A 72,089-nucleotide genomic window follows, 5' to 3' on the forward strand; every position below is an offset into this window, starting at 1 on the left:
TTCATTTCCCCCACATTTCCCCCTTGCAATTACCCAGTTCCCCATATTCAACATCCACACAGATATAGAAACTACAGTTGCCATACAAAACTGTATTGGTGATACACAAACTACAATGGACATATAAAACTGTATTGTTGAGAATCACCACTACATGATATTATAAAAGAAAGGATTCTTCAAATGATACAAACGTACACAGTAAGCTGTATTGTTGAGAACCTAAAATTTTGTGACTGACATACAATATTCGATCTATGTTGATGTTCATAAATGGATGGGTAACCTAGTTTGTGTCAACTGAAAAACATGGAAAGAAATACTAAAATATCACCAGAAGTATCACGACACTCCGCTTGCGTAACCAATTTCCTCAGCAAATTATACGTAGATTCAACTACTGTTAAAATATCACCAGAGTACTGCTTTTTGAATTAAGCCCAAATACCTGCATAATAACCAATTTGATGTTTCAGTACTGAGGTCACAAACAAAAGACTAAACCCTAAATTTTGTATAATCTGCAGAGACAAGTCAAAACCATGTAAAGCAAATATCAACAAACTCTTCTATAAGTGAACTAAATGGAGATGTATGTAGAAGCAAATCCAGACAAAAATTTAAGAGAACATGTGAGATGGAAAAGAGAACTCTTTCTTCCACCACTCTACTATAAGTGAACTAAAATTGAGTTGTATGCCCTGGTTATACAAAATCTAGCATGTTGCACAAAAGCAATTACGAATGAAAACGGGAAGAACTACAAAGAAGGCTATCAGTGGAAGTAACAATCTCTTTAAGCTTAATCTCATTTTCATGATGCAATTTCTTTAGAATTTTAATTTCTCGCATGGCAGTTATAGGGAACTGCGAACAGTCAAACTTTAATGTTAGACATCCAAAGCTCAGGGTTCCAATAATAATTGGTTCCAATAACAACTTTAGCCATACTTCTCAATTCTTTCCACACAACTGATTGTGAAAGCGAATTTATGAGTTTGTTTATTTCCCTGCAAAATCACACAAATGAATCCAAAATCAATAACCAAAATCAGATCTTTAACTTCAAAAATCAATGCAATAGAAAAACAAATATTATTATACATGGGTGTGTGTAAGACGACATTGTAAAAATATCCTCACTTTATGTATAGGCTGGAAAAACAAAGCAAAACCCACAAAAAATTACTAACATATATGATGAAATTAGACATCTTTATATGTTTAAATGATAAACTAAACACTGGGTATGATTAGGGTTTTAGAGATGTTTGAGTATGCGAAAAAGAAAAGCAGCATCTAGGGTTTTACAAAAAAGTGCATCTGAGAGCGAGAATGTTTTACAAATTCGATACTTTAGGTCTTAAGTTTATCATCCGCAGAACAATCATTGTCATTAGGATACCAGCTTCCAACTGCAGTATTACAAGTGAAATCTATTAACAAACACAAAAACAATGGAGCTGACTGATAAGTAGTAAGAATTTCAATACTATCTATAGAGTAAGTTAACCTTTCCAAGCAAATTACATTAGACAGTAAATTTAGAAAACCCTGATTGCAGACAGTTTGAGATTGTGTATAAGTTTTTTTTCTTTTTTTTTTATATATAAAAAAAAAACAGAGATGAAGAGAACAAAAGCTTATGTTGATTTCTTAGTTCCATAGTCGGTGAGAACCATTCAAAATCGAAAAAAATTGAAACCCAAATTTCACAGACAACCAAGTTAACTTAAAATTGAACCTAAATCATAAAACTAGAGCAAAAAGATGATATTACCTGATTATTAGATCGATGCTTTCAAATCTCACAGATGACCTAAAATCTCAGATCGATGTTTCCAACTGCAGTATAAATTCCAACTGAAATCGGTTAGCAAACCTAAACCTAAAAACCAAGATAGATGTACAAAGAACAAAAAACAGACAGATTAAGAGAACAAAGATTATTTACCTAGTAGGATTTCAGGAGAAAAGAAGTTCTTCAGAGCAATGAATGAAAGAAAGAGTGAAAACAATTTTGTGGCTGAGAAATGAGATAGAAAAAAGGATAAGGAAAGATAAGCCCGACCACTAGAATACTTTGAAGGGCGGAAATATAAAAAGGAAGACTTGACTAAACTTTGACTTGGGAGTAAAAACAAGCCAAAGTGTTTCCTCCCACACGCGCGCTTCGCATGCATGAGCATCTAGCGGTTGCTATTCGAAACCGAAATTTCGCCGTTGCGAAATTAACAACAACAGTTTTCCGTTGCGACATATTAGCAACAGAAATTAGCAACGGAAATTTCGCAACGGCGCTTGTGTTGTTGCTACTCTGGGTTGCTAAATCCTAAAAATGGTGTAGTGCTAAGAAGAGCTATAAAATAGAAGTCTTTCTATAACTTTATCACGTATTCTACTTGGAGCTTTTGAGAGATAGACGTAATTAGGGTTTTCTTTTATATTTATTTTTCATCTTCTTTATTTTAGTTATATTTGGTGATGAACTCTAAAACTATGAGTAGCTAAAACTATTTTTTTTTTTTATTAAGGGTGATTTCAAAGCCCGAATTATGAACCTATAATTGATATGAAATAACTTGTTCTCTTGCACTTATTATCATTATTGTTTGATATCTACCATGCTAATAATGATTATGGATTGTTCCTTAATTGTTTAAGTTCGAAATTAAATAGTTATGTCACAATCTTATTGCTAGTTTAGATTTTCTTCGACGCGTAATTGTCTAGAGAAGATAAACACAATTAGCAATATATGGGTATTGATGATGGGACTTTTTTAAGTACCCGTATGTAGAAATTGACACTATTAGGTGATTCATGCTTTTGATTCATCACTAGGAACAATCTTATCTCACAAAACTTAGAGCACTTGTTTAAATCATACCTAGGAAGCGTACCTCTTGGTAACTTGAATAAGTAGAGTCCGGTAGTCGAGCGCTTCCGTATCCGGTGAGCTTAGGATATAATAACTGGATAGTTGAGCGTACTAATAATCCTGGGGTTGTTAGTAACAAGATAATGCGAAGAACGTAGTTATATGTCACTTTGGTTTATATTCTGTGTTCTAGAATGAATCCTTAATCAATCTCATCTCATATTTGAATACAACTTTGTGATTTTTCAGAATTTTACAACATAATCATCCTTGCTAAGAGTAATTTCATAACAACTTTTGCTTCATACCTCCCTTGGGACGAATCTGCTTTCATTATACTACTTGCTAGTGTAAAGAGAAGTAGAAAATATTATTTGCGAGTTTGACACATCGTCACTTCTGGAAAAAAAAAAGTAAATACCAAACCATCAAATTGGGATAAATAAATACCAAGTTCTTCCATGACTCTGCTAAAACAAGAATGAGAAGAAATAAGATAGATGCTATTCAAAATGAGAAAGAAGATTGGATCACTAAAAGTACTGAAATATCCAAATGTTTTACTAACCATTTTGAAAGAATGGCCACTGTTGAGGAGATAACTATAAATCCTGCCATTATCAAACTTATCCCATCAACCATTAGTCATTCTGAAAATGAAAAACTTCTATGTCTTCCTGATGTTTTAGAAATTAAAAATATCCACTTCAACATGGAAGGTGACAAAGCTCTCTGCTCTAATGGTTTCCCTCCTAAATTCTTTCAAGCTAATTTGAGTATTGTTGGAGAAGATCTTGTGCAGATGATCCAAAACTTCTTTAGATCGGGATACATTCTAAAAGAAATGAACTCTACCTTCATTTCCCTTATACCCAAAACTGAAACTCCTACAACCCCATCCCATTTCAGACCTACATCTTTATGCAATACCACTTATAAAATCATATCCAAACTTCTATCCCAAAGACTGAAACCTCTTCTCCCAAAACCTATGTCACCCTTTCAATCAGCTTTCATTCATAGTACACAAGTCTCTGAAAATATTGCCATTGCTCATGAAATAATTCATTACGTGAACACTAAATATGGGAAAAGGGGAAATAAAGGCTTAATGGGTATCAAGATACATATGGCCAACGCTTTTGACAGAGTCGATTAGAAATTCTTACTTGCCATAATGAAACTGATGGGCTTTAGTGAAAAGTGAAACAATCTCATATATCAGGGTATTTTTACCTCCGACCTAGCTGTTCTTGTTAACGACTCTCTTGGTAAAATTTTCAAACCAATCAGAGGTCTCAGACATGGTGACCCTCTATCCCCATATCTATTCCTTTTCTGCATGCAAGTCCTCTCTAGAAGTTTAACAAATACCGAGAAGCTTGGGTAGATTCATGGGACCCAAATCTGCACTGGAGCTCCTTCTATCAGCCATCTCTTATTTGCAGATGACTGCATGATCTTTTGCAAATCTAACATGCAAGAGTGCAGTAATCTTGTAGATATCTTCAGCAATTTCAGCAGCTCCACTAGTCAGACGATTAACTTCTCCAAAACTGGAATTTTTTCAGCAAAAATGCATACCATGTTATTGCCACCAGTATAAGCATTTTTATGCATGTTCAACAAATTGATATCAAGGACAAGTACCTTGGCTCACCTATGTTCACCAATAAAAGTAAAATTCAAGCCTTCAAACCTTGTATGGAGAAAATAAAGTTTAGGCTGGCTGGAAAAGTGGCAACATATCTCCTTATAGTAGAGCTACCATGATATCCAGTGTCTCTTCAATATCCAACATCTATCAGATGAATTGCTTCAAACTTCCAAAGAACATTTGTCAGGATACTATTCAGAGAGATTTCTACTGGAAGAAGCATCCTGAAAAATCCAAAGGCATCTACTTCATTGCTTGGAGTTCTGTTTGCAAACCTAAGGAGCTAGGAGGTCTTGCCTTTAGAAATATGGAATTCTTCAATAGTATTGTGATCACCAAAATAGCCTGGAGACTAATAACTGAACCAGACTCTTTATGGTCTTCTACTATGAAAGCTAATCACTTCAGTGACACTGGGGTGATCAGAATGAACAACAAACCAAAAATTACTGATTCTTGGCTCTGGAAAGGAATTCTTGAAGGAGTGAAAAATATTCAGAAATATTACAAATGGGTCATATGAAATGACCAATACATCAAGATATGGGAAGACAAATGGATTCATGATAAAGAGAATATCATATCTAAACCTCATCATTGTCCTAATAATCTTAACTATGTCATCCAGCTGATCAATACCAATGGAGAATGGGATATGATCCTAATTACTCAATGGTTCAATTTAGAAGACCGACTCAAGATCCAAAATACAATCATAAATTATCAGGAAGAAGACAGAATAATTTGGGGATTAACTGAAACTGGCTCATTCTCTGTCAAATCCTTATATGACAGAAAAATCCAGGATAAGTATAAAAATGACAATATCAATCCTGGTTGGAAACATATATGGGAACTTGATGCTTCCCCCTCAATCCAAATGTTTATATGGAAATGCGCTCATGGCATCATCCCTACTAATACTAGAACTGCTAGCATCCTAAGCTACATTGATCCCATCTTCACTCTATGAAAAATGCTAAAGAAGATACAACTCATTGCTCAATGTCTTTCCCCTATACCTTTGAAGTCTGGATAAATCTATTTGGTCCTCAAAACCAATGCTTTGGTGAAGCATCCAATTTTAGTGATTGCTTAACTCTCTGGTCCATCCAGCATTATCAGTTGGAAAAATGGGTAAATTTTTTTGCTACTGTTTGTTGGTTTATCTAGAAGGCCAGATGTGACCTAGTCTTCCAGAAAATTAAACCTCTGGAAAAAACTACGGTCACAAAGATCAGGCAGAACTTATGCTCTTATAGTAGAGTAATTCATAATCAAAAGCATATACTGAACAACCTATTTTACAAAAATGGGGATCAGGAAACTATAAACAGAATTACAAATGACCATCTGGTGAAGTTTGGCATTACCATCAGCTTAAGTTCCATGAGTTCCCTCATCATGGAAGGGTAAGCTGAGTCAAATCTTTATACTAACTATGCTTTTATTGCAATGTCTCATACAAGATTCTGCGTGGGAGCAAGAATAATCAAAGTTTACAGCTCAGAAGACAACAGAGATAGAAGAGGAGCTGAAATAGTTGTGTGCCGGGCAAAACAGTTGCAGAGATCTAATATAGACTTCAAGTTGAAGATGAAGCAACTCTAAAGGAGATAGAAGAGGAGTAAAAGCTGAGTTCCAAGGAAGATTCAACCTAGGGTACCATCACATGAAGGATGGAAATTTTGAAGCGGTTTCTTTTGTTCCGGGAAAGCTGATCAAAATCACTAAGGATTAGAATGTCGCGGCAAACAATTTAGCTGGTTTTACTTCTCGCATTAGCAGGATCTCAACTCAAAACTGATGTATGATGCTGGTCACAACTCTGCAAATTCTATTTGTATCACTTGAGATTCAACCTTTCGGATAGGATGCTCGTTTTCTTTTAAAAAGAAAAGAAAGGAAAAAAAAAAATCCATTTACAATCATTGTGATTGTATTAGGTGGTAGAGGAGAGGCCTACCTTTGGAGGTTAACTCAACTTGTGGGTCAATAAGTTGGTCCGGTGCCTGTGATAGATGTTCGTTCATCTCATGAATCGACGGGCATTACTTACTTCCCTTCTTTTGTAGTGCTGCGATGCCCTCTTTAGATTTGAAATGGAGAAAAAGGAAAAAGATTGGTTACCCACTTTCCTTCATGGAAATTGTATTCTTTTCTTTTCTCAAAATATCAAAAAAAGAAAGAAAAGTTATTCTGTTTGAGCTGGAATAAAATCATTTAAAGGAGACAAAATATCAATGTGCATAGCAAAAGGACCAAAATGTTGATATGAATATGGTTGTCATCTTAACATCAAGAAAGAAAAAGAAGACACCAAAAATACAAGGACAAACTTAGGTTTAAAAGATTCATCATCCTTCTGGCATAAACCCCCTTTTTAATCACAACCTATATCATGTCATCCATGTGAAATTAAAACCTCAAAATATAAATCTCCTCTCAACCTTTTTCTTCTTTTCTCATCATACTTTATTTTATAAAAAGAAGAAAAGATGTTCCACTTCCAAGTATAGCCGTTGAGCAGCAGACCAGTCGCCTGGACGCTTCTTCATTGTTGTGATTGGGGTAAATTTTGATCCCTTATGGTCAAATACCCGCTGCAGATTAAAAATTGGAAGTTTTCTTTGTTTGGTTTTGTCCTCGCAAGTTAATCAGAAAATCAACCTTACTAGTAGTATTATAATGCTTTTGAGGTCTTCAGAGTTCAGACATACCCTCCTGTCTGAATGGTTAAGTCTGACAAATTCTTAAGAACAAAAACATTTCCCTGGATCGGCGGTCATACAAAATCATGACCACCAGCTGCTAGAACACAAAAATTACCAGTATTGACTTACCCTCTAAACTAGCTTTAACTTTTTCGACATCAAATTATGAAACGTACTAATGTGTAATTTGAATTTGTCTAATCAAATTTGCTTAAACTTTAAGCAATTTTACTACTTTAATAAACTTAACTTTATTGCTTTTTCCTTATTCTTTTCCTTGACTAAATTGAGAGGGAGATGAATTTTGAACAACTTTAATTTCCAAAGAAGATTTCACTTTGAACAAGTTATACTTATCCCCATCAAAGTAACACAATCAACTTTAGAAACTTTGATTTTAAGAAATCAATTTCTAACAAATTGTTGATATGGAGCATCAAAATTAGGTATATATTCATTTCTTCAAATTTCTAAACCTCTATTATTGTTAGACAAAACCCAGACAAGGAAACTTCAACAGATCATCAATTAATCAATCAATCAATCAAAAGACCCAACCATTCAAAATCAATACATGCAAAGTCATGGTAGTGGTAAGCAACATAAATTGTACAAAAAAGGAAAAGAATGTAGTATTATTACAAGAAATTAACACAAATATATAATAATAACAAACATCAAATCTATCAGCAACTCACATAATTTCTTATCTCAAAATTAAATGAGACCCATGATCACCACCATCATAATACTCCTCTTCTTCTTTTCATATCAAAAGTATAATCAAACCAAAAAAAAGAGAAAAGAAATGAAACTAACTTCTGCATTTGCTCATTTTGTTGCACCCACGTTGGTAAGGATTAGCTTGAGCACCTGGTTTACAGTTGTAGTAAGATGCACCTCTTCGTGAACAAGGAACGTTATTCTTTTTCAATGCACCGTAACTGATATATTTTGTTGTTGCTAAAATACGTCTACTGATCTCTGAACTCATCTGGAATTCTTCTATTTCTAAAAGATCTCCGATTGACTCGTCGGGAAACGACGACGGCATCCAGTCCAAGTTGTGTTGGCCGAAGGCATCGGCGTTTGAGATTACCATAATAAAGACTGCACAAATCACCAAGAGAATCGACATACCCTTCGCCATGGTTGTTCTTCTACTGAATCAGAGAGCTTTTGTTGTTGTTGGATGTGGTCTGAATTGTGATGTTTTAATGAGACAGATAGATGAGAACGTTGTGAGTTATAAGGGTTTGAGATTAACAAATGACATTGCTTTGTGTTGGATTTACGAATATGCCATTGTTGCTTATGGACAACCACTACCTATTATTATTATTTTTTGACTTTTGGATTTTTATTTTGGTTTAATTCTTGACTTATTCTTTTACAAACTCCAAAAAAACTCACAATAATACATAGATGCTTTCCCACCCAATTGGTATTATAAGAGAAAACATAAATCGTTTTGGACCCTTTCATTGATTGATTAACAAGAGGTTGATTTATTTTTTTGAGCAAAAAAAGAACAACAAGAAAAAGTAATGCCATGATTGATTTTCATTACTTATTTTTGTTGATAACTTAGTGGATAATAGTACATATTAATTTGATTAAGTCTCCCCTAAATTACATTTTTAAAAAGTCAGTTGTTTTCGGTAATTGTTTTTCTTTTTCCTTGATGGATGGAAAGTAGGAGATAAAGCCAGGATAAAAAGAGCGGGTTGTGTCGAGGCCGGCAGGCCAATATAAAATCTGTCATATTTTTATGAGATAGAATCCATTCATCCCTAGCGTACCTTGACTTGCTCGGGATAAAAGGCTCGGCTCTATTTTCGGTTTAGGATAGTGGGAAATAAATAAAAGTTGCTAATACACGGTTAAAAACTTGTCGGCTAAAAAGGTTTTGTAGCATGGTAAAACTGTAACACTATTCTGATATCCCTGTGGTCAAATTCGAATGGTAGGTGTGATAGCAACCATGGGTCTGTATTTAATGAAGGCTGTCAATACTACCAAACGAGGAGCGTAACCAGAACACTTATTGAAGAGCAGAAGGGCAAACTTTGTAATTACAGCATTAAAGTGTGGTTAGTTACTATCGGAAATGAAAAGGACTGCTTCTACTTGGGATTGAACTTTGCACCTGTTTCCAGGTCTTCCTGTACAGAAAGACATACTCCACAAACACGTCGTCACAAGTTACGAGTTACAAACTTACAACATCTCTTTCGTCCAACTTCTAGCCGTTAAGACTTAACGGACTGTTAATAAAAATACTCCTTCCTTATTTTATTTTAATAATAAATAATTTTTTTAATTAAATAGTAACACACCAAAGATTTTTTGTTTTTCCCTGACAAGGGCATCTATTTTCATTTACCAAGATTACACCGTATTGTGCTAGTTCAATATTTTGACAAGAGAAAAAGAAGAACTACCAAGTTAACAGCCAACAACAAGCATAAAAGAGTTAAATGTGAGCATTATTTGACTGTCTTCTTCTTGAGTAAGATGAGCTTTTTTGAAAGAGGAGAAATTTGCTCGATAGTTGACCGGAAAAACATCATCATACTTCAATACACAATAACCAGAAAAAAGAAAGCCATTAATGGCAAAGAGGGACGCTATAAAAGCGTAGAAATAAGCGGTATAGCAGCGCAGTTAAGCCACCAGAAACCGGCAAAAACAAACATAAAATCCTAAAAACATCTTAAACCTTATCTATTCTACTATAACTGACTAAAACTAATAAAACTTTAGCTAGTGCTGCTCGGATCTACTTAGATCTTTAAAGATCTAAGCAGTTTCGAACTTGTCGGAAAAAGTTTCTTTGTTTCGCTGTAAATCGCACTAGAGAGGAGAGAGAGAAATTGGTCTTTTATTTTCTTAAAATAGTTCTCCTCGTTCATTCACACAAAACTTTTTATTTAATAATGAACTCAGACATCATTCATTCGTACCAAATGGAAAGATATAGATCAAGAAGAGAAAGATTGAAAATTCATCGAAGCACCAATTTTGTGTTTCTAAATGACGCTAGTAAGGTAATGATTTCAGACCCTTAGTTAGTGATTCAACGATTTTTTTCCGTATAATTCACGAATCGACACGAATTATTCGATAACAAATAATACGCGAATTAGCTAGTAAGGTAATGATATCCTTGACAACGTTTATATTATATGAAAAGCAAAAACCACCAGACTCAGGTTGTGCAAGTTATATTTGAAAGTTGGTAGAATACTGCAAATAGATTCTTTTTCAAGGATTTTGAATGTGGTAACATTTATTTTTCCAATTCAATTATTAGTTTTATTTAGATTCATTTTTTTTGTTTTAGATACAGACTTTGATTATGACCATGTTATTTTTAGGGTTTACATCGTTGAATTTATACATGTTGACGGTACTAATATATGAGGGAGATTTACTTCCATTTAACCAATTAAAGTTGGAGCTGGAAGGAAAACGAAAACAACTACTTCCCTTGCACTCAAATGATACTGAAGGAAAGCCAAAATTCAGAAAATTACACGCAAAAGGAATAAGAGTGTTTGGATTGAAGAGTTTTTTGAAGCATTATGCTAGGAGAATGGAAATTCACCAAGTGAAGAACAACAACACTTATTCTCTGCCGATTATCCTGAGCTTGAACGTACTTTTGTGTAATACGTGCTAGGCCAAATTATGTTCCCCAATGCTAGCTCAGTGGCATTAGTTGGTTTTCTAGAAGCTTTAGAAGATTTAGCTAAAACACAAAAATATGATTGGGGTCTGCAATTTTAGGTGAACTATACTTAACTCTTGGTGAATGCTCGTGTACTACTTCAGATAGCTTGAATGAATTTTGGGTCGTATTGGAGATAAGAACCGTGATCCTTTTCTATTATTTGATTCATTACCGATTTAATTGTTAAACTGGTAAATGTACAAAAACAACAATGTTTATCAATATTATTTTTAGTATTGATGGTATACTTACTTCGTTGTTTGCGAACCTGATCTTTACCATAATCGTATAGTTTTCCCAGTCGTGTACAAGTACAAAGCTGATAATTGGATTAACCAGATAAATGATGGCCAAAATATTGTTGCAATTCAGAGGATGCAATAATTGTGCAGAACAACGGTAAACATGAAAGAGATGCCGTATATTTCTCTTGACGAGTACCATCAAGAAACAACACAGAGAATGCTACAGTTAAGCCTTAAACGATTTGTGTTTTACTGTCTTATTACTGATCATGGTATTTGGTTTTACGGAGAATGAAATATTTTTCATCTACAAAGGAGAGAGGTAAAAGCAATCAACCCATTTCCAACCTCGATAATTTCATAACATGATTGGATAAAGTTGTTCAATAATGAAGAACCTTGGGAAGAAGCTGAAGATTTGATCCAAATCCCAGAGAATGAATTTGATTACTATAGTTGGTTCCAGAAGATATGCAAGCAAAATATTTTTGTGCAACCACAAAACTTGGGTAATGTGTATTTTCCAGCAATTGATAATATGCCACTTACTGATCTTCCATTCCAACCTCCATCACCGACGGGCGAAGCATATAGGTATCCTAATAAGTCAAATGGGTTCGTAAAATATGCCTTAAATATCTTGGGATGTCAACACTCTATCTCCTTAGGGAGATATTATTATTGTTCCAATCAGTTATGAAGGTATGCATCAGAGGTATCCATATTACGGGATGACGGCACCACCAGAAGAGTATCAGAACAAGTTTAACACTTTAATGCGTCTCCTCGATGGATTTTAGACATTTAGTTGAACCATATGCATATCCAAAGGGACAATTTGACGTTTGCAGACACTCTAACAGATTCAAGTTGTGACGATATGAGTGTAAGTCGTGGTGACATAGGTTCACGTCATGCCGATATAGGAACAAGTTCTCAAATGAGTTTAGGTCATGATGGCATGAGTACAAGTCTTGGTGGTAGCAGTCATAGAAGTCGTATTCGACTCCAAATTTAGTAGAAGAGACTCCGATAGCAACATGTGATAAAGGAGACGTGGACATGATGAACATCCAGATCGATACTCCTAATAGTTTCTTGTAAATTCCCCAAGGTCAGGTACACACTCCTGGTGGTGGCTTGAACATTGATGAATTTAGGCAATTTGTAATTTATTCCCCAACCAAATCACCATTTCATCCATTTCAACCAACTACTCAGCAAATTCAACCAACTTCTATACCGTTTCAAGGTTTTATAGAATCGCCTGATGTTACTCAACCACCATCTCAGATGCGGACCAGTGAGTTTACGACTATGTTGCATCAAACAAGCATATGTAAATATTTATTAGAGGTCAGGGAAATCATTAGTTTGATAGATATAATTCCTTTTATATCATTTAATGTAATTGCACTTTTGTTTAATAAATGAATATATACTTTTCATTTATGTTTAATTTAACAATTAAGAAAAATTAAGAAATTAAAACATATAAACTGTTTTATATTTGGGAAACACTCTTAAGATCTCATAACAACTTCCATATTGGAAATATTTTCGGTTGATGTGGAGCCACTCCGCCCGACACCTTAGTCCAAGGTCCATCAAGAGGTTTCATCGCTTCTCATGTTTCAACCTGCTTGCCTTATCATATAAATATACAAACTAAAATTCTTAGAAATTGAGTTAAACCAACCACTCAACACCATTGCATCACGAATGTTGAGGTTCATCGTTTCTTCTTCAAATTTCAGTAATACGTTTCCCCAAAACGGTATGGCTTGGAGTGCGCCACCAATGATGGGACGATAAATAAACAAAACACAGTTCCTGCAAATGTATTCATATTTTGCAATTCAAATTTTTTGACTTCATCGGCTTTAATATGGCAATAAATTGCGTGTGGAAGAGTAGTTTTCTTTCCTATGAGAGAAAACATCAAAAACTTGAGTAAAATATACTTTAATCACATTTTTCAGGTTTAGTTCATGAATTGTGGTTTTTCTTTATGAACAGTGGCAGAAAGAAATGTTCATAAGTTTTCTCTCTCCTAAACCCGAAATTAACTTTCAGCCACACTTTTTCAGTTTTAGTATTTCACTCATAACTTCTTCGTTATACAATGGAATTGATTGAGTCTTGTCTTGTTGAGTTCGTATTTTCAGTCACTATAACATAAAGACTTTTTCAAGGTCAATGTCCATTCTCACTAAATTCTCCAGCTCAACTCTCCTCGGATATATACACAAATGTACATTTATTGTCATAAGTATTGATCTAAAGAGTGAGCACTGTGTTTATATAGATAGAAGGTCGAATGAAAATATTTCCAAAAGAACCAAGTATTTTATACTAACCTTTAATAAGGATATTTATAGATATATTTGTATGGTCTTCGTAACATGATTATGTACTCTACTACCTAAATCTAATCTAGTCCGAAACCAACTTCATGGCATCTAAATTTGACAGTCGACTTGACATTCCAATGCCAGTGGGTTCGACCAGAAATGCTCTAACAGTATGTGCTGCAAACATTTGTTATCCACTTATTATGTACTTCATGAACAAAGTGAGATTGAGGACTTTACTTAGGGATCGTAAGCATTGGTCGACTGTTTTCTTTGATAGTTACGAAACCTTTCTATGTGATTATAATAATCACTGTTTATTTTAAGGCCCTTCTCTTCTGCTATAAGGCCATCCAAGGATTATTGATCATAAAACCTAGATTTGATAGATTTCAATATAATATTTTGTAAAAGATATTTTTAGAGTATCTCTAGTTGATCTTGTGAGGTAAATCAATTAGGTTATAGAACGTGTAAGCCCTAATTACAAAGGAGTATCTTCTAAAGAGAATTGACGTTCTGTTGTACGAGTTACAAGAGCAACTTCTAAAGAGAATTAGCTTTCTGCTAGGATTTGTACAAGTGATTGAATACAACTGAAACAAACAATTTTGTGGGTATACTTTGTCTCTATTACACCTAATATGAAGTATAATAGTAGGTAAGAGGTGTAACAACTTAAATTAGTGTATGTCCAATCTAGACTGAGTCCCGGGGGTTTTCTGCAACATTGTACTTTCCTCCTTTTGGTGTGTTTGCTTTACTTTTATTTTCATATTATAAATTCTTTTAAAATTAAAATGAAAGAAAATAAATACGTTAACCAACCTTGTAAAATTTGGTTGTTTAAAAATAAAACATAGAAGATTTTTTCTTGTGGGAATTCGGATCTTGAAAAGATCATTATAGGTTTTCCTTTAATATTGATTTTTGTGATCGTCCAAGGAATTCATATCTTATAGTTTCACAAATGAAAATTGGTGGTGCACTTAGTACCCTCACCTTTTCACAAACAACATACACATTCAAGGCACTTAACATCATAATCACATGGAAAAACTATGAAGCTTAAATATCGCTCTAAATGGATTCCTTAATTAGTATCAAGCCAGGTTTAAACAACATAATTGTACTAAGAGTAACGATCCAAACCAATTAATAAGTATGCAACCAGTGTTGGAGAAGCATAATAAAGAACTCGAAGAGAAGCATCGAGATGAGCAATTTGATCTGGACTTGATCATTCAGTTTCATTGAATGATAACGAGAACTTGGAGAATTTCTTGGTAAATGTTTTTTTTGTTGGAGAGAGGAGAAAAAGATATATCTTGCCACATACAAGAAGATTGACATAAGTTTTTGCTAGTATCTTCTTCCAGCATGATACTAGAAATTTGTAATTATTATGCAGAAAAGTAATAGCATGCACATATCCTATAGAGGCGTGCATCAAGGTCGGAAACAAATATGGCTCAAATGTCTGTGTGTATCACGGTCGGAAACAAATATGGGTCAACCATTTATGTAATATTAAGTTACCAACATTGTAACTTCGACTAGAAAATTCTCTCACCCCTCTCTCTCTAGTATTTTAGATTTTTTCTCAGGTGAGATTCCATCAAGATCCGATGAGCTCAGATTTGCTCTTTTTTTTTAAGGTTTTAATTTTTACTTTAGCTTTTATTTTTATTGGTTTCACTGTTCTTTTAATCTCTAGGTTAGTTTTGCTTTTTTTTTTCTTCTTATTTTCAAATACTCCTTTTTGCACCTTCATGTTGTTTCTTCAGGTCCTTTGTGGCTGTATGTACATGGTGTTCACTCATTTCCTTTGTGAAATTTGGTTAGATTTTAATGATAGTTACAAGAAGATCGTTCTCCATATCCCAGAATCCTTAGAACTTCAATAAAACGAAGATCTAGGGAATCAAATATGAGTTCGTAAAGTTAGCAACTCTGGTTATGAAGGGAATTTCGGGGCGAAAAACGTCGTACGTATATTATACAGATTCAGGTAATTCGAATTAAAAAATCCTATCAACAGTTCGTTGTCCGACAGTAATTCGGAACGTGTATAATTAGATTTAAATAAATTACTTCGCTTCTCAGAATCATGCATGTAATAAATGACAAAGAAATACCTTTTAAAGATAAAATGTTACAATTTATGGTTTGAATGAGTTATATGTATAATATGTGTATTATTGACACCAACACACATATGTCTCAGTGGTTAATGGTCAATTCCATCAGGTTATGGTCTTAGGTTTGAATCTCTCCACCTGATATCATTGAGTAGGTAAATATGAACTAAAAAACAATATGAATGAAACCGGTAAGTTGGGACGAGTTGGCGCGGAGAACTAATATGACGAATGATTCGCGACCAGAACAGTTCATGTATAATTCATGAGGGTCATAAAACACGCGACTTAGGTTCGAATTTTGATTAGTTCCAATGTATTATTTGTTCTAGAATAATTCGCATTGATTCGTGAATTATACGGAAAAAATTCGTCGAATCACTAACTAAGGGTTTGTTAACTTGTTGGACAAATTAACAAACCCTATTGATCTCGGACCATTATTGGACAAGCATGCCGTCTTGAACATGTACGAGAAGGAGCTCAAACAAACTATTGATCTCAGATTCTCAAACCATTGACCTCTTAGTATAGGTAAACTAACTCGCTCGGGATGGATAGATATATGCGCAGGTAATACACCAAGACCGACTAGTTGTATAATATTTGTAGAACTATTTTTCTTTATCCTAAATCCAAACGCCATCATATATTGCGGAGATGGATTTTCATGTCTTTTCTGTTTATTTTTCTTTGTCTAGCTGTATTGGTACTCATTTTCAAAGTAATTGCTCAAGAAAATTGCTCTCCTTTGCTCTTTGGAGGAGGGAAGAAGAAATATGTGTGAATGAAAACTGAAGAAAATGTGCTATTTATATACGATAGAGCACTGACCGTGTCCAGAGTCTCCATCAAACGGTTTAGACTATACCGCCAGCCATCGAGACTCGACCGCTAGCGAAAGATCTTCTCACTACCGTTCGACAGAGACTCCATCGCTCAACAATATTACCATAGTAGCGCGACCAGCTTGCTTGGCCACCTGACATGGCGTATGTGTGGGTTAGCGACCCCCATAGGATTCGACCTTAATTGATTTTTCTTTTTTAATTTTTTTTCCTGAAAAGATCAACACGGGAGTCAAACCTCTAACTTATGTTATAACTTGGGAGTTCGACTCATAGGCAACTGGGCTACTCCCTATTGGTTAGAACCGGCCTTACTTAGTATAATTATTAAACCAACCCATATAACTTTTCTCTAATAAAGTTTCTATAAATTCAACTAGTTTATTTTATTAATCGGTGCCCACATGCTGATAACCTGAACTTTTAACTAATTATTAGCTATCAACTTTCAACTCTAAGAGCATCTCCAACGCAAGGGGTCAAGGTATTAAAATTGCATGACACCTAGAATTTAAGATCTTTTCCACCAAATTTTCATCTCCAAGGCAAGAGTGGAGGTCATAGATAAAGATGACATGGCTTAATGGGGGTAAAAGAAAAAGTCTAAATAAGACTTTCTTCATGATCCTGGGTCTTAAATTCACATCATCTTTTGTCTCTAAATTTAAACGAAAATTGATAAGTCACACCTTGGAGATTGGAGATGAAATTGAGGTACAAAGTCTTATATTTATTTATTTTTGTCATCTAGTAAATGACCCATAACCAAAAGGTGTTAATAAAACCTCCACATAGGATGACCTTGACCACTAGCATTGGAAATGCTCTAAGTTTTTGCTAACATCCAATGAATGAATGTCTACATTGTATTGAGACGATTTGTAATCAATTGATTACTAATAGAAACATATCGATTACATATATGTGATTGAGTTTATATACTCAGCAGAACTCGACTCTTTCTTCTCTCAACTCAATTACTCACAGACAAGTGCGACATGCACTCTCACAATACTATGCTCACACACTTTCACTCACACACGCATACATGACACAGTCATGCTATTACCCCCCCCCCCCTCCCCCCCCAATCTCAAGGAGGTTAAGCCAACTGGAGATTGCACACACTTTCACTCAAACAGACGCATAAATAACGACAAAAGGAGATAGTGAAATTGGTGCAGAAACAAAAAGGAACAACATCAATGTGTGGAGACATTGACGGTGAATGTAGGATCCGTTGCAGCATTAAACTTTTGTAGCATGAGAAGGAGTTTCCACTGACTGTAGCTGAACTCTGTAGCACATTGTTGCAAGATTAATTGTTGCAGGTAATGCAACAGTTTTATCATGAGTTTTCGCAAGTATAGAAGAAGTATTCACAGTTGTTGTTATACTCGCAAGCGGTGTATGAGAGAAATATCGCAGTACCCCAATCACAATATGACATAGCAGCATTTCTATCACTTGGTACCCATCAGCCTAATCAAACCAACTGAATTTGAAGCTCATACACAACAACAAATAGTCATGAATAATAAGAAAGAGATGTAGTCACAATAGTTGGTGTAGTAATATTCACGAAGAATCAACATGCTGATGACACTACACACACTCACAAATACAGAAGCAATGATCACCCAAGCAAATAAAAGTTGTTGCACTTAGCTTGAAAGCAGTAACACACTCATAGTGTACAGGTGAAACAATTGAGGCAGTAGTAGTTGCAGTAGAAGACATTTGCAGAGAATAGAAGACATGGATGTTGTACGTACTAGAAACAGTAACAGAATAACAGAGATATATATGGTGAAAATGTGAACAACACCAACAGTATGAGCCTTGGGAGCAGTGAATATATCAGCTGAAGCGCACACACACAAATCCAATAGCCAAACTTGAACTACAACTGTACTATACTCTAGAACACCATATGATAGCTACTTACATCAATTTAAACACATAGAAAAATAGTAAGAGACAACAACCAATGATGTGTAAGAACCTAAACAATCAGCTGATGGAGTCTCAAAACTGTATCCATAAGGAGATTGAAGGATAAACTTGCACTTGAACTACATACACTTCTCAGCACCAACATTGATAAACCACATATAAAAAATATATCACCAAGAACACTGCATACCAGAACTTGAGTACTAGAAGTACACTGTAAGAGAAAATGATGTTGATCTCTCTGTAATTGTGTTGATCCACCTGTATACACTTAATCCCTCTGAACATTGAATTCCAACAGTTGATACCAACTGGAACAGAATTCCAGAAAATAAATTGCAACATTAGTTGTTGATGAATAAGAACCAACACTTGCAGGAAGCTTGAGAACCAACTCACAATCTAATTTATTATAAAATCTTATTATATTACATATAAAGTACCATTGTGATGCAGTAAAAGAAAGAAATAATATCTGAAAAGGATAAAAGATAAAGAATAGCAAGCCACACTCAGAATTGAGAGCAAACTCATCAGAGGGAACACCAACCTATACTTAATATAACTCCCCAATTCCAATCCCATAACATCATCTTCAGTTTCGTCATTAAACTTGCAAGCCAACTCACTCACGAAAAGAGGAATGTACCAAAGCCAGTACCAATGGGGTGAACTGGTAATAAGCTGATTAAGCACATATAGTGCAGCAGACTTTCATTCCATACACACATCAATACATATCTGTGATTTAAGATGAGATTTTCCTTACTTTCAAGTAGAACAACTTTAAGCTTCTCTCTTATCTAGACAATGTGTAGATGAGATAGGCATGCTCAGACTTAAAAGCACCAAGTATCAGCACAAGTAGGACCTGATGAAAAAACTAGTTGCCACAAACTAGTTATGATGAAAAATCTTTTGAACACAACATTGTCTGTTGTTGAGCCAGTGACGTAGAAGCTGAACGCATAAGGTTAAAACTAAAGTAATCTAAAGATAGCAATGGAGATTACCAGCAGAGACTCATATGCTAGTTGATGAGGTAAGAGAGTTCAATCCATACACCAACAGGAAATTGAAACAACCAAGAGCTCAAACCCTAACACTGAATTTTAGTTTGAAAATCATGCTTAATTCTCTTGACGACGTTGCAATACTAGCATCAGGATCAAATACAACTTTACACTTATTAACCATTGATAGACGCATTTATGTGTCTAATTTGTCCTCAATGTTTCGTATTGTTGGTACTCGTTTTCGTCCTTATTATGGTGTTTTGTGTATTTTTAGGTATTTTTGGAAAATAAATATTGTTGGAAAAATCGGCTCGAAAAATCACTCGGAACACCCCCGGAGGACACTTGCTATACGGAGCCCAGATTTGGCTAAGGGGCACCCCCAAAAAGGCAGCTGCTATTCGCACCCCACAGCTGGTTAGGGGGACACCATCTTCTTCATTTGAAACTTAAAAATTGGCGGGAAAAATGTGGCAGCTCTCTGAGAATGTTTCGATCGAAATTTGAAGATGTTCTAGGTGGACTAAAGGGCTGAAACTACATGGGTAGTTGTGATATGTCATAAAAGAGATGGCATGGGTGTTTGTTTCGATCAAATTTGGCTGGAAAATCCGTGACAAGGAATCAGGGAAGCCCGTGCATGAGAAGAATAGTTCGCGGGTTTTGGAAGATTTATGCGTGTTCTGCTCGTGTATGATGACTCTAGCAACACTCTGGACCGTGAAGAAGATAAATGAGGAGATTTTGCAGCTGTAGAAACACGTGAGAAGCTAAAACAGGGAAGAAAATATTCCTAGAATATTTTTCTTCACTGCCGAGTTTAATGAAAATTTGTGAGAGTTATGGCGTGATATTTTGCTGTTGTTGAGTATATATAGGGTGAGGGGATCATAGAGAAGGGAGAGGGAGAGATTGGGAGAAGTTTAGAGCACCACAGAGTCAAAAAAATCGAATTTGCAGAGAGACCACCTGCTGCTGCTGCTGCTGCCATTGAAGAACACTGAAGAACACGAAGAACAGACTCGCCACAACCGTCGTTTTTAAACAGTGTCAGCGACTCATACTGTTGGTCGCAGATCAGAGACAGACTTAAAAAACGCAACAGTACAGTAACAGCTCTTTGTAACGTCTTTTGCAATAGTTATAAGCATTGCAAACCCGATTTTTATTATAATTCTCCCTTATTCATCATTTGTAACCCTTTGAGCATAAATGAAATCAACTTTTGAGCGTGTTTCCAACATGATGAGCGGCTAATTCTCTCGTAACCAAGGCAATGGATGAAGCTATTCACACATGAACAATGGGTAACTATTTCATTTTCTCTAATATTTAATTATAATTCACTCAATCACTGCTTTTGCAGAGTTCTTAAAAGTTTACATAATTTTCTTCATTAGTTGTGATTCAATTAGATAGGTTATGCTTTGGTTAGATAATCTATGCTTAAGGGATACAATTAATTTTTGAGAATATGTTTGATTATTTGTGGATTAAGAAATAAAGGATTAAAAGGATAATCAGAGTTATGAAATATTTGACATCATTCATGTGTAATAGTGGAATCTAGTGTCTTCGTTACCTCTGATAGACGCATTTATGTGTCTAATTTGTCCTCAATGTTTCGTATTGTTAGTACTTGTTTTCGTCCTTATTATGGTGTTTTGTGTGTTTGTAGGTATTTTTGGAAAATAATTATTTTTGGAAAATTCGGCTCGAAAAGTTGCACGGAGCACCCCCAGGTCACCCCCAAGGCAGCTGCTATTCGCACCCCAGTTCTGGTTAGGGGGAGGACATCTTCTTCCCAAATTCAAAAACCAAAAATTGGCGGAAAAAAATACTATCAACTGGCAGATGTTTTGTTGGAATTTTTGAACGTGTTCTAGGGCGATTCAATGGCTGATTTTTGGTAGGAAGTTGTGATATGTCCTAGCAAACACGTTTTGGGCTTTTGGTTCGATCATATTTGGCCAGAATTAGCTGGATAATTCACGGAATGCAAAACAGGGAAACACGGGTTGGACACGGTATTGGAGAAGATTTGAGCATGTTATGCTCATGCATGAGGGCTCTAGCAACATTGTGGGTCGTGTGTAAACATTTCTAGAGTGACTAGGATGGAAATCTACGCGTGAGAAGCTAAATCAGGGAAGAAAATATTCCCAGAATATTTTTTCATCAAACCGAGTTAAGAGAGAATTATGTCGAGTTATAGCGAGACTTCTTGATCCTGTGGAGTATATATAGAGTGCTGGGGACTCATAGAAGAGGAGAGAGAGAATTGGGAGAGGTTTAGAGCACTACAGAGCAAGAAAATTAAAGTTGCAGAGATTCTGGTTCTGCTGCTGCTGCTGCTCGAGGAGGAAGAAGAAGAGGAAGAACAGACTACCAAAGGCAGTCGTTTACCAACAAAGACAACGACTGTCGGTTGTGGGTCATAGTTTTCCAACGACAACAACACTTCATCTCTATCGTTGATTCTGGACGCCTTCTGTGGGTCGCAGAATCCTGTTTTATATCATTTTCTTGTCTTTTCCTTCATTGTAAAACACTTTTGAGCATCAATGAAATATTTTGAGAGGTTTTTCATCATGAGTAGCTAAACCCAATCCCAGGGGTGACATAGGAAGCCATTCTCACAATAATTATGTGGTAATCTCTATTTTTTATGCAATATTTTTATGTGATTAATTGCATTGATAAAAATGAATTAAATGATTTTTATTAATCAACTGTGTTTTCCTTGATAATGCATGCTTAGTTTTGGACTCTTGATGCATTATACTTGTGATTAACATTTGATATTTTGGAAATCTGCTTTTGGCAATATTTTGAATCAAACTAATTATTTAAATTGCATAGTAAAAAAAAAATTAGATCATATAAGTATTGTTGAATGGTGGAATCTTAAACCCCTATTTGTCCATAAAATTTCACATCACTTTGCTATTTAATTTTGCTACATTCTTAAGTTTTAAAAAAAAAATCTAAAAATTTTATTCCCTTCACAAATCTGAAAAGAACCCATTTTTACCACTATCACTACAACCATTTGAAAATACATCAAATTTTTGGCGCCGCCGACGCGGATTTGTGCTTAGGTAGAATTTTTAGGTTTTTATTATTTTCATTTGTTCCTCTTTACGTTTCTTTGTTTGTGTCTTTGATTTGCAGGTTTGAAGATTGGCCACTAAGGACTTGGAACAAAGCTCAAAGCTAAAAGAAAAGAAAAAAAGAAGACAAATATTTTTTTAGGATTTAGTTTTATTATTATTTTTTTTAATTTTTAATTTTTTTTAGAATTGTATTAGGAAATTTTTGTAATATTTTTGCACTTTCTTTGGACTTTGGATATTTGGACAATTTTTTTTTGAAACCCTACGGAAGGGTACCCTTAAATACAAACTGTTTGCAGGGAAGGACGACGATTACAATATCGTCTCGGCCCCTCGGGTTCGTACACGACATAGGAGTCGTGGCCCGAGTCGACTTCAGCGGTTCTTCGCCCGTCTGGTACGGGAGGTAAGTCTTTCGAAACACCCGCGAATCTCCTGCAAGCGGGTTTACTGTATGCCTTAAGGTGATTATATGTTGAGGACTGAACCAGTTGCTTTAAATTCCTAGTAAAGGGCAAGGACTGGCCATACAAGATAAGGGTTCGGATTTCATCACCGTTCTCTTCTTGCCCGCCTTAGGAAAACGAAACCAAACGCGAACCTAAGCCTAAAATTTTGAATAGAACGAGACCTATAGGGTAACGAGCTTAATAGGACAGTCATTCGAAAAATATTGTTACTCTTTTGAGCATACTTCGAAGTTCAGGATGGTTTCTGTGAGTTGAATGCGTGACTGCGCCGCCTTGAATACCGGTGAGGCCTTGGATATCAAAGCTCCACCGAGCTTCCCTCGCCTCTATTCAACTCACTTTGACTCGTACTGATTCCAGAGAATTTGCTCAGATTGTAACGAATTCCTTTTCGAAGGATTAGAAGCTGGTCTAGAAACAATCTAAGTGGAGCCATCATGCTTTTTGTTTGCTAGAAATTTTTAGGTTTGATTTGGTGGAGTCGGCCTGCTGTGTGTTTATTTTTGTTTGTGTATGCCAAGAGCGCTCGATTCCTTTACAGAGCGTGCTTGGAAAAGAGATAATTTTGGCCGTTTGATTAGTGACGATCCTAAAAGATCTTCTTGTGGAAGCGGGGAGCTCGAAGACTCTTCTTTTGAGAGCCCCGTTTTTGGAAACTTCAGTTTTGAGAACCTGTCTCTTCGTGAGGAAAGTACCCCTAGTACTTCTGCTGTGCCACTGATGGCAACTTTGAAAGATTACATGTTCCCAACTAGGTCCAACCGAGCTTCGTGCATTAAATTGCCAGCCACTACGGCTAATTTCGAGATAAAACCTAGTATTCTTCAGATGATCCCTATATACTTAGGAAAGGATGATGAGAACCCTTATTTTCATATTAGAGACTTTGAGGAAATTTGTGGGACAATTAGAATAAAAGACCTTACTGATGAGGTCTTGAAACTTAAGATGTTTCCCTTTTCCTTGAGAGATAAAGCCAAGACCTGGCTAAACAACCTACCATCTGAATCCATTGAAACATGGCAGGAACTTATTGCTGCTTTCTATATGAAATTCTACCCTAAGCATAAAACTGCAGCTGTTAGGCAGAAAATTAGTGCTAGTATGCAACAAGAGGGAGAATCTCTTTATAGGTTTTTAGAGAGATTCAATGATCTCCTATCCCAGTGTCCTCACCATGGATTTGATAAGATGAAACTTGTAGAGATTATTTATAATGGTTTAGACTATTCGACCAAAGCCATGGTCGAGTCTATGTGCGCTGGTGAGTTCACTAGTAAAAATGTTGATGATGCTTTTACCTTCTTAGGAGCTATCGCTGAAAAATCCCAACAGTGGGAGTCTTGTGTTGAACCCCCTAAAAGACTCTTGGTCAATAGAAGTAGCACCAATATGGTAGATACGAGTTTTGCGTCAGATGCTAAGTTTGCTGCTTTATCTAGAAGGTTAGAAGCATTGGAAATGGGTCAATCTAAAAATAAGTCCCTTGTTGAACCTAATAGAGCCTCTCAAGTCTCTAGTTGTGGAATAGAGCCCGATAACTCATTCTGGGAAGGTCAGGTTAGTGAAGAGCAAGCTCATGCTGTCTATAACAATGCTAGGTTTGAAAACCGTCAGAAGTTTGACCCCTACTCAGAGACCTACAACCCTGGTTGGAGAAACCATCCTAATTTCTCTTGGTCTAAGGGCCAGAATCAAGGCCAGTCTAGTAATTCTCAGCCTCCCCCAGGTTTTGGTTATACTAAGAACTCTTCAGGTCAGACCCAGAACCCATCTGAGAATAGAATAACTAGCTTAGAGGAAACCCTTAGTATATTAAGGAAGAGCCAGGAGATGCTATCACAAAGCCAGGAAATGTTAGTAAAAAGCCAGGGTAATTTTCAAGAGGAAACCAAACAGAATTTTAAGAATAGTGCCCAGTCTTTTGCTAAATTAGAGCTTCAAGTCGGCCAAATAGCTAAGTTTATCAATGAGAGAGAAGAAGGAAGGTTCCCTAGTCATACTGATCCTAACCCTAGAGGAGAGAAATCGTACAATCATGTGAACTCTGTTACAACCCTTAGGAGTGGAAAGAAAGTTGATAATAAGGTCGACATACCTGAAAGTGAACATGCTGTAGTTCACCCTTATGAGCCAGAAAATGAGGAGACTGATAGAGTCTCCAAAGAGACCAATGAGGGTCCTGATGAGCCCGCTTTGTTCCCAGAGCCCCGTTCCCCCAGCTGCTAGTTCCGACTAAGAGGGAGTCCAACTTTAATGATATATTGGAGGTTTTTAAGCAGGTTAATATCAACCTTCCATTATTAGATGCAATTAGGCAGATTCCCTCTTATGCCAAGTTCCTTAAGGACTTGTGTACGCGAAAGCGTAAGCTCAGTGTCCAGAAGAAAGCCTTCATATAGTCATGTGAGTTCTATTATTCAGAATACCACTACTCCTAAGTATAAAGACCCAGGGTCCCCTACCATTGCTTGTACAATAGGTAAGTACCGTGTTGAGAAAGCGTTGCTTGACTTAGGAGCCAGTGTGAACTTACTGCCATACCATGTGTACCTTAAGCTAGGACTTGGTGAGATGAAACCTACACAGATGACACTTCAGTTAGCTGATAGGTCCGTTAAAATTCCTCGTGGTGTGATCGAGGATGTTCTCATAGAGGTCGACAAGTTTATATATCCGGTGGATTTTGTTATCCTAGATACCCAACCTGTCCCTGACCCAGAGAACCAAATACCAGTGATTTTAGGTCGCCCGTTTTTAGCTACATCCAATGCGATCATTAACTGTCGAAATGGTATTATGAATTTGTCTTTTGGTAATATGACTATTGAGCTGAACATTTTTAATATTAGTAAGCTACCCTCTGAACTAGATGACTCGAATATAGAAGAGGTGAACATGATAGGAACATTAGTCGAGGAGTCATTACCAAACACTTTGTTAGAAGATCCATTAGAGAAATGCCTAGCTCACTTTGGGATTGATTTTGATGATGATAAGGTGATTAATGAGGTGAATGCTTTGTTAGATTCAACCCCTTTGTTAGATACTAGTAATGGATGGAAACCTAAGTTCGAACCACTACCAGTTTCTAAGTCTACCCTAGTTCCTTCTTTAGAAGAGCCTCCTAAGTTGGACCTAAAACCATTGCCAGATACCCTGAAGTATGTGTTTTTAGGCCCGTCTGAGACTTTACCTGTGATTGTTTCTTCCGACTTGGATAGAGATCAGGAAAGTAGGCTAGTAACCGTCCTTCAAAACAACAAGGAAGCTTTAGGGTGGACCATAGCAGACATTAAGGGTATAAGTCCTACTGTTTGTATGCATCAGATCTATTTAGAGGAAGACACCAAACCTTCTAGGGAGATGCAACGTCGACTAAACCCCAATATGAAAGAAGTAGTTCGAACTGAGGTTCTTAAGCTATTAGATGCAGGCATTATCTACCCTATTTCAGACAGTAAGTGGGTCAGCCCCGTTCAGGTTGTTCCCAAGAAATCTGGTATTACTGTAGTCCAGAATGATAACAATGAGTTAATCCCGACCCGAGTGACCACGGGTTGGCGTGTTTGTATTGACTATAGGAAATTGAACAAGGTCACTAGGAAGGACCACTTTCCCCTTCCCTTCATCGACCAGATGCTAGAGAGATTAGCTGGACATAGTCACTACTGCTTTTTAGATGGCTACTCTGGATATAATCAGATCGTTATTGCCCCAGAAGACCAGGAGAAAACCACTTTTACCTGTCCCTTTGGTACCTTTGCGTATAGACGCATGCCTTTCGGGCTATGTAATGCCCCTGCGACTTTTCAGCGTTGCATGATGAGCATATTTTCTGACATGGTAGAACGGTTCTTAGAGGTCTTTATGGATGATTTTTCAGTGTTTGGTTCGTCTTTCGATGAGTGCTTGCATCATTTGTCATTAGTTTTGACTAGGTGTAAGGAAAAGAATTTAGTGCTTAATTGGGAGAAATGTCACTTTATGGTTCGTTCAGGAATTGTTCTAGGGCATATTGTATCTTCAAAGGGTATAGAGGTAGATAGAGCCAAAGTTGACCTTATTAAAACTTTACCGGTCCCAAAAACCGTAAGAGATATTAGGTCATTCTTAGGGCATGCTGGTTTTTATCGTCGTTTCATTAAGGATTTTAGCTTGATGTCTAGACCTCTTTGCAATTTGCTTGCAAAAGATGTTAAGTTTGTCTTTGATGATGCTTGTTTAGAGGCTTTTGAGAAGCTTAAGTCATTACTCACTACCCCCCCATAGTCCAGGCACCCAACTGGAACCTACCCTTTGAGATCATGTGTGATGCTTCAGATTATGCTATTGGTGTTGTGCTAGGTCAGCGAGAAAATAAGTTACTTCATGTGATTTACTATGCTAGCAAAACTCTGAATGATGCCCAGTTGAACTATACCACTACCGAGAAGGAACTATTAGCCATTGTGTTTGCCTTAGACAAGTTTAGACCCTATCTCTTAGGTTCTAAGATCATCATATATACTGATCATGCTGCTTTAAAATATCTTTTGTCTAAGAAGGATACTAAACCTAGATTGATTAGGTGGATTCTGTTGTTGCAAGGGTTTTCTCCAGAAATTAGAGACAAAAAGGGCGCCGAAAATGTTGTAGTAGATCACTTGTCTAGGCTAGTTGTTAGTTCCCCAGATGATTCCCTTCCTATAAGGGATAGCTTTCCTGATGAAAAATTGTTCTTTGTTACCCAATTACCTTGGTATGGGAATATAGTGAACTATCTTGTTACTGGTCGAATGCCCCAACATTGGGGTAAACAAGATCGTTCTAGATTTTTAGCTGAGGTTAAGCACTTGTTTTGGGAAGATCCTTATTTGTTTAAGTATTGTCCAGACCAGATTATTAGGAGATGTATACCTGAGAGTGACCAGTCCAGTATTATTTTCTTTTGTCATGATCATGCTTGTGGGGGTCACTTTAGTGCTAAGAAAACTGCTGCTAAAATATTGCAGTGTGGATTCTATTGGCCTTCGTTGCTTAAAGACTCCCACAGTTACTGCGTTACTTGTGAACGATGCCAGAAATTAGGAACCATTTCCCGTAGGAACATGATGCCCTTGAACCCTATTTTAATTGTTGAGGTCTTTGATGTGTGGGGTATTGACTTTATGGGTCCGTTTCCTAATTATTTTGGTAACCTATACATCCTTGTCGCCGTAGACTACGTCTCTAAGTGGATTGAGGCGGTTGCGTGTAAAACCAATGACCATAGGGTTGTGATTGAGTTCTTGAAAAATAATATACTTACACGTTTTGGTACACCACGAGTTATAATTAGTGATAGAGGTCTCACTTTTGTAATGGGCCTTTTAAGCTTCTGATGAAGAAATATGGTATTACACATAAGATAGCTACCCGTATCATCCACAGACTAGTGGTCAGGTAGAGGTTTCCAATAGGGAGATAAAACGTATATTAGAGAAAACAGTTAATCCTAATCGGAAAGACTGGTCGTCTAGGCTTACTGATGCGTTATGGGCTTACCGTACTGCGTTTAAGATCCCCATTGGAATGTCGCCTTATCGGCTTGTTTATGGCAAGGCATGTCACTTACCTGTTGAGATATAACATAGAGCTTATTGGGCTGTTAAGCATCTAAATTTTTCACTTGACGAGGCAGGAGCCCATAGGAAACTCCAGCTCAATGAGTTGGACGAGATTCGTATAGATGCTTACGATAGTGCGAAGGAGTATCAGAACAAAATGAAACTTGTGCATAATAGAAACATTTTACGGAAGTCATTTTCTCCAGGTCAAAAAGTTCTTCTGTATGATACCCGCTTGCATCTTTTCCCTGGGAAGTTACGTTCTCGGTGGACGGGTCCTTTTATTGTTCGCACTGTTTTTCCTCATGGAGCTGTTGAGATCGAGACACCGGATGGTAGTAGTTCTTCGAAGGTTAACGGTCAGAGATTGAAACCCTTTTTAGAGCCCTTTCCTACAGGTGATGTTGAGGAGGTCCCTGTTTACCCTTGATTAACCATCGAGGCAGTTGTATGTTGTATATTAGTTTTTGTTTTTCTTCACCCAGGTACTATCTTTCCAACTTCTCCTCGTGTTATTTTACTTTTGGTACTGCTCTTTAATTAGAAACATTGAGGACAATGTTATATTTAAGTTTTGGGGTGGGGAAGAAACTTTTTGTTAGCTTTTAGTTGCAATAAATAAACTCCAGAGCCTTGAAATTTATGCGTATTCAGGATGACACTAACTAATCTAAGTGGATGGAAGAATCTTGGTTGTAGGAGTTGAGGAACCAATCTGATTAGATGGAAACATCTATAGAGTCTATTCATAAAAGCACAGAGTTCAGGTGTTAGAAATAACATCATAGTTGCACCATATCTCGTTGAGTCCTTTTCATTTCTTTTATTTTATTTTATTTTTTCATTTAAACTATGTTTCTCTAAGTGATTAGGTGGGGCACACAATTCAAGTTGTTACCACTGGTAGGGTGAATTAGAGTGACCGAGTTACTAAAAAAAAAAAAAAAAAAAGACCGGACCAGTTAGACCAATCGGAATAAGTATTAACACTTGGATAGCAATATGCGTGTGTTCTCCCTGTTTCCGTCGCCTAAGCAAGCGTGGAATGCATGACCCGTGGGAACTATCGTGTAATCTGCTGACAAGAAGCATGCGCTTGGATCAAAAAGATCTATTCATGCCGTTAAGTTAAAAAAAATGGTTATTGTTCTGTGTAGTCAACTGCTGGTTCCCTTGTATTTGCCAGTTTGTTGATCTAGATTTAAGTTATTGACCACTGGTTCCCTTGTATATGCCAGTTGTGTTGATATTAGTCAGACCGGTATCTCAGTCCATTAGGATAGGTTCATTCTGGCAGTGACCTTCAGACAGATATGTGAAACATCGATCATTTGGTTAACATCAAAACCATCTACATTTTTCTATTTCCATCTCTTTTTTCTATCCATATGATTAGTTTGACTCCGAATATGATGTCCATAGTGCAACTATCTGAGTAGAGCTCTGTCACTTTATATGAATTTTAGTATGCTTGAGTGTAAACTCGTGTACAACAATTGGAATTTCGCATCAGGGTACTTCCTCCTGTAGTCAGTGATTGTAAGCCAACCAAGGAGATTCTTTAGTGCCTTCCAAGGTTCGACATAGATAGCTAGGGTCTGGAGTAATGGTTTTGTGGGTACACCTCTGGTAAACCCTCCCGAGATTAACTCGGTTTTATTTTTTATTTTTGCTCGAGGACTAACAAATAATAAGTTTGGGGGTATTTGATAGACGCATTTATGTGTCTAATTTGTCCTCAATGTTTCGTATTGTTAGTACTTGTTTTCGTCTTTATTATGGTGTTTTATGTGTTTGTAGGTATTTTTGGAAAATAATTATTGTTGGAAAATTCGGCTCGAAAAGTTGCACGGAGCACCCCCAGGTCACCCCCAAGGCAGCTGCTATTCGCACCCCAGTTCTGGTTAGGGGAGGACATTTTCTTCCCAAATTCAAAAACCAAAAATTGGCGGAAAAAAATACTATCAACTGGCAGATCTTTTGTTGGAATTTTTGAACGTGTTCTAGGGCGATTCAATGGCTGATTTTTGGTAGGAAGTTGTGATATGTCATACCAAACACGTTTTGGGCTTTTGGTTCGATCATATTTGGCCAGAATTAGCTGGATAATTCACGGAATGCAAAACATGGAAACACAGGTTGGGCACGGGATTGGAGAAGATTTGAGCGTGTTCTGCTCATGCATGAGGGCTCTAGCAACATTGTGGGTCGTGTGTAAAAATTTCTAGAGTGACCAGGATGGAAATCTACGCTAGAGAAGCTAAATCAGGGAAGAAAATATTCCTAGAATATTTTTTCATCAAACCGAGTTAAGAGAGAATTATCTCGAGTTATACCGAGACTTCTTGATCCTGTGGAGTATATATAGAGTGTTGGGGACTCATAGAAGAGGAGAGAGAGAATTGGGAGAGGTTTAGAGCACTACAGAGGAAGAAAATTGAAGTTGCAGAGATTCTGGTTCTGTTGCTGCTCGAGGAGGAAGAAAAAGAGGAAGAACAGACTACCAAAGGCAGTCGTTTACCAACAAAGACAACGACTGTCGCTTGTGGGTCATAGTTTTCCAACGACAACAACACTTCATCTCTATCGTTGATTCTGGACGCCTTCTGTGGGTCGCAGAATCCTGTTTTATATCATTTTCTTGTCTTTCTCTTCATTGTAAAATACTTTTGAGCATCAATGAAATATTTTGAGAGGTTTTTAATCATGAGTAGCTAAACCCAATCCCAGGGGTGACAGAGGAAGCCATTCTCACAATAATTATGTGGTAATCTCTATTCTTTTATGCAATATTTTTATGTGATTAATTGCATTGTTAAAAATGAATTAAATGATTTTTATTAAACAACTGTGTTTTCCCTTGATAATGCATGCTTAGTTTTAGACTCTTGATGCATTATACTTGTGATTAATATTTGATATTTTGGAAATCTGCTTTTGGCAATATTTTGAATCAAACCAATTATTTAAATTGCATAGTAAAAAAAAATATTAGATCATATAAGTATTGTTGAATGGTGGAATCTTAAACCCTTATTTGTCCATAAAACTTCACATTACTTTGCTATTTAATTTTGCTACATTCTTAAGTTTTTTTAAAAAAAAATCTAAAATCTTTTATTCCCTTCACAAATCTGAAAAGAACCCATTTTTACCACTATCACTACAACCATTTGAAAATACATCAACCTCTCGCCCACTTTGTTAATATTTTTGTATATAATTTTATTAAATCTTTAAATTTAATCTTCACAAGTCCGAGAGTTTGAACCTCATTACTACAACAACAATCAAAATTATTATCATTTTGGCGCCGCCGACGCGGATTTGTGCTTAAGTAGAATTTTTAGGTTTATTTTTGTTTCATTTGTTCTTTTTACGTTTCTTTGGGTGTGTTTTTGTATTACAAGTTTGAAGTTGGATACTAAAGACTTGGAATCAAAGCTTAAAGATAAAAGAGAAGGAAAAAGACAAAGCAAAAAACAAAGAGCGAAAGAAAAAATTAAAAAAAAAAAGAGAGGGAGAATTTTTTTTTTTTTTAGAGACCTTCAATTTTTTGTAATTATTATTATTTTTTTTTATTTCTTTTCTTTTGCACTTTATTTGGACTTTGGACTTGGACAATTTTTTTTTAAACCCTAAGGAAGGGTACATTAAATATAAAACTGTTTGCAGGGAAGGACGACGATTACAATATCGTCTCGGCCCCTCGGGTTCGCACATGACATAGGAGTCGTGGCCCGAGTCGACTTCAGCGGTTCTGCGCCCGTCTGGTACGGGAGGTAAGATTTCGAAACACCCGCGAATCCCCTGTCAGCGGGTTTATTGTATGCCTTAAGGTGAATATATGCTGAGGATTTGAATACGGTTGTTTTAATTTCCTAGTAAAGGGCAAGGCCTGGCCAAATTAAGATAAGGACTCGGATTTCATCACCGTTTCCTTCTTGCCCGCTTTAGGAAAACGAAATCAAACGCGAACCTAAGCTTAAATTTTTGACTAGAACGAGACCTATAGGGTAACGAGCTTAGTAGGAAAGTCGTTCGAAAAATATTGGTTACTCTTTTAGCATACTTCGAAGTTCATGATGGTTTCTGTGAGTTGAATGCGTGACTGCGCCGCCTTGTGATAGCGGTGAGGCCTTGGGTATCAAAGCTCCACTGAGCTTCCCTCGCCTCAATTCAACTTACTTTGACTCGGATTGATTCCAGAGGGGTTTGCTTAAATTGTAACGAATTCCCTTTCGAAGGATTAGAAGCTGGTCTAGAAACAATCTAAGTTGAGCCATCATGCTTGTTGTTCGCTAGATTTTATAGGTTTGATTTGGTCGAGTCAGCCTTGTTTGTGATTGTGTAGAATTCCCTTGCAATTAAGAATGTCGAACTGGTATGATAGAAGCCAATACAATGATTATCGACCTGAATTTGAATATGGACATCATCCTTTCTATGACCATGTTGGGAATAGTGGTTGGGAACGCCATCCTTTGGAAGGATATGGGTCATACCCTGGTGATCCCAATTACTATCCACACATGCATCAATCTTACGAGCAAGAAGATTGTAGTACTAGTTCTTCGTCTCTAGAGGATACAATCAAACTATTGAAAAGTAGTCCTTTTTATGATCCCTCTGTTCCTATTCCTCCTTTAGAAGAGTCCCTCAGGAAGTTAGCTGAGTCGACGCGTAAGTTAGCTGAGATGAATAGTATAATTATAGATGAAAGAACTACAATAATGAGTGAACCTTCTTTAGAAGACAACCTCAAGCGGATAGCTGAGACGAACAAAAGAATTGCTCGAAATTACTTGAATTGCCAATATAGTGTATCCAATAATACCCTTGAGAATGAAGATAGTTATTTACATAATCAAGATAACAAGGTTAGAATTGATAACACTACTTGTTTTGATGAGGTTCTATCTTTTTCATGTTATTATGATGAGGATAGTGTTGATGGAGAATCATACTTATGTAGGAATAGTGATCAGGAAATGGTTACTCCAATTGAGCTTTACAATGATAATATTATTTCTAGTTCAAATCCAAATAATTTTAATAATTATTCACCTATTTAAAAGGACGGGGATTTGACTAGAGATACCCTCGTTTTAGACGATGTAGTATTTCCTGTTTACAAAGCCGATAATGATTTAGAGGAACGAGTTTATTCTGAGAATAATGTTTTAGAGTCTAGCGATTTAGAAATAATAGTCTTAGACGAAGAAGATGAACTCGTAGAGATGAGTGAGGATGAAACTGACTTAGAAGAATCAATTGACCATTTCCAGGAATCTGATGACCTAGAAATTAGGGAAGTTGTGACTAGTCTTTCTAGAGACACAGAAAACTCTAAGTTTGGGGGTGATTATCATTCTCCATGTGCTTTAACTCTTAGAAAGTTCCCTCGTGTAAGACTTGACATTTATGCCTCAACCATATTACAAGATTATCTTCATACATATTTTCCCGAACCTAATGATGTCTATAGAGAAGCTCAGTTGTTAGAAACCCATCCTCTGGTTGATGTGGTTAACCTAGGCTATGATACCAAGATTGACTTTGTTTTCCCACCAAAAACTTTTCTTCCAATTGTGGGAACATATGATTTTCAGATGTCTCGGATATTAAGTTTTGAGACTAAACCTAATTACTTTAGGATATTAGGGTTGACACATTTTCTTAAGAATGACCATTATTATGGTCAACTTTGTGAGTCAAATATAATTGACTTATAGGATACCCAATTATTCAGGTTGTTGTTATGTGCTTCTAAGTTCTTAGTTGAGTTTTTCCAGACTCTAATACCTGAACCGGATCTTAGCTTTGAGGAAATCAAACCGATGAAAACCTTTTATTTAGACCCTTTTATAGAGCTTGAACCTGAACCACAACTAGATGTATTTGTCTTAAGCAAGGGTATGTTCGGTATCTTATTGGTCTGTTGTAGTTTCCTCTTCTTGTGGGTAACACTTTTTGATCCATATGACCCACAGTTATTCCGGCTACTACTATATGATTCTAAGTGGTGACTAATCCTTGCTTAGTCTGGCTGAAGACTTTAAACTTAGCACTTCTTGGGAGGTAACCCAATATTCATGCGACACGGTAATATCTTTCCTTATCTCTTTTGCTTCATTGGTAACAGTTTCTCCTTGTTCATGCTTTTAATTTCATCTTTTGAACATTGAGGACAATGTTAGATTTAAGTTTGGGGGTATGGGAGAAAGTTCTTAGTTGCAATAAATAAGCTCCAGAGACTAGAAATTTATGCTTATTAAGGTTGGCACTAACTAATCTAAGTGGATGGAAGCATTTTGGTTGTAGGATTTGAGGAACCAATCTGATTATATGAAAACATCTAAAGAGTCTATTCATAAAAACACAGAGCTCAAGTGTTAGAAAAACAAAACATGGTAGTTTCGCCATATCCTCGTGATGGAAACATCGAAAGAATCCTGATCACTTCTTTTTATTTTTCTTTTTACCATTGCTAGGGTGAAATAAAGTGACTGAGATTTAAAAAAAAAAAAAAAAAAATTGAGACCAGACCAACCGGAATAAATTCAATAAAGTCGACCACTGGTGCCCTTGTATATGCCAGTTGTGTTGACCTAGAGTTAGGTTTATCAACCACTGGTTCCCTTGTATATGCCAGTGTGTTGATACTAGTGCAGACCAGTATCTCAGTCCATTAGGATAGGTTCACCTTAGTCAACATCATCCACATTTTTCTCTACATCCATCTTCTTAAACTATCCATGTGATTGGTTGACTCCGGTTTATGATGTCCAGAAACTATCTGAGTAGAGCTCTGTCACTTTATATGAATTTTAGTATTCTTGAGTGCAAACTCGTGTATAACAATTGGAATTTCGCATCAGGGTACTTCCTCCTGTAGTCAATAAGTATGCCAACCAAGGAGATTCTTTAGTGCCTTCCAAGGTTCTGCATAAATAGCTAGGGTCTGGAGTAATGGTTTTGTGGGCACACCTCTGGTAAACCCTCCTGAGATTAACTCGGTTTTATTTATTTTTTATTAGTTTTGCTCGAGGACTAGCAAATAATAAGTTTGGGGGTATTTGATAGACGCATTTATGTGTCTAATTTGTCCTCAATGTTTCGTATTGTTGGTACTCGTTTTCGTCCTTATTATGGTGTTTTGTGTATTTTTAGGTATTTTTGGAAAATAAATATTGTTGGAAAAATCGGCTCGAAAAATCACTCGGAACACCCCCGGAGGACACTTGCTATACAGATCCCGGATTTGGATAAGGGGCACCCCCAAAAGGCAGATGCTATTCGCACCCCACAGCTGGTTAGGGGGACACCATCTTCTTCATTTGAAACTTAAAAATTGGCGAGAAAAATGTGGCAGCTCTCTAAGAATGTTTCGATCGAAATTTGAAGATGTTCTAGGTGGACTAAAGGGCTGAAACTTCATGGGTAGTTGTGATATGTCATAAAAGAGCTGGTATGGGTGTTTGTTTCGATCAAATTTGGCTGGAAAATCCGTGACAAGGAATCAGGGAAGCCCGTGCATGAGAAGAATAGTTCGCGGGTTTTGGAAGATTTATGCGTGTTCTGCTCGTGTATGATGACTCTAGCAACACTCTGGACCGTGAAGAAGATAAATGAGGAGATTTTGCAGCTGTAGAAACACGTGAGAAGCTAAAACAGGGAAGAAAATATTCCTAGAATATTTTTCTTCACTGCCGAGTTTAATGAAAATTTGTGAGAGTTATGGCGTGATATTTTGCTGTTGTTGAGTATATATAGGGTGAGGGGATCATAGAGAAGGGAGAGGGAGAGATTGGGAGAAGTTTAGAGCACCACAGAGTCAAAAAAATCGAATTTGCAGAGAGACCACCTGCTGCTGCTGCTGATGCCATTGAAGAACACTGAAGAACACGAAGAACAGACTCGCCACAACCGTCGTTTTTAAACAGTGTCAGCGACTCATACTGTTGGTCGCAGATCAGAGACAGACTTAAAAAACGCAACAGTACAGTAACGGCTCTTTGTAACGTCTTTTGCAATAGTTATAAGCATTGCAAACCCGATTTTTATTATAATTCTCCCTTATTCATCATTTGTAACCCTTTGAGCATAAATGAAATCAACTTTTGAGCGTGTTTCCAACATGATGAGCGGCTAATTCTCTCGTAACCAAGGCAATGGATGAAGCTATTCACACATGAACAATGGGTAACTATTTCATTTTCTCTAATATTTAATTATAATTCACTCAATCACTGCTTTTGCAGAGTTCTTAAAAGTTTACATAATTTTCTTCATTAGTTGTGATTCAATTAGATAGGTTATGCTTTGGTTAGATAATCTATGCTTAAGGGATACAATTAATTTTTGAGAATATGTTTGATTATTTGTGGATTAAGAAATAAAGGATTAAAAGGATAATTAGAGTTATGAAATATTTGACATCATTCATGTGTAATAGTGGAATCTAGTGTCTTGGTTACCTCTCGCCCACTTTGTTAATATTTTTGTATATAATTTTATTAAATCTTTAAATTTAATCTTCATAAGTCCGAGAGTTTGAACCTCATTACTACAACAACAATCAAAATTATTATAAACCATCAGCAATCACAAGTTGCATACTAGTGCTATGAAAAACAAACTCGGTAACAATAGTGATGAAATTAGAAGAACTCAAACCTGTTAATTCGTACACTCCAACTCCAGTACGAAATTCAAATTTAGAAACATCATATGAAACACAAGATTTTCAACACATAGGCGAGGACTGCCTTGAAGTAAGATATGAGACCAACAACTTCTCAATCTTCTGCTGAATCCAATCAGTGGAACGACTTTAAGTTTTCGCCCTAACTAGACCTTGGTGTAGCGAGCTAGAACACGCTCAGACTCTCTCGGCATCAGGAATCAAGAACAACAAATCTTGATGAAGAAATTAGCTGCAAAAACAAGCTAATTATGATGGAAATCTGTGTTTGAAGGTGAAATTGGAAGTTGTTGTGGTTAGAAATCTAGATTTGAGATTTAATTCTATGTAAGATGAAGAACAATCTGTTGATTTTGATGAAGAAAAATCAGAGTTTGTTGATGAACAGTAGCAGGAGATGAAAATTCAGGTTGAATTAGTGAAAAAATTGGATCGATACCCCTGAGAATTGTGATTCTCAGGTCTGATACCATGCCAACATTCAATGAATGAATGTTTACATTGTATTGAGACGATTTGTAATCAATTGATTATTAAGAGAAAGATATCGATTACAGAGATGGGATTGAGTTTATATACTCAGCAGAACTCGGCTCTATTCTCTCAACTCAATTACTCACAGACAGGTGCGACAGACACTCTCACAATACTATGCTCACACACTTTCACTCACACACACATACATGACACAGTCATGCTATTAGTTTTCTTTGATAAATTTCGACTTACCTAGCCCGTTTCTTTTAAGTTTTCGGCTGTTCAATAAACAAAATCTTGTGATTTTTCCCAAAACAGGTCTAATTGCTGCAAAAGAACGACCCACTATTTCTTGCTCAGAAAATATAAACCAAAAATACAAAGCAACAAAAAATACAAAGCATTGTACTAGTATCTTTTCTATAAACCAATACATATTCCCATTTAATTATTTTCAACAATACCTACCCAGAAAAACATGAATTAAAAAAGAAGAAGAGGAAGAATAAGATTTGGTTGATTTCATCATATTATCGAATCATCCAGGCACGTCTCAATGGTTAGTGCTAATCATTATCTTTAAGAATTCATTTAGAATAATGATCATCCGGTGCAGCCGGCTTTTAACCGACTCTGGAACGCGTTAGTCCGGGCCCAATTAAATAAATAAATCAGTCGGATACAATCAAAATTGTCTAAATTGGAAGTATCTGATTCAATGTTAATTTCATTTGCATATCATTGAAGTCTAAATTGTCTGAACTCGAAAATCCTAACAACCAATAAACTTGTCTAAAACATCTCACATGTAGTTTTCTCTTCATTTAAATCTGGTCTCAAATTATAAGATAATATGCTAAGAAAGCTAGCAATGTACGGGAAGAAAAAAAAAGACCCCAGTTTACAAAATATAACAACAATTTTACAAGGACATCGAGTCATCGATCTAGTTCCCTAATTCAATGTGTAAGTAATGAAACATAACTTCACTTTTCATCTTTAGAGCTTTTTTGAAATATTTTTATTTTTCAAGCTTGCTAAGTAATGCATCCATTTGAGGCAGTTCATTCACAATTTGTTCCCAATCAGGCATGCCCTGCAAAAACACGTTCAAAATGCGTCATCGGGGTTGTAAGAAGACTCTAAACTAGTAATAAGAGAGTCAACGGTTTAGCGAAACTCAGGGTTTTCATATTGACGACTAAAATCAATTGCAGTGGTGATAGGCATCATCATTGTAGTTCTTTATTGAATGAGGAGGCATTTATGTTATTACACATGTATAAGCCTGCCTCCATATGTGTCTAACTGAACAACTCAATAAGCTTTAACTCTTATTACGACTTAATATTGATTTCCCAGTAGCAAAGGCAGATTTCAAGCTACACTTAGAATATCTACAAACTACAATAACTTCCATAAAGAGATTCTGTGATGATTGACTTACCCTTCCTGATCTTCGAACACGACCATCTAACCGTAATATTATATACACATCTTCACCAGGTGTAACACCTTCAGACTTTTGTTGATCACGAATCCACCTACATGAACACAAAAAAGAATTTGAACGACATTAAATGAAGAGAGCATGCAAGTGCTGAATTCTATGAGCAATTATTATATATATAGTATAAACGTTGTACTGTGTTAATACTAGAAGTAATATTATTTCAGCTCGAGGTTTTGTTCATAGTCATATTATGCCTAACATATGATGTTTATGTAGCTGAATTTCCAACAAAGAAGAACAAAATCATCTCGTTTGTGAAAGCGAATGCTACTAGTATTATCTTGTTTAAGTAAAGACACAATTTAGAGTTATATAGCATTTTTGTACAGGAGAATTACTCAGTGTTTGAGTTCATTGTGTTGAGTCCAGTTTTGGGATTAGATAATCAATCGTGTGGATAATTCTCTGTGTGTAATTCTTTGCAGGTACAGTAGTTCTATAGAACAGAAGGAGGTCGTAGTCGTTTTGGTAAATGCAGATAATACACACACATTCTGCATATTGTAGAACTTTTCAAACTTATGAGTGCTTCACTAATTGCTTCATTTTATGTTTGCATCTTAACTAGTTCTCTTGTTCACTGCTTTTATCCTAGATCCTGAAGTAGTGAGGTTTGGAGCAGTTTGGAGAAACGTAGGGTTTCTCGTTGGCTAATTCATTTCTGCAATACTAACATTTAGATAGCTCAGAACCGTAGCAAAAGATACTGTTTAAGTGTTTAAGATAGGAAAAAGGGTAGGAACCTGAACAATAAGTCAATATACCCTGCGATAGAAGTTTATATTAGATTTTCTTTAGGGAGTACGTAGCAGAAGTATTTCAGTGCACCTTTTTCAAATAAAATGCATAGAGCAAGAAAAAGATAGAAACCTTTCCCATTCAGTGGGCGAGACAACCTCAGCCTTGAACCTGACTTCTGCTTTCAACCGTGACTTGGCAGATATTGACTGAGCTCGACTCTCAAAATCATCCTACAATGAGTTCACCACATGTGAACTTCTCAATAAACAACCATAACTTTTAGATGATTGAGAATGCATGCTTAATAATGGGCAACTCTACGAAAAACATCTACTCTTTCCGATACATTAAGCTGCTATCATGTTTCAGTTGTCACACCAATCCTCTGGTAGAGCCCCGGTGACAATGCACTTTTTATACTTACCCCAATAGAAGGAAGAGATGTAGAAGCCTTTGCAGAACCACCAAAGCCTTTCTTTTCGATTTGCGGCTTTTTACCTTCTCCAAATATGACAGGGACCAAAATCACTCCTCGTTTAAGGAGTTCCATTCTGAAACGTTCGGCCCTTTGAATGGCAAGAGAAACGGTCTCCTTTTTCCCAGCCAGGATAACCTAAAAGCAGTCTTACTTGGAACGTCAATACATACAGGTAACAGAAAGGAGAGCGTGGTGTAATTGAAGTAGTTTACTACTTTGAACTTCAGTAACAACATATTTAAAACTAAGGAAAAGTGCTGATGCTAACCGGCCTAGCGTTGTCTCGCAGCTGCATGAGTTCAACAATCCGACTGGTTGAAAGACGCAAAGGCAATCTTGATAGAGTTTCATCACGAGTTATTTGCGCAAGCTGCTCCTCTTCCTTCTTGCTATCCCATATAAATAATGCCACCAGTATAGCGAAACCTGTAAAGTGCTGATTCAAAAGATCAGTCAAATAAGATTGTTCATTTTCTTAGCATCACCAAGTTTAGCGAAAGTACAATTTAGAATCTTCTTACTCCCAGTATATGTATCATTGAGTAAATAGAAATGATAAAGAATCGGAAACCACATCAAACATGATGAACCAGTTTTTTTCAATTGGGATGTAGATTTTTGTGCTATGACCACATTTTCTCTTTTTAAATTCACAATAGAGAAACTAGTCTTCTAACTAAGAAGCTTTGCGGGACTACCTCCAATATTTATGGCACCATTTCCGGCAGTTTCCAAGAGATCAGGAGCACCATCACCACCTTGAATTGCACGAATAAGCCTAGGTACAGTAAAGAAGGTTGAAATTCCAGCAGCTGCAGCAAAGGCCACGTAAAAGAATTTCCTGACCCCACGAAATGGTGCTTGAACTTCACTGATGAGCTTAAGATCTCTCCTGAAACTATATCCAATGTCCTCCCCACCTAGCCTAGCCTGTAACCAAAATTAAAAAAACATGGAGATCAATATCTAAAATCGGTGAGAATTTCAAGATAAGAATGCAGAATGGTTCCAAACAAGGCATGGTATTTATTTCATGACAAAGCAGATATAGTGTTATGTTACTAAAAACTCTAAAGCCCGTTGTGATCTTAGCTGGTAATTGACCCATTCAGACTGCTTCTAAATTTCATTCAGATTTTCTCCCTTAAAGGAAGTTTTAAGCCAATGAGAGGGTCCTCCGATTTAAGATAACGAATTATACAAAGAAACACGCACCTCTTCTTGCAATTCTTTGAATTCAGGCAAAGCTCTGAAGGATGCCAAATCTGGATCATTGAGAATCGTTCCAAATTTGAGTTCATATTCCCTTAAACAAGTTCTCAAACATTCTGCTGCTTTCTTTCCTTCCCCTCTGCCTCAGAGGAAACATGAACAATAAACAAAGAATTACCCACAGTTGAATGCCGACAAACCAGATTTTTCCGAAGGAATCCAAATGTCACACTGACAATAAAGTACACCAACTTAGCCAAACCTTACCGATACGCATGGCAGCAGGCTTTGTTATATAGTGCAGCTTGACATTCTATTGGGGTTGGATCTAAAGTAAGTGCTGTCTCAAACTGAGAAAGGGCGTCCTTTACCTGCAAGATCCATTTAACTTGTCAATATGTGTAAGTTCTCTTTTATAATCATATAATCGTAATCAACTGTTAATTAAGAAGTATTAAAACATTAAGTGTATAAAGAACCCAATGAAAGGCACGTGAATGCTTTACTTGAAAAAGTTGCAACATGAACTAATAAAATTTAGTCTTGGAATGACATTTAACGGGCCAAAATTCAAGCCACCGTTGAGGATCAACTGGATTTCTAGTTACAGAAGATCAACTTCTGCATTCAAAAGAAAATAGACTCTTCTTCTTGAAGAATAACAAGTAAACACAGAGATGAGATATCCAATTGGGAGTTCATTAAACTATACAAATATAAGCTGCATCCTGATACCATGCGTCCCATTCACTAACACCTATTCAGTAAATGACCAAACCCTTGGCTTCCTTCACTGAAGAAGTATGAAGCTAGCATTAAATCACAATTTGCAAACAATATAGTTTTTTGCACACCTTCATAAACAAATGAAATCTAGTACACGGTGTGAAGTTCTTGGGGAAAGCTGAGCAGCTACAAGTGGAGACCAGAATTATGATATTATTGAGTAATTGTTTCAAGATAATATATGTTAGGCTTTAAAACACTCATAAACATTCCAACAAACTACTGTAGAAACTCCAGTAGATTCTACCCTTTACCCAAAATACAGCACCATCAAATACCCAAATCATCAATGGTGTTCATTTGAAAAATATTGCTGAATTGTAAGATAATGTCAATCTAACCATGTGAGTCGTCGGATCCTACCTGATCATGCTTGAAATTGACACTTCAAAACACAACTGAACTAAAAATTGTTCAATGCTCATAACATAAAACTGAACTAAGAAGTGAAAAAACTAGTTTAGGTTACTTACTCTTCCTTTAGAAAAGAGAGATAGACCCAAGTTAACACAAGACTCTGCAGTGTTTGTTGATGTCGTCTCAGAAGATGAACAAGAAATCAATCTAACTTTACTAATCTTTATGGGTTTCAAATAGTTCCTTTGAGGAACCCATGAATTACGTTTTGAAAATTTGAACAAATGCTGCTGCAGTGCAAGAGCAGCCATTATTGCCATTAATTAACACTCCGAATTCAAGTTATCCAATTCAAATGGATGTTCTTTTTTCCCTTCTGCAGGCTCAATGCCACGTGGCATAGCCACAGTCAATCCTCGTTGCGGAAAAAACTATGTTCACCTTCTTTTATGTATGTGACTAGTGTTGCACCCGTGCGTTGCACGGGCTCAGGTTGGCTATCCTAAGTTACTGTATCAACCATATTCCCAATCGATAGCAGTAGAAGTAGTAATACCCCAAACATCGGAATACTGACAAAAAAGAACAGAGAACAAATTTCCAAAAAAATAAAACACACATACAACAAATCAAAGTAGCGACTCTTAGAGCTTCGAGATTCATGTTGACTTATCGCAACCATATACAGTTAATATGCTCAAGTTATCTTTCCCCTCATCAACTTTCCAATTCATCTACCATCCAAATATGTCTCATTGAGGAAAAACGACAAGCGTATGGTAAACCCTTCTTCTTCAAAACTTCCATGTGCTCTATGAACCTAACTCAAGTATTGCTCCAGCCATCATCGCAGTCACAAGCATTTCTCATTCTTTTTATGAAATTTGTTATGCTAGACCTCCTCTTCAGGGTCTGAAAACAAACGATTTAGGTCTTTCAATGGCAACGGCAAGATGGCATTTAAATTGTCCAATCTCAACGATCCAGCAAAGCACTTCCTTAGTTTTGCAATGTTATCCTTGACCTCCATGAACCTGCTCACAAAAAAGAGTTATTGAGGGATCTTTGAACTGTCCCTTGATTGCACGGACTGCAGAGGTAAGAAAAATATATAGCAAAATGGATAGCCTAGAGATGCCACTATTGATTCCAGCAATTCCAGTAAGCAGCAACTTGAAGAACTAATGCATGAACTGAAATACATTTAACTCCATAATAAGTTAAGAAATAACATCTGAACCTATTTTACTTTTAACTCTACCTTACTTAATCTATCAAATTATCAGAAACTTAATTTCAATTTATTTATTTCGTTTATTATATAAATACATTCCCTATATCAGAGTGCGGAGTCATGCGAGTTATCCAATTACCTGATAACAACGACATCATCCTATGTAGGTGACTGAAATCACAATCCTAGCAGTAGTAATTTTACTAATTTTTTGTAATCAATAAATATGGGAATTATTGGTTCCCTTTCTCAATGCCTAAGGAAATTCGAGACTAAAGCGAGTTACCTCAAAGCTTCTCTCAAACCTACTTGGCAGAAGGAAGAAAACACATTCGGTGTATAGTTTCTTGCGGACCATACATGATAATAACTATGGCATCCAATTCCAAATAATAACAAAGAACTGAAAAATGAAACAAACTATCACCATCTAACCCAAGTTTTTGTGTTGGATACTCATAATTTTCCACGTTAAACTACAAATGCACCTCTTGATTTCTAATGGGTGTTTGTAGTGTAAATATTTGATTTGCAGGCATTAGTTCGTGATGAATCGCATACTTTTTCAGTTTACAATGTCACATTGAAGATCATGCAATATTCAGTTACTGCTAGATATTTTTATCATTGTTGGGGGAAGACTTAATTATCAAAGTTATGCAATCATACCTTGTAGACGGGTCCAAGTCCACCATTTCCAGGCAAGTTCGCATGATTAAAATTCTTCTAGCCTTTCTTAAAGTCCGGAAATCAAAATAACTTATCCTTCTAAGATTACCATTGATGTACTCAGGTGCAGCTACAAATCAATATTCAATAATTATTTCTTTAAAATAAAAACATTACATCTACATATAATTTACTTAGCAATTTTTTCCCATTCCGGAGAACATTAGATACCCCTACCCATTTTCCATTTACTTTGTGAAATTATCTCCTTAAACTCCATACGCTTAGCAAATTTCTAAAACAACATTAATAAGATCAAACAAATGAAAAGTAATATTAAGCCTCCCAAAAGAATGTTAAACAATCAAAATATGCATGTAGCTAGGGTTGCAAAGGAATCGAGAAGATAACTATTTAATCTTGTTATTGTGATATTTTTGTGATATTTTAGGCCTGTGTTTTCTGTAGAGACACACTATTTTCATAAATGAAATCTAAATATCACTACTGACATATCAGCAACTTTGAAATGACATCGTAAATCGATATTAGAGGATCTGAATTCATAAAATCATGAACTACTGAACTCTATGTCGAGAAAACTTACATAAGATTTGATTGAGAAAATTGGTATGCAGCATGACCATTTCCTTCCCTAGCGTGGTAACTGGTAGGTTGCTCCATGCTGTATAAAATGTAGAGGCACCCCACGTCGATTGGCGAAACCTTATCATTTTGTGCTGAATCAGACCCAGTTGAAAATAACGTAATTAACAAAGCATATCTGTAATTTGGTTCTACTGTTATATTTGTAATTCAATTGTGGATACTATACAAATCGTAACTCTAGCAGTCGACAACCTCCCGCACCAACAACCTCATTTTCACCTGGATCACAGAGACATGGGTGATGTGAAGCTCCAACCACTCTCTCGTGCATTGAACTGTTGTTGAGTGTCTGTAGAAGCGCAAGAGTACTGGAATTACAACCAAATCTATGGACAATGTATTCTTTTCTCGATCTGTTTTAGGACATGAACAACATCAAACGCGCAGAACTCATCGACAATTCCGAACACTTGCAATATATTACAGTTGTTTTATGGACTCTGTTAAGTCATGAACCAGAATATGCATTGCGAGTCACTGGAGTGAGTATGAGCATATGAATTGGTAAAACTAATAGGAATGTTTGCTACATAATGCTATAGTGTAATGTGACTGTGCGTGTCATGTAGAGTCGTGTCCATTGAGCGTGTGCTATGCACGTATGAGGTATAAAAGTGCTAGAGTTGAGAGACATATTCTGTTGAGCTATATAAACTCAGTCTGTCATGTAAACAGATTATCTTTTCTATTAATCAATTGATTATATATCGTCTGCAATGTAGTACCAAAATACATAAACTCAAGCAGCAGCACAACGCGTCTACCTTCTAAGTTTCCTAAAGATTTTCAGGGAAAAACTTAATCTTTTCTGAATCTATTGGGTAAAACTTGATCAAAAAATCTGTAAGGAGTGTCAAAATTTAGTTGCTAATACTCTAATCCAGCCACAGAAGTTAGTAAAGATCACTCCATCTTTAATCCTAAAATTTTGAGCTGTATAAAATCGAAAGGGTGCTTTACAAAAACAATATCTATAATATTAGGACATGGTTTGGTTGCACAAAAATTCGACAGCGTAGCAATTAGTACCACTTTATCCAGCGCATAGATATCAAATAGGATGTCCATTAAAATACTTGCATGATATCCAGAAATCATGTACACTCACTTATTTGAGATTTATCCAAATTTTAGATTTTTACATCTCAAGATTAAGCTTGAAATTATACAAAGAAACTAAACTGAAATATAATTCGATAATATTAGGACATGGTTTGGTTGCACAAAAATTCGACAACGTCGCAATGAGTACCACTTTATCCAGTGCATAGATATCAAATAGGATGTCCATTAAAATACTTTCATGCTATTCAACATTCACTTATTTGAGATTTATCCACATTTTAGATTTTTACATCTCAAGATTAAGCTTGAAATTATCCAAACAAAGAAACAAAACTGAAATATAATTCGATAAGCGACGACTTACCTCTCACTTACTTCAAATCAATTCTCATCTTCACCAAATGAATATGGAAGACAACATCTTAACCACCCCAAATTTGATTCACGACACAATATCAAATTGAAATACACACTTCAAAAATATGTCGTCAGAATGTTCCAGAAAAGGCAAGAGATGAAAATACAACAAACTTAACAATCCCAAAGTAAATTGACAACCAACTAAGATGATGAAGAGGGTACCTTGAGATATCAACCGAAATATCTGAAAACTAATATATTTTGATAGGGTACTAAAAAGAATGCAAAAACAGGTTTAGATACCAACCTTCAGATGTGAAATACAACACGAAGAAGATAAAACGAAGGAGAATAAGCAGAAGAAAATCGGCTGAGGGGGGAAGGGATGAGAAGAAAATTAGGGTTATGTTATTTTTGGTACGGGAACGGTGAGTAATTTTCACCCCAAATATATGTGTTTCGAACGAAAAATTAGCAAAATCCTCAATTTTTATTGGTAGGGGGCCAGGAGCTCTAGAATTCAAGCTTTTGGCCTAACTTCCATTCTGGAGCAAGCATTTTCCACTCAAATTATATATAAAATTGTTCACTTCCTTTGTGAGGGTCTTTTAAGTCATTAACAAAACTAGTCTACTTATTAGGGTTTTTCTTTTTCTCCGTCATTTTATAAACCCAAAGAGATTTTCTTCTGCGAAAAAGTTTCTCTCGGCGGACCTCAAGTTTCTCTGGTAAGGACTCTAAATCTAACGTTTCTCTATTAATATTTCATGGATTTATAGGGTTGATTCTATGATATTCCGGTAACTATGTTTACTTAAGCTCAAAATCTAGGGTTTCTGTGAACTAATTCGTTTTCACTGTGTTTCAGTTTACCTGTTGATTTTGTTTCGGATCCATTACCAACTTGCCAAGATGATGAACGAAGAAGGACAGAATATGGATCTTTACATCCCTAGGAAATGGTAAAATCTAGTTATCTGTTTGTTTTGTGTTTGTAGTTTTTCAATTTTAGGTTAAAATCAAGTCATGAGTTTGAGTTAATATATGCTTGTTTTTTGAATTGTAGTTCTGCAACAAATAGGATTATTACCGCAAAAGATCATGCTTCTGTTCAGCTCAATATTGGACATCTTAATGAGAGTGGCATTTACACTAACCAATTCAGCACCTTTGCACTCTCTGGTTTCGTCCGAGCTCAGGTTACTATTCTTACTTATTTTTGTTATATAGCATTTAGTTTGACTGAAACATTTAGTGTTTGTGTTCTCGATTGAGTCCTGATGCTAGTGTTTTCTTTTTGAATGGCTGTTGGATTAGTGTAACACAGACAATGGCTGGTTTGGAAGTTGCGATTAGAAAAGTTAGAGCTGTTTGGTTTCTCTGAACTCCTGGCTGTTAATTTGTCGTTAAAGAAACAATTTACTTTAATCTTATATACAAATGGTACTTGGTAGTTAGGGATGAGGGTACAAGGTTATCAACATGTAGTTTTGCTTGCCTGTATAGATAACTACGAGAGTAAATAAAATGTAGGTCTCCCTGCCTAATTAGTTGATAGTTGAGCTATATAGAAATTAGAACGAAGTAGCTGGAATTAAGAAGCTCTTGAAATAGTTAATGAGGGAAAGCAGGGGTGCCATGCATTGGAGATGTTCTTAAATTCATTGCACTTTGTAAGAGTTGTCTGCATAAGAAGTTATGTTGATTGAGTTTCAAATATCTGTTGATCTATCAACAGTCATTGCTTATTGATTCTATCTTTTTTGATTTTCTTTAAGTTGGAAGAGTTACATTATTATTGCTCAAGATACTGTGTTCTCAGTTTAGTGTATGTCATAGTTTGCGGACCTTCTGGATGTAGCTTTGCTTGTGTTCAACAAGAAACCTGCTGACTGGTTTTGTTGATGAATATGGTAGTTTTTCAAATACAAAACAATAGTTCAATCATATTTAAGATGTTTAGCTAAGAAAATAAGCTTCTGGAATTCTGCAGGGAGATGCAGATAGTGCAGTAGACCGTCTTTGGCAAAAGAAGAAAGTTGAAGAGAAGCAGCAGTAACCAGTTTCAAACGTCACTTGGGATATCTATGATGAGGGTGTTGTCTTTGGGAGAAGGCTCTTTGTTTCTTTTTCTTATTAAGGTCAACGCCATAATTTGTTAGCGGTTTATTTAGGAGTAGATTTCAATCAGCAAAACGACCCTGGAGGATTTTGTTATACGTTCTTCATTTGTGTTTTAAAACAAATGCGCTTACATTTTGTCTGTTATAACAGTTTCTACATCGGATAATTAGGCTTCTTTGATATATTCATTATGTTACGATTTAATGTTCTGTTAGAACTTCAAAAGCAGTTTTTTTGGTTCAAGTAGCATTTCGTACCAGTTTGATTTTGAGAGGAAAAAGATTTAGAACAGATTTCTTTCAAAATGCTACCAAATCTGCAAAAGAGAAGCATGATATAAAACTTAATGCTTGATGTGAATAAAAGAAAATGTTGGTTAGCAAAATTTTCCCTGTGAGCAAGTGAGCAGCTTCAAGTTTTCCACATAAGTGGCGAGGCATCTTTGAGGATGTCAGTTTCTTAACCACATAATGTCTCATGTCCGCTTCAGTGCAGGAGTGAAGTAATAGTGTTTTCCAAGTTTAGTACTCCATTTTGTACCTCCATTTATAGCTGGTAACTTTAACATTATCCATTTTTTCCCTCTCAAGTAATTTGCTAATTGTCCTTGGAGTTGACCTACAGAAAAATCCTTGTATGGTCATATGCCTCTTGTTGAATGAATAAGATAATCTTGCTCAGTTTTAACCAACTTGACACAACATCATCTTCCTGTATCCAGAGATTTCCTTATAAGGAGGGTATATGTTGGTATAAGCCTGTTGAAAAGCTTGATAATACTACCAGTAGGTACTTTCTGTACATTTTAAGTAACAGAACAAATTAGTTCTATTTTTCGGTATTTAAAAGTTTGATATCATGCTTCTATTTTTCGGTATTCAAAAAGGGCTTGCGGCGCAGCTTGTTGCTTGCTTGCCTGCGATGTGAGAACTCTTCTTTTGTTTTTGTTTAATTGATCAACTCAAACATCGAAGTTTGATGATTTCACTCGAGCTACTTTTTGAGAAAGACTGAAAATTTTATGTAAAACTAATAGTGGAGGAAATGTGAAGACTTGCAAGCTTCTGAATGAAGCCATGAGTGATAATGTTGACCAAACATGAAGCACAATCCATACCTCGCTTAACAATAACGGCGTTCTAGTGGGTTCAGTTGAAGTGATTCTGGAATACTGGTTGGAATGGAAGGGAAATAAAATGTCTAATTTTGATTACCAACAGATGAGAAATCCCATACCTGAATCAATGCCAAAAGAGGCAGATACTCTCAAGAGAGAAGATGGGAAATTAAGGTTGGTGGAACTCTGGGGAAAGAAACACACCATCATCAATACCTGAATGCTTGTGTGATGATAGGACAAGTATTAAATATCCCTCTTATAACAAAGAAACACACCATCTCAGTTTAGAAGGAGATGGTGCTGTTTGCGTACCAGAGGCCGATCATCTAGCCATCCAAGATGGTGTGAATTTGCAGCCTTTTTATGCTATAATTTCACATACAATGGCATCATATCCGTCCACAATGCTGCTTTTTTTTTTCCTTCCATGCATAATCTATTATTCAGGTATTATCTTTGCTTTGATAATCCAATTCTATAAAGATTTATGGTTTTATTTGTGTTTCGATAAAATAAAAATATACCTAAATATCCCTTACTCCAAAGTTTAACACGAATATTCAACCATATATTAATATTATTCGATGATTATAGTATGGAGCTACAACATTATTCAACAGAATCCCGGCACAAAGCACTTTAATAATAAGGTGGTGGAACTAGAAGCTGTCTTGCAATCTTTCCATCTCCTCCGTTCGGGAGGAACCCACCAGGAACATGTTCATTTCCAGTTCCATATACAATTCTCAAAATTTCAGCCGGTGTTCGGCCATAAGATTTAGAATCAGACATTGCTGATAAGACATTGCTGGTTGTTAGATTCTCCGCTCCTAGGTTCGTTGGTACAATGACGCCTTCATCTTTGATTCCGCACCTCCCCAAATTATTCCTCAGCTTTGAAATTTGTGTTGTGAATTCGGCGACAGTGTAGTTGTATGTGTGCACTAGTTCTTGGCTCCTCTCGTATAGGTACATCCTTATGACCGCGTCTTGGCCTGATTCAACCCCTAACAAACCTCCTAGTAACTGCAGTAACACCCATGGTCACATCAAGAGCAAGTGAACCCTGACAATAAGTAATGCTTGTAATATTCAGATTCTTACCCTTTTAATTTTGTACCCGTTGAGGAATGGATTCATACCGGCATAGCCGGTGAGTCCAACGTATGGAATTAGGTATGAACTCAACATGTAATTGACGCTGTTTGCATATGGATCAAATGGAGGCTCCAAATGGTGCCCGAATGCATTGTCCATAATGGCTGCAAAATTAGACGCGCTTAAATCCAACAACGGCCGTGGATATCCACCAACTGTTGACTTAATAACCCTGAATTTGTACAAGAAAAACAGGTATAAGATTCATTTGTCAACACAAGGAAATACTGAAGGAAAAAAGAAAGTATATATATACCTTAGATGACCAACTTCCTGATATCCAAACTCCTCGACAATACGTTTTGCAAGATCATCAAGGTTAGCTTTCTTGGCTCCCTTGGGTGGTGGTCCACCCATGGCTAATTCTTGCGCAACCTGATCAAGACCATAGCCCAAGGCTCCAAATAAAAAGTAATCAGCTTCTAAGTATTCTAGATTCAATGCAAATTGCAAAAAATGAATGTCTTCAGCGTAAACTGCAACAGCATCTGGAGGAAAAACTGGTCCACAAGTTGGAGGCGGGTTTGATACACCAAGAGGTACAAAGTTCAAGCTCGAAAGTAGGAGCAAGAAGAAAGCTGAGAGAAAGGAATTTGAGATTATAGTAGTCATGTTTAAAGAGAATGAAGTAGTGGAATGATAATTTAGTAAGTAAACTCATTTTCCTAATGAGCCTATTTATAGTGATCAAAGTTGTTATCACTTACCACTTGCTTCTTTGGGTTGTTGATAATACTCTGTTAAATTCCTACCAATATAAAGATCATTTTGATATCTTTCAAGATCATTAATTTTCTTATCTTTAAATGGGTTTCCAAGATTTAGTTTTATCCTAAAACCAAGCCATGCAAATTCTCCAAAAATGAATTCAAAATTTTGAACCATTCTAGTCAATTCGAACCCTGTATTAAATTCTGGATACCTCGTGTCGTAAGTGTACGATGACACAAAGTTTATATGATTCGTACCATGGACGTGTTTACTGCCTTGAGCTTACTTAGGTAAAAATATAGTTCCAGAAGCTTTGCCGATCCATACCACCATAAATTCAGTGGTTATCGTCACGGATATTACGATACAGATACAATGATGCATCACCGTAACAACTTTGACAAAATTATGGATTTAGGCATAGTCACAGTGCCGTATTACAATAGAGTTAGTGCTGCATTAATGTAGAAAGCTAGATTCACACAAGCATGCTAGATATTACCATATAATATTAGTATCCCAAGATGTTTTGATCAAAATAACACAATAGTATATTGCAATTGAATAGTGGGAATATGATAGTTGATACATGGATTTAGTCACTTACTGTTACTTTATTACCAGTCGCTATGACACACAAGTCCATATCAAGATGCTAGGATTTGCACTCGTCCATCCAAAAGAGACTACCAAGTACCAAGGTTTGGGAAACGAGCCATTTCTTCCGAGAAAACCGCCGTTAAAACGTAGCGTGTCTCGTTATTTCCATCTGTTATAACCATTGTCACATCCTGTTGTAACCCTTTTTTTAAAATTGCATTTACATTTTTTTATTCTAAATAATATTTTAACGTGAATTTTTTAACCAATTTTTCCGTTTTTAGGTCCATTATGACCGTTTTAAAAATAAAATAAAATATAAGAATATCTTCTTACATAAATAATATTAAAAATAAAAACGGGTACCTAACTCAGCATGTCATTCCCATTCCCCAAAATTTCATATGTTGTAAGTTGTAACCTTTTTCTAAAATTGCATTTATATTTTTCTATTCTAAATAATTTTTTAACGTGAGTTTTTTAACCATTTTTAGGTCCGCTATGACCGTTTTTTAGAAAAAAATATAATAATATCTTCTTATATAAATAATATTAAAAATAAAAACGGGTACCTAGCTCAGCTGGTCATCCCTGTTCCTCAAAGTTTCATGCGTTCCAGGAGGTCCCAGGGTCGAGCCCCCAATGGCATGATATTGCAGAAACAGAAATTAACATGGAAGCTAGAATTAGTTTGCTCCCCTTGTGACACAATCTCACCCACCCCCCCCCCCCCCCCCCCCCCCACACCACCACCACCACCATCCGCTTCGGCTCAATTGGCTAGGTTACTCATGAGGCTCGCTGCTAGGCTAGCACAACAACCTGTTTAATTAATGTAGTAGTATGTTGTTGGAGCTTAGCTTGTTAGGATTCCGACTAGTTAATGTAATACTCTTTATCCAATAATAAAATCCTTTTAAAGAATAAAATACAAAAACGTTGTAACAACATTATTAGATCCGTTATAATTGTTTTCAAGTGCATTATAACCGTTAGTTAGTAATTTCATATCATAATTCTTTTTCATTTCCTAATAAACCGTCGATATTTTAAAATAACATATAAAAAACAAATTTTCCCCCAAATAATGCGTTTTTGTCTGAAACGTGCTCACACCCTTCAAAAAGCGTCATAACGGTCAAGCTCGGTTACCGTGACCTGAGCCGTGACCTTTATCAAACCTTGGCTAGTATAGTATAACCTCTTTGTAAAAATGCTCCATGTGAGAATAAAAAATTGTAGTAGAAACTATCATTTATTCCTAGTAATTAATGATAGAGTGAGTTTGGTCCAGTTGACCTAGTCAACTTTCTGTTTGGTCCTTTTATAAACTATATATTACTGTTCGGTCTTAAAAATTATTTTTTGGTCATAGGGTGGACAATACCCACACAGGATGACGTCATGAATGATGTAATTGCCTTTTGATAGTGGTAGAAATACCCTTTAGGGACCATATATATACTCAATCATTTTTATTTTTGTTTTCTCTCTCTTCATGTTTCTATATCTACTTTCTCTCTGTTTTCTTCTTCTTTTTGTTGATGAAGAAACAACGATGGTGATGATGATGAAGACGACTGATTTTGAAGATTGATTTTCATATCTATAAAGATTGATTTGAAGATTATTAGATCGATTTTGCTGCTGTTGAAGACGATGAAGATTTGTGTATTTTTTCTTCTCTGCTGTTGTTGCTACTGTTGAAGATGATGGCGACGATGAAGATGATGAAGATTTAGCCTGGAGAGGCGATTTCTTGACTTCAGTCCAGCGATTTTGACTTCCCTAGGGTTTGGATTTTTTCATTCGAGAACTCGATTCAGGATGAAAGGATATTAGTTTGTTAGGGTTTTTATGACTCACTGCAATGGGTAATCTCTATTTCCCCGATTGTTTGTGTGTTTCTCCCTTTTAAGCTTGGTTTTCAATTTCAATTTAGGGATTTCATGCTTGGTTTCCGGTAAGTTGAATTTCTTCCCCCTTTCTTTTAGATCGATTTTTATTTGTTTTTTTTAATCTCGTTTAGTTTGGTATCAAGAAAATCTTCAATCCCTCTTTCTTCCGTGCTATAATTTCTGGTTCACTTCTTTTGGTTTCCATTTTTTCCTCCTTAAATTCTCTTTATACTAGTTCTCTTGCAGTCTTTTTTGCTTTCGCTGGTTCTTTCATGTCTGTTTCATCAAATGTTGGTCCTCTCATGGGAGGCCTTTCTTATGTTTTTATGGAGAGATCCTCCTCCATAAAGGTGGTCTCTGCTGCCTTTTTGAATACTCTTCCTTCTTCCTTTTTGAAAGAAGAATTACCAGCAATCAGGTTAACAAATGATATGTATGAAAAAGGTTTGAAAAAATGGAAATTCAGTCTCATTGGGAGACTTGATTTAAATAAGATTAGGCTTGAACAAGCTAGAGAACAATTGCTCTGTCAATGGATGGCTGAAGGTGAAGTCAAGCTCATCCCAATTAAAAAGGTTTTTTTTCGTTATCAAGTTAAGAATAGAATCTGGTCAGGAAACTCTTGGAAAGTGGATGATCAATTTCTGCAAGTAAGGGATTGGGAGCCAAGATTCAAGCCCGAAAATCAGAGAACTTCTTTGGCTAAAGTTTGGATTAAGTTTCTAGGGCTTAGCTTGGAGTATTTGACTGAGAAAAATTTATTGGCAAATGCCAAAGCTATTGGCAAACCTATTCAGGTAGATAAAAACACCCTATCTATGGATTTCGGGTTCTATGCTAGTGTTTTAGTTGAAGTGGACTTTGGAAACAAGATGCCATATCGTTTTTGGGTAGAAAATGGTGGTGATGACAGCGAAGAAGGATTTTGACAGTGTGCAGAGATCCCCACGGTCCTTAATTTTTATTCTAATTGCAAAATTGTGGGACACTTGGTTTCTGAATGAAGGACAATCAACAAGGATGTTTCTAATGAGATTGAAGATAATTTTGTTTCACATGAAATTATTATTAAGAAGAAGAAAAAGAAGTCTAAAAAAACAAAGAAACGTTGTCTGTTGAGGAGATTCAAGAAGGTGATAAGACAGGTGTTGATATAAGTGTTCCGCTTGTTTTGGAAGGGGAAATTTCCTTGTCTTCTGATCCATCAATTCCCCCTGGTTTTGAGACACATAATAGATTCCAAGGACTTGAAGAAGAACAAGAGGTCATTTCAGCTCCTATAGTTTTTGAAGTCGCAGAGATCAACATCACCAATTCAACTGTGAGCCGATTTTAGGAGCCAACTCCAAACTGAGCCGAAAGTCTAAAGCGGCAGGTCTCTTCCCCAATGGTACTCTAGACATAAAAAAGAAAGATACTTCTAAATCTGGCACTAATCCTAATAAAATCTCAGCAGTCAATCTTATGGATTTTGGTTCTGTAATGGGGCTATGCTTTCCTTCTTCAAAGAAAAACCACCAAGAAATGTTTAGAGATGTGGAGAAAAACCATAATGATTTAATCATAAAGGAGGTTGATGAAAGTCCTACTTAAATGAAGTTGCTGCACTCGCTTAGGTTTGCAAGATAAAATTGAGGTTTGTTCCAAGATATGTTAAGATGCATGCTCTTATGATGCTTTTGGTTTCTTAGATACGTTAATATCCTTTTCCGTATGATGCTTTTGTTTTGTACTTGAAACTTCTTTTCTTTTAGTTTCTACTTTGTTAGTTTGCTTTAGTTAGGTATCTTTTTCTCAATTTAAGTTGTATTCCCCCACTCACGACTTGTGTGCATTTAATACAATTCCTTTTGACTGATAAAAAAAAAGTCATAAATTTTCTCGGACCATCTCAAAGAATTTTCCTCCATATAAGAATAATTGACAGTATAACCATATAAATAATATAGTCTTGTAATATATCAAAATTTAAGATGAAGTAGTTCTTGTAACCATTTTACAACATCGTTTTGGTTCAAAATGTTTTTTTTTTGTTGCGCAACTCAATACAAAGGTATTTCACTCATCAACAACCTAAAAACTCAATACCATCTCTCACTCCAGAATAAAAGTAGCACTGGCGGAGCTTACCCTCTCACATATTGGCTGGTGAGCGTAACCTCGCGCTTTCATTGGCTAATTGAGAAACCATTCGTATTCGTCGGATGAAATTTCGTTAGATATGGTGCGTTGATCTTACAATGTGCGGTGTAGATTGGGTGGATTGTTGGGACACATGCGACAGACGACCCTCATTATTTAGAAAAATTGCTATATTAATTTCGTGTATTTATTGTGAAAATCCTGAAAATAAGAAAACTACTATATTAATTTCGGACATTTATGATTAAAATAAAAAAAATCAATTCGACATATTTATCAACAACCTAAAAACTCAACACCATCCCTCACTCCGGAATAAAAGTAGCACTGGTGGAGCTTACCCTCTCTCCTATTGGCTGGTGAGCATAATCTCGCGCTTTCATTGGCTAATTGAGACACTATTCGTATTCGTCGGATGAAATTTCGTTAGATATGGTGCATTGATCTGACAATGTGCGGTGTAGATTGGGTGGATTGTTGGGACACACGCGACGGACAACCCTCATTATTCAAAAAAATTGCTATATTAAGTTCTTGTATTTATTGTGAAAAATCCTTAAAATAAGAAAACTACTATATTAATTTCGGACATTTATGATTAAAATAAAAAAAACCAATTCAACATATTTATGGAATAAAATAATAAGATTTATATTTTTTGAATCTTTTATAATTTCATGTATTCATTATAAAAAATCCAGAAAATAAAAACAACTATTATATTAATTTCGTACATTTATGACTTAAATAATAAAAAAAAATCAATTCAACATATTTATGGAATTTAACCATCTAACTATTGGATAAATCAAATAACAGAACCTTTGGTTGGCAGCTGAGCAACAAGCTGAGCACCAACCCCTTTCTGAATAACAACACCCAGCCCATGGAAAATAAAACTACCTAAACCACTACCAGCGTCATTATTAACTAAACAATTCTTCAGACGCTTGAAAAAACAAATAAAATATTCACTAAGCTCCCCTAATGTAGTAAAATCTAAGACACCCAAACCATAACTATGAGAACCACATTCAGACAAATATTTAGTACGTTTGCGCGAAATTGCTCTCGAGAGAGCCTGGCCTGGGATGAAGGCACGAACTCCATCACCAGTAAATAGTGAGACACCTGTGACATCCATACACACATCTTGACCGTTCTCCCAATTGAGCACAAGGATATACGCTGGACGTAAATACTTGTTATCGTCTGATAAAATACCCAAAGCCGCTTCTTTGCGCGCAGGTACACTCGCTTTGTAACATATGTCAGTAACTACATCACAAACTAAGTCATGTCGAAACTTAATTCCAACATCCTTAGCACAATGAAGCGCATGATCCCCGTAAATATCCATTGGTTTATTGCAACAAGAGCATAACCCTCATTCGACGAACAAAGGAATACCAAGACGATAACATACTACAGCTCTAAATTGACGGGGGCCAAGGCATTGGTCTAGCCCACTGATAGGACAACCAACAGGTATTCTGGAGCATGTTTGATATGGTTACACTGCCACAACATTGAATCTCTTGCAGATAATGTAAACTGGACAGGAATTCGCTTCTTGACTGCGTCAAAATAAGTGACTGCCAAGGAATGCATAGAGGGGGGGAGCAGTGTCATTGACGCAATAAGTAGAAGGCAAACCACATACCTGAATAAAATTCTGAAGAGCCAACTGATATGCAACACCATTAACTGTTGAGAACAAACTACCAAGTATCACCTTTCGCATCGAGGCAGTCTGACTCTGGGAGGCAAGATAACAGTAGGTACGAGTGTCTGTCATAGTGTATACACCAAGGCCACCATATTTGATAGGTGATGTAGCCAATCTATGTTGCAAAGGGCCGAAACCATCTCCATCTCCTGTGACCAGAAGTCTCAAATACTTGAGTAAGTGATCGTCAAAGAGGTCAGTGGCTTGTTGTATAGCAGCAGGGTTGGTGGTGCGCATAGCAAAATATAATCTGGAAACACCAACACGGTTACGAAGCAATAACATCTCACTCTGAGGGTCTTTGAGTTTCTTGATAGCCGACATTAGCTGAATAATCTTGTTCACCCTGCCCAAAACCATATCACTCATGAAATCCATGTCCAAACTCACAGGTTCCCCCAAAATCTTGACACCTTTGTCAGGCCTCCCAATGTGTTTGGGGAAAACACCCTCGTCAAGGCTGCATGGATCAAGTGTAGGCCAAAATACCTCAGTTTTCTTGATGTTAAGATGCAATCCCCTACCCGGTCCTTGAGATTCTATAATACTCAAAGCCTTGGCAACCTCCATCGTGTCACCGACAATAGTGCCATCATCAAGATAACATGCATGTAAATCGAGCTTACAACGAGGCGCAGTGGACTTCACTAGAGGGTGAAGTGTCAGAGCAAACAGAAGGGTACTGAGAGGATCACCTTTCTGAACACTAAGCGCAGAAGACAGGATATACAGACCATAAAAGAGTTTAGCAGGGCTGGCATAACAGAATTCAACCCAACGAGAAATACCTGGACAATGAAGCCGAACCTCTAAAATGAGATGAGACCTGCACAACATATTTATAGCATTCGAAAAGTCAGTAAGTAACATTGACATCTTATCCGAGTGCCCTCTCAACTCCGGCAAACCATTTACCGCGTGAAGTATACTTTCTCCCCCTACTGGCACACCAACCCCGAACTGGTGATCCCCTAAATAGGATGACACGGCCTTACCGACAGAGAATGCAGCAAACTTAGAGACCAATTGATGCCAGACACTGCCAACCGCAATGGGACTCAGTCCACCTCCAGGTTTGAGCAAAGGCGTAAGAGGTGCACTAGCGATGAGCTCACCCAAAACCTTAGGGCACCTGCCTGCCAACCAAAGGTTGACTACCCCCGTAATTGAAGCCAAAAAATCTTCTGCCACTGCCGCTGCTATACCACTCAAAGCGTAGAGAAGATGTTGTGCGCGCAAACCATCACGACCACAAGAAGTTCCTCTAGGGAAACTTCTGATCGCACCACGGACAACCCTTGAATCAACCGTGACTGGAACACAACTAAAGTCTTCATCTGGAATGGAAGGAGGTGGAGCTGCAAGATGCTTGGATTGTAATTCAGTTAACGTGTTCTCACAGCGGGGAGCAACACCTTTCGAAGACAATACACGAACCGCCGCAGCGTAGTGCTCATATTCAATCTTCTTCCTGCAAGCACTTAAGTTGGCCACTTCCGGTTTCTTCTCCCTGTCCTGTTTGGTATTGTGCCGTTGGCTCGACAGGTGAAGCAAATTAGTAATCAATGTATAACGGCCCCCTGGCTCTTTCTAAGCCAACAAGGCCTGCTGAATGGAAGTGACTTGGATTCGCTTTCGATTACACGAATTTTTGTTGTCTTTGGGCCTGTAGCGTACCAAAGTGCAGATGGGGAGGAGAAGTAAACGAATCCAGGCAGTTTCATCAAAAGGTTTACTCAGCACACTATCCAAACAAACCTTCAAAGTACGGGAAAATCTAAGCCTGCACTTGTGTGGAATACTATAAACCGTGGAAAATTGACGCTGGAAAACAACGCAAAGCAAACCAAGGGTGATAGAAAAAACCTCGTCAACCAACGCCATATCATCGCCACTATCAGGGACAATGACTTGTGAAGCAACCGCAGGTTCGATTACCACAGGAGAGACTGCAAGTCTGTCTATTTCGTGAAGAAGAAAATCTGCATAAGTGTCGTTAAAAGGACCTGCAACAGTGTCTCAATGAGTACCCAGTCCTTTGCAGAGATACTTCCAGGCATGAAGAGTCATACACCGGCTGCAAAGCCACATTCGCAACTGCTTCAACATAGTTTCCCAAGAACTAAAAACTTCAGCGTCGTTGTTGATGCAGACATGACCGAAGGTTAAACTCTTCACAAACGAATAAAACCTAGCAGGAAAGAAAAACCCCAGGTCGAAAATACAAAAACAAAAGAAGGGGAAAACCGCGAAAACAAAACGATGAAGAAACGAAAAGGGAGAGGGAGTAGCGATTAAAACCAACAAGCAAAATGGATGAGACCAATCTGAAGAAGAAACGAAAAAGGAGAGGGAGTAGCGATCAACTCAACATATTTATGAAATAAAATAATAAATTTTATGTTTTTGAATCTTTTATAAGGAAAAAAAAATCTAGAAATGACTATATTAATTTTTAGTATTAATAATCAATACCAAAAAATCCAGACATGTTTATGTGTTAAAAATTGACAAAAATCCAAGCATATTCATAAATTTGATACAAAAAATAATTTCAAATTTTTTATCCATTTCAATGGGGTAGAAAAATATTTTAATTAATATTAATATGGTCTTAAAAATGGTATGCCTTTAATATACACACGGTTATTTGGGGAAAAAATATCAGTATGTAGATAATTTTTTTTAATAATACTACTATCAAGGTGTTGCTACTGTTATTATTATTATTTTTTTAATTAATACTAATATATTGTTAATAAATTATGAAAATAATTTGCCTCATTTTCTTCCTTTAAGATATTGATTGATATTCTTTCTTAATAAAAGTAATTTCTTATCGAAATTTAATTTTGGTGTCTGAATATAAATAATTCAAGAGAAAGCCAAACCTCATTGTTTCCACGTTATTTTTTTTCGGGTTTTTGTCTTCCTTTTTTTTCGGTTTCTTATAATCAAGGATTTTGTTGTCTAATCTATTTTTATTGTCTGTTTTGCATGTAATCAATAGGTTGCAGTGATGGGCGGTCAATATTAAGCTTTTACTGGTGGTATGTTTCTTACCATTTTCAATATAGTCCATGATGTTTATGGGTTTGATCTTTTCAGAAAAATCAAATTATTTAGTTTGGAAAGGTGGTTTTGGAAGTCGACATATCATCAAAAGTGTCTGTTTGAAAAGGTGAAATTTAAGTATCAATTTCTATTTAGGTCTCAATTCGATTTCTGATAAGGTTATAGTTTGTTTGTTTGACTATCTCCGTGTTTCAGGTGCGAGAGCAATTCCAGAATAAGTTCATTAGAACGGGGTAAGCATGATTATTTGTGGTGCATTTTACGCACAGTGATTGTTATTGGCTATTTTCTGCGGGGTTGAGGAGATGCCTACTGACAATTATGCTGAGAGAAGGTAACTGATATGGTAGAGTAATTTTTATTAAAATTTATGGAGGAAAATGGTGGTGTGCAGTAGTTGGATTTAGCTTATGAAGATGCGATGTAAGGTTTTTTATTTTGTTTTCTTCATTTTTTGATTCATTATGATGATTTTCTCAAAATAAAATATGTATAGCAAAAGTAGGTGTTTAATCGTTTTGATATTATTTTTTTGTAATGTTGTTCACGATATGATATTTTGAGTGAGTAGGTTTAAATTAGGTAACTCTCTGTTAGGTTTAATGATAAATTTTGGGAAGGAGGGACACACCTATTCATTATAATTGTAGTTGTATTTTTTGTTGGTATCATTTGCTTGACACAAATTCCAAGTTTTGGCCTATCGCAGGGTGCAATGCGGGTTAACTAAATGGTGCTTATAATTTGTATTTCGTGAATCAGATGTGTTATGTCGATGAAGACACCGACAGGAGATTCCAAACATGTGGTGTTAGTCAAAATCTCAATTTGGTAAATCCATTTACTTCTATGTTTGGTATATTGATAGACACATTTTTTGTGTTTAAGTTGTCCTCAATTTTCTGTATTGTTGGTACTCGAATTTGTGCTTATTTTGGTGTTTTGTGTGTTTGTAGGTATTTTTGGGGAATAAACATTTTTGGAAAAATCGGCTCGAAAAATTATGCGGAGCATCCCCGGAGGACATGTGTTATGCAGACTCTCATTTCGGTTAAGGGGTACCTCAGTTGGGAACCTGCTAAGGGCACCCCAGTTTTGTTTATGGGGAAACCATCTTCTTCTTCACGGGAATATGTTTTTGGCGGGAAAGTCACATTCAAATATTTACCACCTACGTAACTTTCTGTATCATATTTGGAGGAATTGTAGCGAGATTCAATCGCTAGTTTTGACTGGGATAAACTTGATTCGATTCAACAGGGTCGGTATAGTGAAGAATTCAACTAAGTTGGGATGAATGATCGGGAGCTCGATGAAACATGGGAGGATAGTTTTCTCGGGTTTTATGGTAAGGATTGGAGGGAGATTTAACCGGAGTTCGACGCTGGATTTGATAGACCTGTTTCACTGAAACAAGACTGTTAAGTGAGCTGGAATCGAATACCAAGGAAAGTTACGTGTTTTTCCCACGAAACAGAGGGTGAAGTATTATTGAAATTATTCCGAGATACTTTTGGAATATCTGTGTGTTTGGAGAATTTAAAACACGTACTCAACGTGTTTATACTATGCCGGATGCAAGAAGCCACGAGATAACATGAAGAATGAGGAATAGAAGGAAATAATCCTGTGAAAATATATGTTATTACTACGGAGATATTTGGGATTTATGAGGGAAGAATCCTGTCGCTGTGGAGTATAAAAAGGGTCTTGGATTAGCAGAGAGGGGGACGGAGAGTTTGGGAGATTATAGAGCATCACAGAGCAAATTCCAGAAATATTTTTCTACTGCTGCTCATCTGAAGAACGCGAAGAACAGACCATCCAAGACAGTCGTTTTTTAACAGTGGAAACGACACACAGGCGAGGGTCGAGAATCAGCGACAATACTCTGTTCTATCGTTCTTTTCAGTTTGTAACACTTATAACTGTTGCAAACCCGATTTTTAATATTTTCTCTCCATTTCATATTTGTAAAAAAATTTGAAGCAATGAACAAATATTTTGAGCGTGTTTACACAATGATGAGATAAACCCATCCTCTGGGGCGAAGGAGGAAGCTATCTCACCAATGAAAAGTGGTAATCTCTAATTTATGCAATTATTATATGATTATTTGCCTAGATAAATAAATTGATAAAATGGTTTTTGTTAAACAATTGTCATTTCAATTGACAGAGCATGCTAGCCTAGGGTTTTGATGTCCCATACTTTCGATCTACAATTGTTATCTCTAAAAAATCAACTATTGCAATAGTAAGAATCAATTTGAATGCATCATTTGCATGATTATAATTAGAGAATATAAATCACTTTGATATTGGTAAATAGTGGATTACATAGCCCCAGTCTTCTCCATATTTTTCATATCACTTTTATTTAAGTTTGCTATATTTTTAGTCTTAAAAATTAAATCTAAAATCTTTCGCTTTCACAAGTCTCAACGAACTTCTTACTACGACAACAACTTGAAATCACATCAATTTTTGGCGCCGCCGACGCGGTCTTGTTTTTAGGCTAGAGTTTTTAGATTTTTTTTTTTAGGGTTTTATTTGTTTTTCATTTTTATTTTATTTGTTCTTCTTTACGTTTTTGGGTTTTTGTCTTTTCCTTATAGATTTTGGAATTTGGAGCGAAAGAAAAATTTGTCAAAGCTTTTGGTTATGCTAAGAACTTTTCAGGTCAGCCCCAGTTTCATAATGAGAAAAATATCTCCACCTTAGAAGAAACTCTTACTATGTTAGCAAAGAACCATGAGATGTTATCAAAGAACCACTGTGGTTTTCAAGAAGAAACCAGGCATAATTTTAAGAATAATTCCCAGTCTCTTGCTAACTTAGAACTTCAAGTCGGCCAAATAGCTAATTTTCTTAGTGAAAGAGAAGATGGAAGATTCCCTAGTCAAACTGATCCTAACCCTAAAGGAGAGAAATCGTACAATCATGTGAATTCTATAACAACTCTTAGGAGTGGAAAGAAAGTTGACAATAAGGTTGCCATGCCTGATAGTGAGCATGTTGTAGTTCACCCTTCTGATCCAGGAAATGATGAGACTGATAGAGTCTCCAAAGAGACCAATGAGGGTTATGCTGATCCCGACTTTGTTCCCAGATACCCATTCCTTCAGCTGCTAGTTCCAACTAAGAGGGAGTCCAACTTTAATGATATTGGAGGTTTTTAAGAAGGTTACTATCAACCTCCCCTTGTTAGATGCGATTAAGAAGATTCCAGCTTATGCCAAGTTTCTTAAGGATATGTGTACGCGAAAGTGAAAACTTAGTGTCCAGAAGAAAGCCTTCCTAGCTAGTCATGTGAGTTCTATTATTCAGAATACCACTACTCCTAAGTATAAAGAACCAGGGTCCCCTACAATTTCTTGCACAATAGGTAAATACCGTGTCGAGAAAGCTTTGCTTGACTTAGGAGACAGTGTGAACTTACTGTCATACCATGTGTACCTTAAGCTAGGACTTGGTGAGATGAAACCTACCCAGATGACACCTCAGTTAGCTGATAGGTCCGTTAAAATTCCTCGTGGTGTGATCGAGGACGTTCTTATTGAGGTCGACAAGTTTATTTATCCAGTGTATTTTGTTATCCTAGATACCCAACCTGTCCCTGACCCAGAGAACCAAATACCAGTGATTTTAGGTCACCCGTTTTTAGCTACATCCAATGCGATCATTAACTGTCGAAATGGTATTATGAATTTGTCTTTTGGTTATATGACTATTAAGCTGAACATTTTTAATATTAGTAAGCTACCCTCTGAACTAGATGACTCGAACATAGAAGAGGTGAACATGATAGGAACATTAGTTGAGGAGTCATTACCAAACACTTTGTTAGAAGATCCATTGGAGAAATGCCTAGCCCACTTTGGGATTGATTTTGATGATGACGATGTGATTAATGAGGTGAATGCTTTGTTAGATTCAACCCCTTTGATAGACACTAGTAATGGCTGGAAACCTAAGTTCGAACCTCTACCCGTTTCTGAGTCTACCCTAGTTCCTTTGTTAGAAAAGCTTTCTAAGTTGGACTTTAAACCATTACCAGATTCCCTGAAGTATGTGTTTTTAGGCCCATATGAAACTTTACCTGTGATTATAGCATCCGACTTGGATAGTGATCAGAAAAGTAGGCTAGTGACTGTCCTTCAGAATAACAAGGAAGCTTTAGGGTGGACCATAGCATACATTAAGGGTATAAGTCCTACTGATTGTATGCATCAGATCTATTTAGAGAGTGACACCAAACCTTCTATGGAGATGCAACGTCGGCTGAACCCTAATATGAAAGAAGTATTTCGAACCGAGGTTCTTAAGTTGTTAGATGCAGGAATTATCTATCCCATTTCAGACAGTAAGTGGGTCAGCCCCATTCAGGTTGTTCCCAAGAAATCCGGTATTACTGTAGTCCAGAATGATGACAATGAGTTAATCCCAACCCGGGTGACCACGGGTTGGCGTGTCTGTATCGACTATAGGAAATTGAACAAGGTCACTAGGAAGGACCACTTTCCCCTTACCTTCATCGACCAAATGCTAGAGAGATTAGCTGGACGTGGCCACTATTGCTTTTTATATGGATATTGCGGTTATAATCAGATTGTCATAGCCCCAGAAGACCACGAGAAAACCACTTTTACCTGTACCTTTGGTACATTTGCGTATAGACGCATGCCTTTTGGGCTATGTAATGCCCCTGCGACCTTTCATCGTTGTATGTTGAGCATATTTTCTGACATGGTAGAACGGTTCTTAGAGGTATTTATGGATGATTTTTCAGTGTTTGGTTCGTCTTTCGATGAGTGCTTGTATCATTTGTCATTAGTTTTGACTAGGTGTAAGGAAAAGAATTTAGTGCTTAATTGGGAGAAATGTCACTTCATGGTTCGTTCAGAAATTGTGCTAGGGAATATCGTATCTTCGAAGGGTATAGAGGTAGATAGAGCCAAAATTGACCTCATTAAAACTTTACAGGTCCCAAAAACCGTAAGAGATATTAGGTCATTCTTAGGACATGCAGGTTTTTATCGTCGATTCATTAAGGATTTTAGCTTAATTTCTAGACCTCTTTGCAATTTTCTTGCAAAAGACGTTAAGTTTGTCTTTGATGATGCTTGTTTAGAGGCTTTTGAGAAGCTTAAGAATTTACTCACTACCGCCCCCATAGTCCAGGCACCCAACTGGAACCTACCCTTTGAGATCATGTGTGATGCTTCAGATTATGCTATTGGTGTTGTGCTAGGTCAGCGAGAAAATAAGTTACTTCATGTGATTTACTATGCTAGCAAAACTCTGTATGATGCCCAGTTGAACTATACCACTACGGAGAAGGAAATATTAGCTATTGTGTTTGCATTAGACAAGTTTAGATCCTACCTCTTAGGTTCTAAGGTCATAATCTTTACTGATCATGCTGCTTTGAAGTATCTTCTTTTCAAGAAGGATACAAAACCTAGATTGATTAGATGGATCCTATTGTTGCAGGAATTTTCCTTAGACATTAGAGATAAAAAAGGTGCAGAAAATGTAGTAGCATACTACTTATCTAGGCTTGTTGTGGATACCCTTAATGATTCTCCTCCTGTTAGGGATAGTTTTCCGGATGAACAACTGTTCTTTGTTACCCAAGCACCTTGGTATGCGAATATAGTGAATTATCTTGTTATTGGTCGAATGCCCCAACATTGGGGCAAACAAGATCGTTCTAGGTTTTTAGCCGAGGTGAAGCACTTCTTTTGGGACGATCCTTATTTGTTTAAGTATTGTCTAGACCAGATTATTAGGAGATGTATACCTGAGAATGACCAGTCAAGTATTATTTCCTTTTGTCATGATCATGCTTGTGGGGGTCACTTTAGTGCTAAGAAGACTGCTGCCAAGATATTGCAGTGTGGATTCTATTGTCCTTCGTTGTTTAAAGACTCCCATAGTCACTATGTTAGTTGTTAGCGTTGCCAGAAATTATGAACCATTTCCCGTAGGAACATGATGCCCTTGAACCCTATTTTAGTTGTTGAGGTCTTTGATGTGTGGGGTATTGACTTTATGGGTCAGTTTCCTAATTCTTTTGGTAACCTTTACATCCTTGTCGTTGTAGACTATGTCTTTAAGTGGATTGAGGCGGTTGCGTGTAAAACCAATGACCATAGGGTTGTGATTGAGTTCTTGAAAGATAATATACTTACACGTTTTGGTACACCGCGAGCTATAATTAGTGATGGAGGGTCGCACTTTTGTAATGGACCTTTTAGGCTTTTGATGAAGAAATATGGTATTACACATAAGATAGCTACCCCATATCATACACAGACTAGTGGTAAGGTAGAGGTTTCCAATAGGGAGATAAAGCGTATATTAGAGAAAACAGTTAATCCTAATCGGAAAGACTGGTTGTCTAGGCTTACTGATGCCTTATGGGCTTACCGTACTGCGTTTAAGACCCCCATTGGAATGTCGCCTTATCGGCTTGTGTATGGAAAGGAATGTCATTTACCTGTTGAGTTAAAACATAGAGCTTATTGGGATGTTAAGTAGCTAAATTTTTCACTTGACAAGGAAGGAGTCCATAGGAAACTCCATCTCAATGAGTTGGAAGAGATTTGTATAGATGCTTACGATAGTGCGAAGGAGTATAAAAACAAAATGAAACTTGTGCATGATAAAAATATTTTAAGAAAGTCATTTTCTCCAGGTCAAAAAGTTCTTCTGTATGATACCCGCTTGCATCTTTTCTCTGGGAAGTTACGTTCTCGGTGGACGGGTCTTTTTATTGTTTGCACTGTCTTTCCTCAGGAGCTGTTGAGATCGAGACACCAGATGGTAGTAGTTATTCGAAGGTTAACGGTCAGATACTGAAACCCTTTTTAGAGCCCTTTCCTACGGGTGATGTTGAGGAGGTCCCTCTGGAGGACCCTGTTTACCCTTGATTGACCATCGAGGCGATTGTATGTTATATATTAGTTTTTGATTTTTCTCTTCACCCAGGTACTATCTTTCCGACTTCTCTCTTTACTAATTCCTCATGTTACTTTGCTTTTTGGTATTTCTCTTTCATTAGAAACATTGATGACAATGTTAGATTTAAGTTTGGGGGTGGGGAAGAAACTTTTTGTTAGCTTTTAGTTGCAATAAATAAACTCCATAGCCTAGAAATTTATGCTTATTAAGGTTGGCACTAACCAATCTAAGTGGATGGGAACATCTTGGTTATAGGAGTTGAGGAACCAATCTGATTAGATGAAAACATCTAAAGAGTCTATTCATAAAAGCACAGAGCTCAGGTGCTAGAATTAAAAAAAAACATGGTAGTTTCGCCATAACTCGTTGAATCCTAATCACTTCTGTTTTTATTTTTTAAGTGATTTGGTGGGGCACACGACTCAAGTTGTTGAAATTGCTAGGGTGAAATAGGGTGATTGAGATACCTCAATAAAAAAAAAGTTTGAGACCAGACCATCAAACCAACCGGAATAAATTCAATAAAGTCGACCACTTGTGCCCTTGTATATGCCAGTTATGTTGACCTAGAGTTAGGTTTATCGACCACTGGTCCCCTTGTATATGCCAGTTGTGTTGATATTAGTCAGACCGGTATCTCAGTCCATTAGGATAGGTTCATCTTGACATAGGCCTTCAGACAGATATGGGAAACACCGTTCACTTTGAACCATCTATTTTTCTCTTTATCCATCTTCTTAATCTTTCCATGTGATTGGTTGACTCCGGTTATGATCTCTAAAAACTATCTGAGTAGAGCTCTGTCACTTATATATGAATTTTAGTATGCTGAGTGCAAACTCGTGTACAAAAATTGGAATTTCGCATCAGGGTACTTCCTCCTGTAGTCAATGATTGTATGCCAACCAAAGAGATTCTGTAGTGCCTTCCAAGGTTATGCGTAGATAGATAGGGTCTGGAGTAAAGGTTTTGTGGGTACTCCTCTGGTAAACCCTCCGGAGACAACACTCCGCCGCTAGGCGACCTAGCGGTTTAACGGCTTGCTGCACGTGCTAAGTGTAGTCATTTTATTTTCTAGATTAGATTTGCTCGAGGACTAGCAAATAATAAGTTTGGGGGTATTTGATAGACACATTTTTTGTGTCTAAGTTGTCCTCAATTTTCTGTATTGTTGGTACTCGAATTTGTGCTTATTTTGGTGTTTTGTGTGTTTGTAGGTATTTTTGGGAAATAAACATTTTTGGAAAAATCGGCTCGAAAAATTATGCGGAGCACCCCGGAGGACATATGTTATGCGGACTCTCATTTCGGTTAAGGGGTACCTCAGTTTTGTTTATGGGGAAACCATCTTCTTCTTCACGGGAATATGTTTTTGGCGGGAAAGTCACATTCAAATATTTACCACCTACGTAACTTTCTGTATCAGATTTGGAGGAATTGTAGCGAGATTCAATCGCTAGTTTTGACTGGGATAGACTTGATTCGATTCAACAGGGTCGGTATACGTGAATAATTCAACTAAGTTGGGCTGGATGATCGAGAGCTCGATGAAACATGGGAGGATAGTTTTCTAGGATTTTATGGTAAGGATTGGAGGGAGATTTAACCGGAGTTCGACGCGGGATTTGATAGACCTGTTTCACTGAAACAAGACTGTTAAGTGAGCTGGAATCGAGTACCAAGGAAAGTTACGTGTTTTTCCCACGAAACAGAGGGTGAAGTATTCTCGGGATTATTCTGAGATACTTTTGGAATATCTGTGTGTTTGGATAATTTAAAACACGTACTCAACGTGTTTGTACTATGCCAGATGCAAGAAGCCACGAGATAACATGAAGAATGAGGAATAAAAGGAAATATCCCGTGAAAATATACGTTATTACTACAGAGATATTTGAGATTTATGAGGGAAGAATCCTGTCGCTGTGGAGTATAAAAAGGGTCTTGGATTAGCAGAGAGGGGGACGGAGACTTTGGGAGATTATAGAGCATCACAGAGTCGAGAAAATCAAATTTCAGAAATATTTTTCTGCTGTTGCTCATCTGAAGAACGCGAAGAACAGACCATCCAAGACAGTCATTTTTTAACAGTGGAAACGACACACAGGCGAGGGTCGAGAGTCAGCGACAATACTCTGTTCTATCGTTCTTTTCAGTTTGTAACACTTATAACTGTTGCAAACCCGGTTTTTAATATTTTCTCTCCATTTCATATTTGTAAACAATTTTTGAAGCAAATATTTTGAGCGTGTTTACACAATGATGAGCTAAACCCATCCTCTGGGGCTAAGGAGGAAGCTATTTCACCAATGAAAAGTGGTAATCTCTAATTTATGCAATTATTATATGATTATTTTCCTAGATAAATAAATTACTAAAATGGTTTTTCTTAAACAATTGTCATTTCAATTGATGGAGCAGCAGCCTAGGGTTTTGATGTCCCATACTTTCGATCTACAATTGTTATTTCTAAAAAATCTACTATTGCAATAGTAAGAATCAATTTGAATGCACGATTTGCATGATTATAATTAGAGAATATAAATCACTTTGATATTTGTAAATAGTGGATTCCATAGCCCCAGTCTTCTCCATATTTTTCATATCACTTTTATTTAAGTTTGCTATATTTTTAGTCTTAAAAATTAAATCTAAAATCTTTCGTCTTACTATAACAAGAACTTGAAATCACATCATATATCCATGTGATTCACATGTCTTTGTGCAAGCACCTACTGGGAAAGGATACTTTAATGTCGATTTTCTTATGGAGGTGTCGCAACTACCGTCTCAGATACTGGTATTGTTCCAATTTAGTGGATCCAGAAATCTGGCAGGCTCTTTGAATCCTACAAGGGAATTGAGGAATAATGGTTTGGATCATAGTGGAGAAGAAACATAACCAATTTCATCCATCAGTTCCTGATGCAGGGGCAACCCATCAATCCATCACTTTCCTACTTAGGTTCGGCAATATTTTGATTTTTATTAAGACACCCTATTTCTAATTTTTCATCTGGAATTTTTTTTGTGAATTGACATTACCTAAGTTTTATATGCACGCTGTAAATGGATTCCTAATAATTTGATACTTTCAGGCTTAAATTTACTTAAATTTACTCCATTAGGTGTAAAAAAATCTTTTCTCGTGTTAGAGGATGGAGGATGGAAATGTGAGTAGGTTTAAATTAGGTAACTCTGTGTTAGAATCAACATACTTAACCAAAATGTTGGCGACTTTACACTTTATGTAAATGTTAGCTTAATTTCTTTAACATTAGTAATTTACAACTATTATATTTATGGAAAGATTTATTTTTTGAAGGTATTTATGGAACGACGCATACATATTGACGACGTAATGTTTTTCAACAGTTGTAATTAAATATGAAAAAAAAAATTTAAATAAGTATTTATAAAACTAAAAATATCTAAAAAACCTTAGGACAAAAAAATATTTAGAGGAATACTTATGGTAAAAGAATCCCAAACGGCTTAAAAAAATTCTTTTTCTTATCCTGTACTTTCGAATTAATTTAGGGAAGAAATTTTTTTCCATTACTTTGTTATATTT

General features: G+C 36.5%; 3 protein-coding genes across 3 annotated transcripts; 1 reads left to right on the plus strand and 2 right to left on the minus strand.

Annotated features, from left to right (window-relative positions):
- Positions 1–38,617: 38,617 nt before the first annotated feature.
- On the minus strand, positions 38,618–43,422 carry LOC113350240 (protein LOW PSII ACCUMULATION 1, chloroplastic-like). The gene is made up of 9 exons (XM_026594355.1): positions 43,110–43,422; positions 42,118–42,221; positions 41,854–41,989; positions 41,337–41,568; positions 40,907–41,064; positions 40,585–40,773; positions 40,290–40,390; positions 39,354–39,450; positions 38,618–39,002 (listed from the first exon to the last, which is right to left on the minus strand). The coding sequence occupies exons 1-9, from the start codon at positions 43,311–43,313 to the stop codon at positions 38,928–38,930; spliced, it is 1,296 nt and encodes a 431-aa protein (XP_026450140.1). The 5' UTR covers positions 43,314–43,422; the 3' UTR covers positions 38,618–38,927.
- A 4,186-nt stretch (positions 43,423–47,608) lies between these two features.
- Positions 47,609–49,331, plus strand: LOC113350241 (40S ribosomal protein S21-like). Its single transcript, XM_026594357.1, has 4 exons — positions 47,609–47,718; positions 47,859–47,952; positions 48,057–48,189; positions 48,984–49,331. The coding sequence occupies exons 2-4, from the start codon at positions 47,903–47,905 to the stop codon at positions 49,047–49,049; spliced, it is 249 nt and encodes an 82-aa protein (XP_026450142.1). The 5' UTR covers positions 47,609–47,718; positions 47,859–47,902; the 3' UTR covers positions 49,050–49,331.
- A 1,477-nt stretch (positions 49,332–50,808) lies between these two features.
- LOC113352591 (desiccation-related protein PCC13-62-like) lies at positions 50,809–52,277 on the minus strand. Its single transcript, XM_026596399.1, has 4 exons — positions 52,100–52,277; positions 51,649–51,970; positions 51,339–51,564; positions 50,809–51,260 (listed from the first exon to the last, which is right to left on the minus strand). The coding sequence occupies exons 1-4, from the start codon at positions 52,275–52,277 to the stop codon at positions 50,874–50,876; spliced, it is 1,113 nt and encodes a 370-aa protein (XP_026452184.1). The 3' UTR covers positions 50,809–50,873.
- Between the last annotated feature and the right edge of the window lie 19,812 nt (positions 52,278–72,089).

Source organism: Papaver somniferum, chromosome 2 (assembly GCF_003573695.1).
Source record: "Papaver somniferum cultivar HN1 chromosome 2, ASM357369v1, whole genome shotgun sequence".
In the NCBI taxonomy this organism is placed as follows: Eukaryota; Viridiplantae; Streptophyta; class Magnoliopsida; order Ranunculales; family Papaveraceae; genus Papaver; species Papaver somniferum.

Excerpts from the sequence above, each read along its gene's own strand:
- LOC113352591 (XM_026596399.1), bottom strand. The coding sequence starts at position 52,277 with ATGGTTCAAAATTTTGAATTCATTTTTGGAGAATTTGCATGGCTTGGT. Across the intron at positions 51,971-52,099 it reads ACAACCCAAAGAAGCAAGTG|CTTTCTTCTTGCTCCTACTT; the intron begins GTAAGTGATAAC and ends CCTTTCTCTCAG. Across the intron at positions 51,565-51,648 it reads CAGGAAGTTGGTCATCTAAG|GGTTATTAAGTCAACAGTTG; the intron begins GTATATATATAC and ends GTACAAATTCAG.
- LOC113350241 (XM_026594357.1), top strand. The coding sequence starts at position 47,903 with ATGATGAACGAAGAAGGACAGAATATGGATCTTTACATCCCTAGGAAA. Across the intron at positions 47,953-48,056 it reads CTTTACATCCCTAGGAAATG|TTCTGCAACAAATAGGATTA; the intron begins GTAAAATCTAGT and ends TTTGAATTGTAG. Across the intron at positions 48,190-48,983 it reads CTGGTTTCGTCCGAGCTCAG|GGAGATGCAGATAGTGCAGT; the intron begins GTTACTATTCTT and ends GGAATTCTGCAG.
- LOC113350240 (XM_026594355.1), bottom strand. The coding sequence starts at position 43,313 with ATGGCAATAATGGCTGCTCTTGCACTGCAGCAGCATTTGTTCAAATTT. Across the intron at positions 41,065-41,336 it reads TGGTGCCATAAATATTGGAG|GTTTCGCTATACTGGTGGCA; the intron begins GTAGTCCCGCAA and ends AGCACTTTACAG. Across the intron at positions 40,774-40,906 it reads TGCGAGACAACGCTAGGCCG|GTTATCCTGGCTGGGAAAAA; the intron begins GTTAGCATCAGC and ends GACTGCTTTTAG.